Raw genomic sequence first — 69,907 nt, 5'->3', positions numbered from 1 at the left:
GAATATGTGGTACTCCCAGATTCCTCCTCACCAGGAGGTGAGGGGAAACTCATGAAAACACAATTCAGGGGGAATATGGAAGTATAACAGATGCATGTAGAATGTACCCACAATGCGGATACTTGGCCTAAATAGGCGTATCAGAGTTGGTATAGCCATAGCAATGGCAACATTCTCCCAAAATAACATAGTACCTTTGATAAGCAAAGTTGTTAGATTTTTGGTGTGGGAGTTTGCAGTGCTGGTGTGGCCATCCTGCTCGTTGCACTGTTTTGTGCTGTGTAGACATACTCACAGTTTCCCTGGCTTATGCAGAAAGAGCATAATTGTGCCCTGGCTAAAAGTCTCTGTGAAGAGACCTTGGACTGAACAATCAGCAGAGCTGAAAGTGAGTCACTGGTGAGTATGTTGTATTTAGAGCAGGGCTGGGATGTGTTTTCCCATCCCTTTCACTGGATTCTTTTTGTTCCACTTCAGAACTGACATATAGGGTATTTTCAAAACTATTTTTTGCAAAGAGAAGGGGAAGGCACTGTAAGCCAGAAACAAGTGGTTGGGGAGTAGACAGGGATATCTTCTTACTTTTTCTGTGGAAAATACTTGTATGGTAGGTGAAAAGAGGTGCAGATGATTAACGTGGTCAAAAGCCCTACAGAAAGGTCACTGTAGCACTGTGTAGCAAGCACATCCCTTCTTCTAACAAAGGCATGGGATTCTTACTTTCAGCTGAGGTGCTTTGAAGGAGTGGTTGTTCCGCAGATCCCTGCAGTGTTTTTTACACAAAAATAACTCCTGCCTATGCCTTTTCTCTTCTCTTAACTGCAGGTGGTGGAGGTGGCTGGAATGATAACACTTCCTTCCTGTGGTCAGGAAAATCCTTGCTGGAAGGTGCTACTGGAGGAAGATCCTGCCCCCAGGCCATGAAGAAGTGGGGGTGGGAGACAAGAGGGGGTTTCGGAGGGGGTGGAGGGGGGTGCTCCTCAGGTGGAGGAGGCGGAGGATATATAGGTAAAGTGGCTTCGTGTTCAAGGTGTCCCTTCCCCTCCTTTAGTGCTAATGATCAGCAAAACGCTGATAATTCTTCTGTAGCTAGCATATTTGACTGTTATGTACTAGTATGTCTGTGTGTTGCCTTTTTAGCACTAAATGAACGTATTGCATTTAGTCTTTGAGCAAACAACCAGATGTCAGCCCTTCAGCTGTAATCCTGGCTTTGCATTCTGCAAAATATGCCATCAAGATCCTGCTGTGATTCTTGAGCCTTCCATTTTGGGGTTATAGTGCTGAAGAAGGAGGAGCCACAGGCTCTGTGCTCCTGTTTGCCAGCACCTGTGTTTTGAGTACTTTGGTCCTGGAGAATGGCAGCCAGGCTTTATGCCAGGAGAAAGATGCAGCTTCTTCTACCCTGCCCTGCTGTGGGTGAGCCTTGGTCCTGCGCAGGTGGTTTCTGGGGGCAGAGGCTCAGGCTGCCAGCCAGGACCCCTCTTAATAACAATGGTGGTGTTGACTTCGGTCAACAAGGAGCTAATTTCATGTGCTCCAGGTCTCAGGACAGCTGTCAGATGGCATTATGTTGATTAGAACTGGTGTGGGCCAGATTCAAGATCTCTACTAACCCATAATCTCCTGGGCTACATAGTTTCTTCAACCATCTGCACTGTGGTGGACTTCTTAACCCCTGGTTCTCCACAGCTTAAATTAAGTCTATGATAGACCAGAAATCCTGAGAGGAAGTAATGAGTTTAAATGATGAAATGCATGTTTTGTACCAATGTTACTGTGTAATGCTTCTTTTTCCAACAGAATGCCTCACGTGACATAATTTTAATTTCACTGAAGATGGTTAAAGAGGAAAAGCCATTTTTGGGTGGGGTGGGGGAATCTTTGCATGCTTGTAGTACAAAATATATGGCCCATACTGTGCTTCTAATATATTCTATGTTTTGCCCATACTTTGCTCCTGATATGTTCTGTATGCCCAAGCACAAATGAGCAACTCCTAAATTCCCTCAGTCCCCACTCCTGGTGGACCACCCTGCTCTCAGGGTGCAAAGGAGAGGAAGGATGTCAGATTATTCATTCCCTCTGCTGACACTGTACATACCTTGTTCAGCAAGGGTACTGAACTTAGCCCTTGAGTACTGGTGTTTTCCAGTCTCTTAGCCACATTAATTTTAAGAAGGGCTTATATGTTTTCACAGCATCCAAATGGTTAAAGATTACATTTGTTCTTTAGGTGTGCCTTAGTTTGCAACAGTCTCCCTAAAACAGAGCTAAAAAATTGGTTGTCACAGGCTGCCGCAATGAAATTGAAGTTCTAGAGATGAAAGACCAGTGGTTCATGCCACAACTCACTAAGTGTTCCCTGTATGTTAAATACTTTGACTTATTCTCTTTTCTCATTTGGATGCCTCCCTAAATATACTGAAGTCATGCATGTCGCAATGCTTATCTGTATTTTAGTGCTAATGAGCTTCAGTCTGTTAAAGTAACTTCTGGTTTGACGTAGGTGGCAACGCTGCAGTGGACAATGACCCAGAGATGGATGGGGAGGATGGTGTGTCCTTTATTAATCCAATTGGTACTTTATACACTCCAGCGCTTAAAGGTATTCATGTTGGTCAGAAGTATTCTAGTGAGTTTCTTTCATGTTAAGAACAGTTTGCATCTGTAGGACACTTGGGTACAGTTTAGTGTCATCACGAACATGAGGAGGCAGAAGGACAGCATAACAAAGTCCTATGGAGAATAAACAGAAGTAGTAGGAAGAAAGCAGGTGGAGAGGACATCAAGGCTATTAGAAAACACTTCCTAACAATATAGTCTACCAGCCTATAGAATAATTTTGGCCAAAGAAAGTGGTAACAGAACCTCATAGTTCAGATAATTTAGGAAAGAAGCAGACAAAGTACCTGACTGTTCACTAACAAACATGTTCCTTAGAGCATCCTTCAGCAAAGTATCCAGGCTGGACCACAGAGTTTCTAGAGAAAACAGTGCAGTGCTGCCCAGCAGTGCATGGGAGTGATGAATACTGCCACTCCAGCCTGTGTTTGCCCAGAAGTTAATGTCTTGACTATGTCTGTGATGTGTTCAGAAATACAAAAATATCTGTTTGCTCAAGAAAAATATTTCCTTTAGAACAGCCAAAAGTATTTTCAAATACAGATGGACTCTGGCCTGATAGATTCAGCCAGAAAGTTTTGAAAACATTGCAGTGTTTGATCTCAGAGGGAGTAAAGGCCAGGAAGGAGAAGGGTGAGCCTCACGGACTGCTGAAAGGGCAGGTTTCCCTTAGGCTTGGCAGCAGTTTCCTTGCTAACCTGGTAGGACTACCTGCTGAAAGAGAGCCAGTGCACCTCAACTGCACTGGGGCTGATTTAACTGGATGTTATTTTTTACATGAGAAAAGGACAGGAGCTGTGGAAGGTGAGGAGAAACCAGTTTCTTAAATGGGGTCCAGCCTGCCACATCTGGCAATCGTGACCACCATGTCCTCTGTTTCTGTCAGTGCCCAAGGGAGCGATATGAATGATCTTTACAGTAATTAACTCAGCTTCTTTCATCCACTCCCTAGTGACAGAGGGGCACGGAGAGGTGGATATTAGGCTGCATCTTAACTGCAGTCACTGTGAGATGGACGAGTGCCGTGTTGATCTTGAGACTCAAAAAGTCATTTGCTTTTGTGAGCCAGGCACAGAGTTGGCTGAGGATGGTGTGTCTTGCATAGGTAAGTAGATGTATGGGGTAGGTTGGTAGCGTGTGAATCAGAAAATGCATGGTAAAAATCTGTAGTTTGGACTATAAGACATCCTGAAAGTGTTATCTGGTCTTTTTCTCAAAACTGGCTTCTGTTGAATGTTACCGTCTTTCCTGAAGGTATATGTATGCTACAGAGTTATTTTGCTAGGATATAGACACATCGGTGCTGAGGCACTGGTCTGCTTTACAGTATATGTTTGGCATACTGGGCAGCACTAAGGAGAGTCAAATTTTGCATCTGGTTGCACTGATGCTCACATTCTGCTCTGAAATCACAAAAGTTTGCTCACTGAAGGAATTTTCCAGCTAAACTTAACTTCCAGGTCCGTCCTCTTAAGAACCAAAAAAATGTGCAAGGTGAAGGAGAATATAATTCCTGCGGATTTGGACATATAAGAGTCATGTGCAGAATCTAATAAGAAATTCTGTGTGAGGGATCTCTGAGGAAAACTAAGGACAGTGCCTGTACTTGCTTTACTTGAAAATCCAAGTGCTCAGAGCTACATTACTAGGTTTCCTTCATATTCTTGCCCAGCAATTAGAGCAAGTGACTCCAGGGTTTCAGGATCCTGCTCTCAGCTTTGTTACTGGCATGGGAAAATTATTCTGTATTTCTACCATTCCCATCTGTAAAATGGGTAAAAAACATGATCATTTTGCCAGGGTGAAGTAAACCTTGATAGATGGTCCCAAGTGAGGATGCAGCTTGAATGCCTTGTGGTCGCAAGTGAGGATGCAGCTATGGAGTACTTTGTGCTACGCTTACTTTTATCAGGTTTTTCTGCCTGGATTAGATGCATTTAGGAGATGATATTATTGCAGTCCTCCTTCCGCTTTTGCTGTGATTTGGCATTGATAGCAGCACTTTAACCCTGGCAATGTAATGATCTTTCCACCTCCCCAACCTCCTGCCCCTGGTTTTTATAGTCTTGTTTTCATACCCAGGGAGTGCACATGTTAGTTCATTGATAGCAAACCATCTGTTTTAGTGGCTTGATATTAATTGAGGAAAATGAAACAATGAGGTATTAGAGGTCATAGATCCTGAGAACTGATCATGCAAAGAGGTTGCTCCTACACTATATGAGCAGCAGATGAGTAAATGGAAGGTAGAGCAGAAAAATATGTCTGCAAAACAGTGGATACTGGAAGATCATATAAACATGTAATTCCTTCTTCTCCTGCCTCTGTTACAGCTGAGCCAGTGGTTCATCTCCCCCTCTCCTTGGTCTTGTCTGTAGTGACTTCAGCATTGGTGGCTGCTTTAATTTTGGCTTTTTCAGGAATCATGATAGGTGAGTGTTTCTCTGCAAAATATATTTTCATATGAGGGCTGGATCTGAGCTGGGGATAATTGGGCCCTGGGAGGCAAAAGGATTCAGGCCTTTAGCTACTGCTGTATTTCATGACACCTTCCCACGCACGCGCCTTAACTTCAGATTTCAGTAGTTGTTTCTAACCACAATGACCGATTTGAGGAGGTTTCGGTTACCTACTGCATCTCAAAAGAGATGTTATTGCTTGTGTTGTAGTGTAAAGCTGCCAGAACACAGCTGCCACTGTTTTTGTGAGAGCTGTTAGTGCTTGATGCCTAAAAGCCACCTTCTTTATTTGTGTGTCTATATATAGGTTTAGCCTCTTAACGTATGACATTTAAGCTTGAAATTCTCACATAGATTGCCCTTTTACAAACTGCTGCTTAGTAGGATGTGGGCATTCTTGGTGTCTTTATTTGGAATTCTAAAAAGTATTTTTCACCCTTTCATTTTCTTATTTTAAACAACTGCTCACCTGCATTCGATTGCAAGCAGAATAGATTTGAATCAATGAAAAGCAGCCAGGGATTCAAACCACAGATCTGCCACCTTTCTTTGTCCACACTGTATGTAGTCTGGGGGAGGGATGTACCCAGAGCAGCAAACGGCAACTATTAAATTAGATTTGCGCAGCTGTTTCGGTTTTAAGAATTTCAGGAGTTATCAGTTGCACACACATGGTCCTACATGTATGATTGCTGGCCTAACAGTACCCCTTTAAAATTACTAATTACTTCTCAGAGAGTGGAAGAGTAATCCTCTTTCCATCCAACTAGCCTATCATTGGCATCTCAGGAAAGAGCAGCGGTTTAAAAACTCAAAGCAAAAGCAATGAGGAGGAAAATGGAGGACAGGAAGGGTTTGTGGACAGGTCATTACATCCGTCTGCCTTTGCCAGTGCATGTTTACCCCTTAAATTCTTCCCCTGAGCAACATCTGCTGGCGAAGATGTAATAGCTATTACTGTCACAGTCTTTGGGCTCAATCCAGCTCCCACAGAAATCAATACTAAGGGTAATAGTGATTTAACCTGCTCACGATTGGCATCTTGCTTTGAAAAAAATACTACGATGTCAATTACTATTTCAAGGAATATCCGCAGGATGTCTTCTTTCAAGGCGTGATTTCTAATGACGTTTCAGAAGTATCAGTGAAGTGATTCAAAGAATACAACGGTACCATAAACTGATTTCAAATTTAGTCAAATTAGAAACAGAGGAAGTTTTGCAAAATGAGCTAGTTTTATGTAGAGTGTGTTATTCTGAGGTAACAGTTTAGTCTATCCATTTTGAACAATATGATGCAATAATTAATTTCAGATTTTAGTCACTTCTACGTGATTTAGGAAAGTTGGTTATGCCTCGGCTCCCTCAAGTTTGGAACTGGACTCATACTTGGAAGATCCAGTTAAACTAAATAGAACAAAACAAAAACCTCGGAACTGTGAAATCAGAGATCTCTGCAAGTGAAATTCATTTTACTTCTTCCAAACAGCTCATGAGCAAGCCTGTTTCTTCGTAAGATGTGTAAATCAAAGGTTCCTGGATAACTTCAGATTCCATTTTCTATCTGTATTTATTTCATGTACAGAAATATGATGGTGTCACTCTCTGGTTTGATTCACTGAAATTTGGCAACACAGCAAATTCCAGTGAGACATGCTTCACAGCTGCTGGCTTGTTCCAAAGTCAATCCGTGTTTCTGGTTTACTGTGTTCTCCATATTTAGTATATCGTCGAAAGCACCAGGAGCTACAAGCCATGCAGATGGAGTTACAGAGTCCAGAATATAAGCTGAGCAAGCTGCGTACCTCTACTATCATGACAGACTACAATCCCAACTACTGCTTTGCAGGAAAGACCACATCCATTAGTGACCTCAAAGAGGTGCCTCGAAAAAACATCTCCCTCATCCGGTAAATTCATCTTTGACTTCCCCATGTTTCACACTATACACTCGCATATGCTGGCTCTCTTACGTGGATGTGAACTCATGTCTCCGTGTAGGCACATACAAATTCTCATGTACTTTTAGACTCATGCCCCTTTTCGTAAGAAAGATGTAAAGCTGCAGTAGCTAGGCTTGTGTGGAGGGGACTAGACTTTGGAAGACTCCTTGACCTTTTACACACGCCGTGTTAATCTTCTGGGATTATGAGAGGAACTGAAGAGTCATCGCCGGTAATTCAGAGACATCTTTTGCAGATTGTGCAATGAATGGCCCATTTCGAGCATTAACTGATGAAATTCTGGCAAGACTGAGGCTTGTAGGAGACTCTCTTAAAGTCTTTGATGGGATCTTTGGTAAAGACAGTGACATCCTTAAGTACAATAGCAGGAAAAGCAATGGGTTTGAGACTGCCAGACAGTATTAAAAAGACAGGAATATGAAGCCAGCAGGATAGTCGTGTCTAGATCAGAACTGCTGGAAAGTTCAAAATAGTTTCTTAAGAAAAATTCAAAAATTCAGAGTTCTTTTCCACCTTGCTCTACTGCAGGATACAGTGCATGCCACTTGTGAATGTGACATCACCCTGGTACCATGCAGTTTTACACAAAAAGCCAAGAAGTGGAATCAGGAGAGCTTGGAAGACTAGGGAGCTTATGGTGCTAAAAAAGATGATGCTTAGAGAAGTGTATGCCGTCTGCAATGTTTTGCTGCCTCTTATCTCATTCCCCCTTACCTGCATATCTTGCTGAACTGCATCTGGAAGTTTCCAGTGTACTCTGTGCTGCTGCTGCCTTCGTCACTTGGGCTCTGAAAGGATTTTTGAAGTGTGGCAAGTTGCAGAGAGCAGAGGATACAGCTAGGAATTGATAAGGGTGGGGAAGGTGGGCTTTTTGGGAGGAGGGTGAGTTATAAGCTGTAGAGATCTGTTTTATACCCTCAATTTGTAATAAGTTGGTCAGGCATAGCCAAGAATAGTGTCTCAAGCTGACACCTACAAAATATTATTAAAAGAAGTGGTTGAGTCACAGGAGACGCAAGTCCTCACTGTGGTTTCACTGCCTAGATTGGTCTTTATCCTGGCAAAACTACAGACAGAGCTTCTGCAACAACAAAGCAGATTGCCCTTAGCAGCACCTGTTTGAACTGACAGGAGGGCAACAGCCTATGCGAAAACAGTCCACTGATAGGCCAGAGAACAGAATCAGTGCAGCTGTCAGGTGAGACCTGGCTTTACCAGGAAAGTGCAAGTTATATAAGAGAGCCTTATTGAGGGCCTTTTACCCGGACCGAGATGCAGGAATGTTTCTTAGAGGCTCAGACTACTACTGCCCAATGTGCAACCCATGCAGGGTTAAGAGGGACTCAGGATCTGGGATGCAGCCTCATTCTCTGCCAGAGGTCACTATGTTTTTATGACATGCCACCTCTGTGGTGTAGCTGTTGTTGTACCAGTTGACTTAACGTTAAGCGAGAGAACACTGAATAGACAGGTACGCAAAATCTGTACCACAAGGACATAGGACAGGATCTGATGCTTGATTAATTCCTTTTTCTTTTTCTTGTACCTTTATTCAAAATAAAACTGTAAATTTCATGATACGATCCATACCAGAAGCAATTCTCAGCATGAATTCCTAGAGCCGAGTGCTTTACAAAGCACTATCATCACCATTTACTGGCTAAGGTGCTTACCCAGAATCACAGAATAAATCAGGAAAAGATACTTTGTTTAGAATTCAGGTCCTTTGAGAACAATTGTGCTTCCTTGTTTCTTGTTCAATGTTGTCTTTAATGGTGATGCATAAACATCATGGGAATTGTTAATGTGTTTAGGATGTGGAAACACCAAGACTTAAGACCTATCTTTATTGACCTGTTTTGGAGAACCCACCACTAGAGCACTGACACCAAAGCCATAAAAGAGTGCTATCCATTACATGCTGCAGTGCCAGCAGCTTCATTTCACTGGGGACTCTTTACTTTTGAGGATTGCTTTCCCTACCAATTAAATACATTGTTGGTCCAGAAAAGATCACACCAAGGTCTGGTCCCCTGCATAGTGTGAGGAGTGGTATTGTCAGTGTCAATATCCAGTTCTCCCTGTTTCACTGCCATGAAAATTGTGAGCCCATTCTGTGAGCTGTGACCACAGTATTATAATGTGTATTCTCTGTAGTAAAACCTTCTTGTCTTCTCTGGTCTGTCCAGGGGTTTGGGCCACGGAGCCTTTGGTGAGGTATATGAAGGTCAGGTGGCAGGGATCCCCAGCGACCCCACTCCCTTGCAGGTGGCTGTGAAAGTAAGTGACAGTGTATGAGTTATCATGATGGTTTCATGCACCTTTCACCCGAGAGTCCCAATGCATTATAAAAATGAAGATGAATTAAGCGTTACCATAGTACTGAAGGATGTGGCTAGAAAGGTTGCTGCTCTATTGCAACACTTCAATCCATCATAGTGATGATATGGCTTGTAGCATATGGGCTTGTGAGACTATTAATAGAGGTCTGTAAGTAGTAAATAGGCAAAGATTTCCCATACAGATGCAGCGACTGCAGGTACAAGAAGTAAACCCATCCTCTGTCCGTCCTCCATATGCTACACCTGGTGTTGTAACCTGTCCAAAGCCTTTGAGTCAGAGGCCAAAAGTCTTCACAGGGTCAAGAGCAGCTGGAACATACATCAAAGAGGTTGCAGGTAGGAGGTGGTTGTTTTTCTAGGGATCTCACCACTCTGTTACAGGATGGATATGCGTTGGATGTGAAGCTGAATCCTAAGAGACCCTGGTAGGTTTCTCCTGGCCTTCAGCAGCCTAGCTAGCTTGTTTTTCCCAGAGGTTACATAGCAGCACAGACCTACTGCTGGTTATAGTTCATAGTCTTGCTGGGAGGTAGCAGTATTGAACTGAGAGCTTAGGAACTGTGGTTCTCATTCCTTGTCCTCTGTACAGCGGAATGCCATATATTGAGCACTGTTCCTTCTGCACTCCAGGCTATTTCCTTTGCTAGGAGGAGGATGACAGTGGTGTTAATGGGCTGTGTGTTCTGATCTGTACCTTTCAACAGGCTTCACAGTCCAGTTTAGTAATGGTCTAGCTGTTACCTTAGAGTGAGGTTTCTTTTAGAGACACAAGGATTGCTGCAGATAATGTTGGTGCTTTTGATTGTGTTCTACAGCTGTAAGTTTAAATATATTCGCCTTGTCAACCTGTTCTTTCTTTTCCAGACGTTGCCAGAAGTGTGTTCGGAGCAAGATGAACTGGACTTCCTCATGGAAGCTCTCATTATTAGGTGTGTATGAATGAGATGAACAAGCACTTGTGTAGGCTTGCAAAGCCCAGAACTGTAAGGAAGAAAGGTGCTTTGAGAGATGGTGTCCATGCAACACATCTATACAGTAGTTTTAGTGCACAGCTGACAGTATTTTGTGAAGAGGATAGATTGATAATAGGATCCTTTGATTTCTATTAGAGATCAGAACATGAGGTAAAAAGAAACCTTCGGAGTTTTGGTTAGACTACTCAAAATTAACGCACGGCATTGACCTAATGCTGCTGTCCTGTTGCATCTCAGTGACGGAGTCCTAGAATCCACAGAAGTAGTTTCCTATCACATTGAGGTCTGGAGAAATAAGGAAATATTAGAGGCTAGATATTGAGGGGTATCCTCTGCATAAGCAGATCCATGTGTCAGTGTATTATGTGGAACAACTCTGCCCTGGCTCAGCTTCTGCCCCTTGGATAGTGAAATTAGGAGCAGACTCTTCTGTTATCAGACATTCTCTGCTTCCTGTGACCCCTAAGTCTTGCTGTAGCCCTGAAAGGATACAGAATGCAGGAGGTGGAAAAGCAGCCAAAAGCCACTCCTTCCCCACCTCTGTTTCTGCAGTAAGCAAAGTGCAGGAGTAGCGCTTTAGCTTTATCCATGAGACAAATGCCTTTGAGATTTGTTACTTATTCTGAGAAGAAAAAAGAACATTCCCCACAGCAAAACATTTTGATTCTTTTCTGTAATTGTGCTTTTTGGATCAAAGCTGCTCCATAATTGAGTCTCCCTGTCTCCACAGCAAGTTCAACCACCAGAATATTGTGCGCTGTATTGGGGTGAGCTTGCAGGCACTGCCCCGTTTCATCCTGCTAGAGCTCATGGCTGGAGGTGACCTGAAATCGTTCCTGAGAGAGACGCGGCCTAGACCGGTAAGAAAATAGAAAATTAAATTTTATTCAGTAAGCTGCTGCCACAAGGCAAATACATAACTATAAAAGAGCTGATCCATGCAGCTACTATTTCCCAGCATTTTAGAGGGTCAGAAAATTTCTGTTGCTAGAAGACCACTCTGGAGACAGGACACAGACATATAGGGAGCAATGCTGCTGGGTTATGCAGAGGTGCCTCATCCCTGGACTTTGCTAGATAGCATTGCAGATGCTATCTAACGAAAGAACAAAATCAAAATTAAAAAAAAAAAAAGAAGTTAAACTCTACTCTTACCTTCCTCGCACCAGCTGAGGGCAGGTTAGGGAGAAGCATTAAGCTAGTAATGATAAATCTGTTATTTAAACTTCTGATCAGGTGCATTTCTGTGGATATCTGTCAGTGCAATTTTGACATAGGCAAGGAGAGAAGCTGGCCTGGAGATGTTGGCTTAATAGCAGAGTTTTAAATATTTTCCCATGGAAATCGGCATCAACAGGAAATGACAGTCAGTTAGAAATGTGTCAGAAATAAACTACAACTTCTAGAGAGGAATCAGTACTTCAGAAGAATAAAGTTTGCTCTGACCCCCTGGATCAGAAAGGTTCCCAGATGATGTCGGAGTTTAGCACCAGGGCCCAGCTTCATACTTGGTCTCTACATTTCTTTGACACAGGGCAAAATACTGGATTTTATCAGTACAAGAGAGACACAAATTGGCTGTAACACATATAAATAAGATTCTTCCTCAAGGCATCTGGAAACAGATCAACTTTGTATTTTTTTCTTGCAGTCTGGTTTTCAGACATATAAAATGGTCTGTGTTGCCCAGGAGGACTGCAGTCTTGGAAAAATTGCAATAAAGTGGCTCCTGCCTGGATAAGAACACTGAACACCCAGGAAGTCAAGATTTTTGAAATCTGAGCAAGCAGTCTTTATAAACAGAGGATGGTTTTCTGTAGCACCTAGAGATGCTCTTGTCAGCTCATACAAATGGGCTGAACTTGGTGATAGGTGAATGGGGAAATTCATGTTTTGCAATGCAGGCTCCGCTCTCATCCGGTGCAGAGTAAAATGGCATGGGCCTGCTGAGTGCTCTGTTCAAAACTGCCAGGACAGGCTGTGCTAGATGTGTGAAGTGGCAGGTGAAATGGGATGGTGTAGGGCAAGGGCATCCATCAGTTTGCAATGGAAGCATCTTTTTGGCTTGTTAAATTAGAGAGAAGCCAGCTCAGTAATGATCAGGGTCTCGTGAGGAAGCACCAAGAACATTAGTCCTGAAGAGCAGGATTTTTTACCTACTCACAGTAAAATGAACCAGTTGCTTTTGTGGATGAAAAGCCCTTAATCTTTATAGGATGCAGTCATGGGAGCCTTCTGATCTGAGGGGTTTGTTTCTGTCTGCCCCCACCCCAGTCATGAGTTCTTCCTTGCATGCAAGGGCTTCCATTTCTGTTTGCGGTAGCTCTGTGCAACCCTTGTGAAACCTAATGTCAGAAGAGGTGGATGGTCTGCTCCAGGCACAGCACACATTACTTCCTTGTTATTTCTCTTTCTGCATTCACAGTGCGTCCTTCCTTTCCTCTTCTTCTGTTGTCTTTCCTGGCCTCTATGAGGTTATCTGAGACTGACCATTACTACTGCTACACACAGAGGCTGCTCCTAGCACCCTGAAGATCCTTCCCTGTTCCTGCATCTAACTTGCTCCCAGGACTGAAGCAGATCTGGAACTGATGCTGTTGTTTTCTGTTCTGTCCCATGCCTGTCACGCTTTGGGAAAGATGCAGTTCAAATGCAGATGGGCAGTTGTAAGCTGGAACTGATTCAGAAAAACAGTTTCCAGTCCCTTTTTAACAGTTGGGTGAATGTGGGCAGCCTGACTGTGTGCAGACGCAGATCCATACGTTTCTGGTCCACTGCTAACACCTTCCTTCTCCTTGCCTTGCCCCGCTTCTCCTACCATCCCATGTGCTGGATGCCTGGCAAGAATGACAGGGTAATTCATTGTCTGGCTGCCGGCGCAGCTTCTGAGGGGCTAATGGCACCTACGAGTGCTGAGAAACCAGCCTCTGGTGTACATGCTTGACTGCTGGCTCAGAAACTATGAGGCTAGGAGACTGACTTACTGATGAGAGATGAGATGTACATGGGGCGTTGTGCTCTGTGAAGTATGTGATCCAGCTGTGGAAGTGGATTTACCCTCTGCATATACTTCAGGTGTGACGGTCTCTGTACCTAAGGCCCATGGCTCAATACTGCTGGCTGTATCTTTGCATTGCTCTTAATGGACCTTGAGCTGCTGTGTTCCTCCTATCACTCATTCAAGGAAGACAGGCAGAAGGTAGGCATAGCAGACTGGACATCTAGCTTTCCAGGCCCATTAAAGGAAAGGAAAGACAAGGAACAATGCAGAGTAAACAGGCTTCTATGAGCTTTGCTTCCAACAGGAATTAATTGAACACACAAGACCTAGCTGACTGACTCAGTAAGAGAGGTACACTGCTTACTGTGCAGTAAGGACCGTATGAATTACTGTTGTCATTTCCCCTTGTTTTTTTCCAGTTTTGTGTTTTCCAGCTGATTTCCTTACTAGGAAAAGGTGTCTTACTAAAGACAAGGTGTCTTTCCTACCTACTTCTGCTTTCAGCCTGATGGCAGAAGAGAGAAGATATAAGTGTTCATTCTCTGCCTTTATCCCCCAGTTCTCTCCCCACTCCTCTGCCAGTAACTTCGAATTCATTTGCCAGTTTCAGTCAAATTTAATAGAGGTGTCAAAGGCATTAACACCTCCCAAGGCTCCAGGAAAGTACTACACTAGACTCACCACTCAGCACAAGAGTTGTCTTGTTTGGCTTAGAACCTGTGTGACTTGGAGCAAGGCACATGCAGCGTACTGCCGTGTGCTCAGCCACTGAAAAGCATGGAAGGGAGCAGAGGGAGGTGGTGGAGGAGAAGGTGAAGTGAGGGAAGGGGGAACTTAAGACATTGTAAGGGACACAAAGTGGGAAGCTAGAGCTACCACAGAAGGTATCAGGACATGGGATCCAACTTAATGGGAGATCAGGATACTGCCAGCACGGGTTATTGCACATTGTTCATCTGTGTTCTTCATGTAAATAATGAAAGCAATGTTCAGCCAACACGTAATGAATCTTCTGGACTCTACGCAAGAATGATCATATGTGTGAGCCAAATGGTCATCCAACATCACTGATACAATACAATATTACTTTTGTGGAATATTGTCAGTTTATGCCAGCCAGGTCTACTCCGTAAGCTTCAGATTCAAACCTCTCCGTGGGTCGAGGGTTTACAGCCCTGAAGGGTTTCTCTGTCCCATTACTAATAAAGTTTCACATCTATTACAGGATTACCCCTTCCCCCTCATCTGGAAAGAGACAGTCTGGTAGATTCCAAGGTGCCTGGAATCGGAGCCTTCACTCATTATGAGCATTGCAGAATTGTCCATTCTTGGAAGTTCAGTGCTGATCTTTCTCACACACAGCACAGCAGTCAAAGAACAGCTCGGGAAGATAAATCATGCATGGATAAATGATTCCCCTCCTTTGTGTTGTGCAGCCTGTTGCACAGAGCAGTGATTACACTGAACAATACAGAGAATTTCATTCACCTTTAGCAAGATTCAGCCTCATCTAGGGAGGTGTCACGGTAGCGCTTCCAGCATGCCCACTACTCTGAGCAGTGGTGCATTGCAGCTGGCATTGTCCATTCATCTGGGGAGCAAAAGCTGTAAAGTGAATCCTTTGGTGTCTCAAGGCTGCTCCCCTTGCAAAATGAATCCCAAACCTCCATTTTTCAAACAAATTACATGGCTAAATTGTCCTTGGCTGGGCAGTCACATCTGTTTTAGGACTGTATTTAGCCAAATAAAAGGTGGAAGGAATTCAACCAAGGAGGGTAAGGAAGGGAAAAAAAGGGAAAAAGAGAAAAAAGCTATGCTGTTCAAATCGGCTTGTGGCTTCAGTCTACTGACTGCCTTGCAGCACAGCTCAGGTCTGGAATCGATTGCACAGTAAAGAATTGGGCTTTTTACTTGGTTTTCACTTCAGGTTTCTGACCCTTGCTCAGAAGAGGAGGGAATGGGTAGATCAAGATATTAATTTCCCTTTGGTTATGCCCTGAAAGGGAGAAAGAAAGCATCTGTGTCCTTTCTTACTGTAGCCATCTCGTGTAGCTGGTGAGTCACTTTAACCCACAGAGGTAAAAAGATTATTCCCCCCTCCCCACAAAAGGCGGGGAGGGAAGAAAGGCTTTATGTTTTCAGGAAATTCTTACAAAAAGGTAAGTTTAGGGGGAAAGGCAGTCCGGTGTTTTGAAGAATCAGTTAAGTATATATATGCAATGAACTGTACTGTGTAAAGAACAAAATATAAGCAGGTAATACATAGTCACAAATGATTTTGTTTTATGGCACTGCACTGAAAAAAACAGGCTTTGTTTACACAGAGATGCAGCATTTTTCAGTTATTTCATTAGTCAAGTGTTGAGGCCAGGTTTTTCCTAATCTCTTCAGAAGACGCTAAGAATTTTTTAGGTTTTACCAGCCAATGCCCACTGTTTAACTACTGGCTGCTGCAGAGCCTGGACTTATTTCCAGTCCCAGTTAGCAGTGGCTTAGATCAGGTGGGATGGCCTGATCGCATCAGTCTGGAGATATGTTTCATCACAACAGATAGGCTTGCAGAGCCAGCAGTCCCTGTCACTGAAGAACCTGTGCTGGTCTGTGCATTGGTGGGAGGGACCCATGGGCAGGTGTGCCTTTTGGGCACTGGGCAGAATGGTAGGTGTCGTAAGAGAGAGCTAGAGGGTGGGGTAGGCTTGTTTGGTCAAGTAACTTAGGCCACAGATAAACACTTAGCTAGCAAATGGCTACTGTGGAATAAGCAGTCACTGCCACCCAGATGTTTGTCATCACCCTGCTGGCAACGACCTCCTCTTCCCCCACAGGGCTGGCCGCAGGGATCACTGATTCACACCTCAGGGCAGAAGCTGGTGGTTTGGCTTCAGAGGCCAGCAAACTCGAGCCAGTGCTAAGCCCGCCCTTTTCACTAAAGCATCTGGCTCCTGCTGGCAAGGGCCGTAGACTTCATCAGAAGTGCAGGAGCAAGGAGTTGGCAGCTTTAGTCTTCCATAGCCGTTGGCTTCACAAACCTGTGTCAGTGCTCTGAGGGGCAAGATAAAACCTACACAGATGTGGAGGAGGGAAAGAGCAAAAGTGACTCATGCCATTATACAAAATGTCATTTTTATTGTTCAAGGTGACTTTAGAAAGGAGTTGGCAGTAATACAAAGAAACTGAGCGAGGACCAGTTCAGGCTACAGATCTCAAAAATCAGGCTGAAAATTCAGAGGCGTCTCCCATGAGAACTGGCTGCCCGAGGCTTGGATGGGTGGACTCTTAAATGGGTTAAAAACTGGCTGGATGGCCGAGCCCAGAGAGTGGTGGTGAATGGGGCAAAGTCCAACTGGCGGCCGGTCACTAGTGGTGTTCCCCAGGGCTCAGTTCTGCGGCCAGTGCTGTTCAATATCTTTATAGATGATCTAGACGTAGGGATTGAGTGCACCCTCAGTAAATTTGCAGATGACACCAAGCTGGGTGGGAGTGTCGATCTGCTGGAGGGTAGGAAGGCCCTACAGAGGGATCTGGACAGGTTAGATAGATGGGCCGAGACCAACGGCATGAGGTTCAACAAGAACAAGTGCCAGGTCTTACACTTCAGCCACAACAACCCCATGCAGCTCTACAGGCTGGGGGAAGAGTGGTTAGAAAGCGGCCCGGCGGAAAGAGACCTGGGGGTGCTTGATTGACAGCTGGCTAAACATGAGCCAGCAGTGTGCCCAGGTGGCCAAGAAAGCCAATGGCATCCTGGCCTCTATTAGGAATAGAGTAGCCAGGCGGTCTAGGGAAGTGATCGTCCCTCTGTACTTGGCACTGGTGAGGCCGCACCTTGAGTACTGTGTTCAGTTCTGGGCCCCGCACTTCAAGAAAGATGTTGAGGTGTTGGAGCGAGTCCAGAGGAGGGCGACCAAGCTGGTGAAGGGTCTGGAGGGTCTGACCTATGAGGAACGGCTGAGGGAGCTGGGGTTGTTTAGCCTGGAGAAGAGGAAGCTCAGAGGTGACCTTATTGCAGTCTACAACTACCTGAAGGGAGGTTGTAGTGAAGTGGGAGTTGGCCTCTTCTCCCGGGCAGCTAGCGATAGGACAAGAGGACACAGCCTCAAGCTTCACCAGGGGAGGTTCAGGTTGGCCCTTAGGAAGAATTTCTTTTCAGAAAGGGTTATTAGACATTGCAATGGGCTGCCCAGGGAGGTGGTGGAGTCACCATCTCTGGATGTGTTTAAGAAAAGACTGGACATCGCACTTAGTGCCATTGTCTAGTCGACAGGGTGGTGTCAGGGCAATGGTTGGACTCGATGATCCCTGAGGTCTCTTCCAACCTGGTTGATTCTGTGATTCTGTGAAATCCTTACAGGGGCAACCCAATGGAGCTGGAAAGTCAGATCCAGCTGTTCTGATTCTGTCTCTGGGATTTGTATGACATAGTGCCTGCACATCCTTTGCATAGTTCATAGATATGAACTCTCTCTTGTGCATTTTTGCAATCCCTTTGTGTATTAACATCTGAGCTACGTCACTTGTTGGAGAATTCCCAGTGCTGTACCAGTGACAAATCATGTCATGTTCTTGCTTTTAACCCACGTTTGTCCCTTGTCTTTTGGTAGAATCAGCCCTCCTCCCTTTCCATGTTGGACTTGCTCCACGTGGCTCGTGACATTGCTTGTGGGTGTCAGTACCTGGAGGAAAACCACTTCATTCACAGGTAGGTGAATGCATCTCTGTCAGCATGGGCATGGCTTGCATACAGGACAGCACGGACTTGTAATGCCCTGCTTGGTATGTTTATGTCCTGCTGCTCTCTAGTGGCTGGATACCTTTAAACAAGATAGATAAAATCAGAATAATAGAAGCAATTAACAGAAAGGCTGCTATAAATCAGGTTGCAGAGGACTGTGGTTTTACCAAAGATCCGGAGCTCTGTCTCAGTGCCTGCACTTGTGCAGCCTGTTTGGCTACTTTGCAAATGGTAACACAGTCTTGTGACAGAAGTCTTCAAAGCTCTCCCCACCATAAATTTTGCTTAGTGCCTTTCTGCTCATTCTGGAACCCTTTTCTTCTCCCTCTTGAAGAATGGCTGTACAGAAGTGCAACACCTTATGACTATCATTACCTGATCCTGCAGAACAGGGTGTTTGGCAAGTGTCCAAAATTCTGCCTGTAGCATTGTGTAGAGATGAGTAGAGAGAGATTGTAGTTCACTCTTCTGAAAGAGTTACCCACAAGTTATGCCACTGTGTTATTCAGATCTCAAGGTTTACTTCAGACCAGCAGAGGTGAAGCTGGAGCTCTGCCTGCACACACAGATTCAGGCCCATACCTTCAGGTCAGAGCAACACCTGCACGTTGTTCTTCCTGTCTCTGACAATACGACACCCGTTTGACAATATTTGAACCAGCGTGGTATCACAGAATCACAGAATGTTAGGGATTGGAAGGGACCTCGAAAGATCATCTAGTCCAATCCCCCTGCCGGAGCAGGATTACCTAGACCATATCACACAGGAACGCATCCAGGCGGGTTTTGAATGTCTCCAGAGAAGAAGACTCCACAACCTCTCTGGGCAGCCTGTTCCAGTGTTCAGTTACCCTCACCGTAAAGAAGTTTTTCCTCATATTTATGCAGAACCTCCTGTGTTCCAGCTTGCACCCATTGCCCCTTGTCCTGTCAAGGGATGTCACTGAGTAGAGCCTGGCTCCATCCTCATGACACTTGCCCTTTACATATTTATAAACATTAATGAGGTCACCCCTCAGTCTCCTCTTCTCTAAGCTAAAGAGACCCAGCTCCCTCAGCCTCTCCTCATAAGGGAGATGTTCCACCCCCTTAATCATCTTCATGGCTCTGCGCTGGACTCTCTCTAGCAGTTCCCTGTCCTTCTTGAACTGAGGGGCCCAGAACTGGACACAATGCTCCAGATGCGGCCTCACCAGGGCAGAGTAGAGGGGGAGGAGAACCTCTCTTGACCTGCTAACCACACCCCTTCTAATACACCCCAGGATGCCATTGGCCTTCTTGGCCACAAGGGCACACTGCTGGCTCATGGTCATCCTGCTGTCCACTAGGACCCCCAGGTCCCTTTCCCCTACGCTGCTCTCCAACAGGTCTGCCCCCAACTTGTACTGGTACATGGGGTTGTTCTTGCCCAGATGCAGGACTCTACACTTGCCCTTGTTATATTTCATTAAGTTTCTCCCCACCCAACTCTCCAGCCTGTCTAGGTCCCTCTGAATGGCTGCACAGCCTTCTGGTGTGTCAGCCACTCCTCCCAGTTTTGTGTCATCAGCGAACTTGCTGACAGTGCACTCTATTCCCTCATCCAAGTCATTAATGAATATATTGAATAGAACTGGTCCCAGTACCGACCCTTGAGGGACTCCGCTAGACAGAGGCCTCCAACTAGACTCTGTCCCATTGACCACCACTCTCTGGCTTCTTTCCTTCAGCCAGTTCACAATCCACCTCACTACCCGATCATCCAGACCACACTTCCCCAGTTTAGCTGCGAGGATGCTGTGGGAGACCGTGTCAAACGCTTTACTGAAATCAAGATAGACCACATCCACAGCTTTACCATCGTCTATCCACTGGGTTATGTCCTCATAAAAGGCTATCAAGTTGGTTAAGCATGACTTCCCCTTGGTGAAGCCATGCTGAGTGCCCCTAATGATCCCCCTATCCTTGATGTGCCTAGAGACAGCACCAAGAACAAGTTGTTCCATTACCTTTCCGGGGATGGAGGTGAGGCTGACCGGTCTATAGTTACCCGGGTCCTCCTTCTTGCCCTTTTTGAAGACTGGAGTGACATTCGCTTTCCTCCAGTCCTCAGGCACCTCTCCCGTTGCCCACGACTTAGCAAAGATGATGGAGAGTGGCCTAGCAATGACTTCCGCCAGCTCCCTCAGCACCCGCGGATGCATCCCATCAGGGCCCATGGATTTATGGACGTCCAGGTTGCTTAATTGGTCCCTGACCCAGCCCTCATCAACCAAGACAGATTCCTCTTCTATCCTGACTTCTTCTGGGGCCTCAGGGGTCCAGGGCTCCTCAGGACAGCCTCCAGCAGTATAGACAGAGGCAAAGAAGGCATTCAGTAACTCCGCCTTCTTTTTATCCTCTGACTCCAGGGCCCCCACCTCATTCATCAGTGGGCCTACATTGCCTCTAGTGTTGGCTTTACCTGCAATGTATTTGAAGAAGCCCTTTCTGTTGTCCTTGACCTCTCTTGCAAGGTTTAATTCCAAGGAGGCCTTAGCTTTCCTAGTTGCCTCCCTACATCCTCTGACAACAGACTTATATTCCTCCCAAGTGGCCATCCCCTCCTTCCATGATCTGTACACCCTCTTCTTCCACTTGAGTTTGCCCAGCAGTTCCCTGTTTAACCATGCAGGTCTCCTGGTACCCTTCCTTGACTTCCTGCCTGCTGGGATGCTCTGATCTTGAGCTCGGAAGAAGCAGTCCTTGAATGCTAACCAACTATCTTGAGCCCCCTTACCTTCTAGTACCCTGTCCCATGGGATTTCCCCTAGCAATTGCTTGAAAAGGCCAAAGTTGGCCCTCCTGAAGTCCAGGGTTGTAATTCTGCTAGCTATTCTGTTCCTGCCACATGAGATCCTGAACTCCACCATCTCATGGTCACTACAACCAAGCCTGCCCTCAACCTTCACCGCTTCAACCAGACCCTCCTTGTTAGTGAGGATAAGATCCAGCAGCGCTCCTCTCCTAGTTGGCTCATCCACCATTCGCATCAGAAAGTTATCATCAGTGCACTGGAGGAACCTCCTGGACTGAGGATGGCTGGCTGAGTAGGCCTCCCAGCAAATATCAGGGTAGTTGAAATCCCCTATGACAACCAGACGCTGTAATTGCGAGACTGCTCTCAGCTGCCTGTAGAAGGCCTCATCACCCTCCTCATCCTGATCCGGTGGCCTGTAATAGACACCCACAACAGTATCACCCCTGCCAGCCTGCCCCTTAATTCGCACCCACAAACTCTCAACTTGCTCCTGATCCGCCTCTGGACAGAACTCAATACATTCTAGCTGCTCACTCACATAAAGAGCAACTCCACCACCTCTTCTTAGTGGCCTGTCTTTCCTGAACAGGACAGCCATCCATGACCACATTCCAGTCATGTGAGGTGTCCTACCAAGTCTCTGTAATTGTCACCAAGTCTCTGTAATTGTAATTGTGGTAGTAACAGGTCAGTGGATCATTCCTCAGACAGCTTGGTGTTGGGACTAGTACATTGCTGAAATCAGTCCCACTGCTTGAAACTCCTTAGAGACTTAAAAATAGCTCCTGGGGTGAAGGGAGGCTCACAGGAGGTCCGTCCCTTTCAGCTGGAAGATGTTATGTGAAGTTTAAAGAGGAAACGTTAAAAAGCAGAACTCCTGCTGCTGGGGTAGATTGGAATTTGGGGCATCATTAGTTACCCATAAACACTGACTCCTGGCTGTTGTGAACTCCCTGCAGCTCAGGAAAGTAGGTACTGTTCTTTGTTTTCTTTTTGGCTTGCAAAATTGTCGAATGATGAAGTGCTGCTTCTCTTTCTGTTGCTTTTCTTCCCTTTCCTTGTAGGGATATTGCTGCCAGGAACTGCCTCCTTACCTGTCGAGGGCCTGGGAGAGTGGCTAAAATTGGAGACTTTGGAATGGCCCGCGATATATACAGGTAGCAGAGCTAAGCCCAAGGTATCTGCAGGTGGAAGCTTGCTAAAATGAGGGAGGAGCAGTGTTTGCACAGGAGAGCAGGCTCATATGCTGCTCTGCATAACTGCAGCAAGGCGAGAGTGGAGAGATCCCACCCTGATGAATCCCAGCTAATGCTTTTTTGGTGTTTGCCTTCATCTGTAGTTTAACTGTGCTCTGGAGACTTTTCCCACTCCTCACAGCTTTCTTCCGGATAATGAAGTCTGATGGTCATGGAAGGCATTTTTCCTCCCTCTTGTACTCTGTCCTCAGTTTCTTGTCTTTACTTTCTCCACACTGAATGGCATTGATGTGCCCTTTTGTTTTGTGGTCTCAAATCATTCTGAGTTTAATCTCTCTCCTTCATACTACCCCTGCCCCTTTGGTTTGGTGTCATCAGTAAATCTCCTCAATTTACTGCAGATAAAGGAGGAAGGTGTGGAGGAAGGTCAGGAAAATGTAATCACCCGAACTGGAATTCATCCAGGACACAGGGTTAACTACTCTGCTCTTGCAAGAAGTGCCAGGAAATCTTTAATAACTACGAGCAGTCAGGGCTGCAGTTTGATATCTCATCTTCCAGATAGCACCTCCAGAGTAGAGTACCTTGTGTCCTGCTGTGCTGAGGAATTGATATGCCTCTGACTCGGAGGAAGGAATACCTTGTACTCAGTCACCTGCACTGTTTATTCCAGTGCCTTGCCTTCTTTTTTTCCTCCTTGGGGATTCTGCTGTGCAATTACTAAGCCAGTCCTGGCTCTGCTTAACTTGAGATCTGACAGTACCACATCACTCTGTGATACAAACAGAGTGCTACCTTCAAAAACCCAAGTGTATCAGAGCTGCTTTCCCCCGCCTTCCCCCCTTCACAAAGAGCCTCTACTCTGCCCCACTGTCAGATGGGACTCTGCTGGGACTAAGTAGCATCTGTCACACTCACACAAGCAGCAGAACCGACTGCTGAGATGAATGCTTTGGTGCTGAGTTTTCAAAGGTGCCTTTGAAGTTTGCACATGTTTCTGTGTACAGGAATATCCTTTGGAAGCTCTGGCTGTGTAGTTATGAACAGTGATACTGGCTTGCATGAGCAGCCTCCTGCAGCTGCCAGCACAGGATTTGGGGCTTGTAGGTTTTATTTTAAATGACGAAAACACTAAAGGACAGATGTACTGATGTACTTCCTGTCTCAGGAGCACTGGAGGTGGCTTTTGTTCTACTGCTTCTGCTTTAATGGCCAAGCATCCTCCTCATCAACCCCTGGTTCTCACTAAGGGTTTTGGATTCACTTGCAGTGCTTTAGATTGGGTACTTATGGGACAGGCTTTGTTTATTTTTGGTGAGGATGCTCCAGATGATCATGTGTGAGGTGGAGATCTTGCTGTGGCTGAAAAGTGCAGGGGGATGGCTCTGCCAGCAGCAGTTTACTGCGTGAGTAATTCACTAGGAGTATACACACAGATAAGGATAACTTGGGTTCACCAGATCAGGCCTAAAGCAAGGGAGATCAGAGCAGTCCTTCCACAGTCTGCTCATTTCCACTGGTTTTGTCAGAAGGAATAGGTCTCTTCAGCATTTTCCCTGCCATGCTGTTTTGCCTAAATTAGTCTCTCCTCTGGCTCATAATTTTAATATTTGTAATTACAAAAATCCCAAATTAATGTCATTTTCTGAATTCTTGGCTGATTCTTTGTTTTGTTTGTTCTTTGCAGAGCCAGCTACTATCGGAAGGGTGGGTGTGCAATGTTGCCTGTCAAATGGATGCCTCCTGAGGCTTTCATGGAAGGGATATTTACATCAAAAACAGACACATGGTGCGCTTCCTTTCCTTCTCTGTCCAGTCTGTCTGCCTGTGTTGTAAACCCGTTTGTAAAGTGAATATTTTGTAAAAAACACGTGTTCCTGTTCATTTCTCCTTTACTAAAAAGACAAGCGGGGTCTTTCAGAGACAGTAATCTTGGAGAAGACAAGGGAACAGAAAGATCAGACCTGTGCAAAGGCGGGTGCTGCTGGGGAGGTGAGCAGGCAGGGAAGGGAGGTTGAGGCAGATGCAGGTGCTGCTTTGCTGCAGGGAGGAAAGCTTTAGTTCCACATGGAGGAAAGCAGTGTGTGAGGCTGCAGGCAGGATCTGTCCGGCCAGTGAGGTAGAAGGACATAATCTATTGTGACTTTCATCTTTCTCCTGGCCTGCAGCAGCACTGTAAGCTCTTGAGTTGCCGGTGGCCAGAGGAGGGGGAGGGAAACTGGGTGAGCAGGAGGCAAGAGCTCGGGATGTGTGTGGAAGGGAAGGGGCTGGTGCTCAGGACACAGCTCCTGAGCAAGCCCCAGCAGAGGGGTGTAGGCACGCTCTCATATAGCTGAGCTGCTGCCTGTCTCAGCACCAAGTGCAAGAGCTTCCCATTGCTGCACATAGCTCTTTGCAATTTTAATCAGCCATTGTCCCCAGGGCTTTGCAGGCCACACCACACAGGCCCAGGACTGTGACATTAGCTGGGGAATGTTTTTATTGTACTCTGAGCTACAGGTGAGGGCTGTGGGGCTCAGATCATCAGTGGAGATTCACTGGCATGTTATTTCATGCAGGGTAGTTTAATCAAGAGGAAAAGTTTGTCATAACTGATCAGGCCACTGCTCCACCCAGTCCTGTCTCCAGCAGTGGTCTCAGAAAAGCATAGCCTGACGTTCACATTTTTTACATCTAGTTGAACAGTGCTGAGTACAAGGGCAAAGGAACCAGAATTACCTACCTACTTCACTCACTTAACAGTCAACTATTAGCATTCATTAAATGATTGAAAGTCCACAGTTACAGCTGTGCAGCTTATTTATGTCTGAATCCTGCAGCAGTGATTACCACAAGCTGCCTGAGCACAGACCACAAAGAGCAGTGTTGATAGTACTGCATCTAAAGGCATTGCCCCTCGGTGGTGGTCATTCCCATATCCTTCACTTTGTTTTCCTTCTCTTCTGTATTCAGGTCCTTTGGCGTATTGCTGTGGGAGATATTCTCTTTGGGATACATGCCCTACCCTAGCAAAAGTAACCAGGAGGTTCTGGAGTTTGTAACCAATGGAGGAAGGATGGATCCACCTAAAAACTGCCCTGGCCCTGTGTATGAGATTTTAACTTTGATATATTCATACAAATAAGTTTCTGTTTTGAATGCTGTTCTCTAGTCAGAAGTTAATCACTTCTAAGATTGATCTTATCTTGGCTGATCTACCTTATTGAATTTAAGTGCCAGTGACTTCTCTACTAGTTAATTTTTCTGTGTGCTTTGGAGAATTCAGGGCCCCTTTGAGAAGTATTGGCCACTGCTTGTTCAAAGATGGTGCAATATTTCTGTGTCTTAGGTTAGCCATGAAACTGCAAGTACATAAGGTTCTTCACAGGTAGGGAAGACAGGGCTAGATTATCTGTAGCCCTGCCTACCTCTAGTGAATTGCCCAGGGATTTCAGGTGGGTGGGTTATTTCTCTGATGTGCTGTGGATTTCACCCCACAGGTGGCCAGGTGGCCACATTTCTGTGGTTATCAGTACCTCAGTTGTCTGACTCCGGGGAAGGCAGAGCACTCTTATGTGTTAAAGTCAGAGTGGTCATGTGTGCTCCTGGTTTCTAGGCTGCAGCAACTAGCTGTTATGTACCAAACAGTATCTGCCGTATATGAGCATCTCCCGTTCTGCTCTTTCAGTTACCGCATTATGACCCAGTGTTGGCAGCACCAGCCTGAAGACCGGCCAAATTTTGCCATAATCCTGGAGAGGATTGAGTATTGCACTCAGGTATCAGTGTTCATTTGTCTCGAATGAGAGGGGTGAAGAGGGTTCCTGTTGAGGAGCAGTTTAGGTGAACCAGAACATGAGATGAGGAGGCAGTGCTACATTACTGCAGTCAGCAGGCCAGGGAGACTGGTGTCAGCCTGGGACCAGTGGCTGGGATATTTACCCCATCAGGTGGTTGATCCTTCCTGTCTTTCACTGCCAAAAGGCAGAAGCTTACACAGCTTTACAGATGAGTAGCAGACCTGCAGCTTTGCTTCTGCTTCTAATGGCACAGATTCTAACAAGCAGAAGAGCTAAGACAGGCCAGCAACCCTACGCACTTCACGTGCTTCATGTCAGCCACTCCGTCCCAGTGTTTAAGACATGGTCAGCACTGAGCAGAAATGGTGCTGGCACAGAGGACCTTTTCCAGGTGGCTTCTGCAGCTGCAGGCACTTTTCTGAATCTGGCTGTGTTGGAGTAGGCAGGTGGAGACAGCCATGCCAAAGGAGTGAGGATTCTAAGGCTAAGCAGTGGAGGAAGCACGTGGCTGGGTTTCCAGGCTGAAATCTGATTGATTTATTATTTTTTACCACCATTTTTAGCTTATGATGAGTGGAATAGTTTGGAAAATGTTTTACTGCCTGCATCAGTGCAAGCTTCTTGTATGGCCTCACACGGTTATTTGCCTCATTCAGTTTGCTTTCCCTCGCTGTTTGGGAGGCTTGGTCTGTTTTTCATGTGTGTTTGGATCCTGGGATTGGGAGCCATTTTTTTCTGCTGTCTATAGCTTGCCATGGCATCTAGCAATAATTAAAGGTTGCCCAGATCACCACATTTTCTCTCAGTTTAGTTTTCAAAACTGTTTAAATAGCTCAGGACCGCAGTCCCTATGGATTCAGGCTTCAAGGGGTCTGCCAGTATTGCCTTTTCTCTGCGTTCCCATTCCTCCCTTTTGTTGTGTGGAAGCAATACTTTCAAGGCTGAAACTTTCTCAATATTATCTGAGAATGTTATGAACTTCGAGATGATACAGATTCCAAAACAACATTCCCACAGGAAATTTGGCTGGACATAAAAAATGTTTTTCATTGTTTTTGTGCTGTCTGCTATTCTGTTGTGAGTTTTAGGGTTGCTTTTTTTTTAAAGAGTTCAATTTTAAGGGTATCACATTGCATCTCATGGCTAACTGCATTTTGTCAGCATCCTCTACGCATGGAATGTGGGCTCTGGGTAGTGGGAACGATACTCTGTGATCATAGCGTGACAGCTGTCAGATGTGTCGGGTTTTTAATCAAGTCCAAGTATGCAAGATGGTAGCAAACTTTGAGAAATTCTCATTGTTCTCTCCGGCAGGATCCAGATGTCATCAACACTGCTTTGCCAGTAGAATACGGCCCATCAGCTGAGGAGGAGGAGAAGGTAGCGATGCGCCCCGACGATCCAGAAGGAATTCCTCCTCTCTTGGTCTCCACGCGCCAAGACAAAAAGGATGACAAGCAAACTCTGCCATCTCCACCACCCCTGCCGTCAGCCATCACTGCTGGAAAACCTCTAGGGAAAGTGGGAGCCTTGGAACCGCCAGTCCCGGGGAAGGTGCAGTCAGCCTCAGCGGGGGGACATATCAACATGGCCTATGCCCAGTCCAATCCCCCTTCTGAGCTGCATAAAAGCCGGGGCTCCAGAAACAAGCCCACCAACCTCTGGAATCCAACCTACGGTTCCTGGTTTGCAGAGAAGCAGACCAGCAAAAACAGTTCTCTGCTGGAGAAGGAGGTGCCTGAGAGGGAGAATTTGGGACAGGAAGGAAACTGTACTGTGGGGCCCAACATTGTGACTGGCAGGCTGCCAGGCTCCTCCCTGCTATTAGAGCCATCTTCCCTAACAGCAAGTGTTAAAGAAGTGCCTCTCTTTAGGCTCCGCCACTTCCCTTGTGGGAATGTCAACTATGGATACCAACAGCAGGGCTTACCCTTGGAAGCCTCCACGCCACCTTGTGCTAGCAGTTATGAGGACCCCGTCCTTAGAAACAAGAACCACATAACCCAGCAGGGCCCATGAGAGCCCTCTACCCTCTTGACTTTTCCCCCTGTGGCCCCTGAGCCTTGAAGAGATGTCCTGTTACCCAGTACACCACAAGCAAGGGATCTGACAGAATTACCTTCCATTTTGTGCCAACTTGCTCCAAAAGTGCCACCCTCGAAGCTGTAATTTCAACTAACCCAAAAGGCTTCAAATCACCGGAGTCCCAATACAGTAAAAGAAACAAGGGGGAGGGAGGATACAGGAAACAGATGTTAACTGCAAGGCCCAGCTGCTGTTGCATCAACTCATACGCATGGTTGTTGTCATGGCCTTCCTGTGAGCTTTTCTCAGTTGTGCGTTCTCTGCTTAAGTGTAAAGTCACGGCTCACTGCCTTGAGTGTTTCATGTCTGGGGTTTTCCGTGCCAAACTTGTGGTTGCTGTGGAACACCTGGAGATCTCCTGCAGCTGGAAGAGGTTGTAGTGAGTGTGGGGAGAACATCCTTTATCCAACCGAAAAAGGATACAGCAGCCTTGAATGGTGATGTGATGGCACATTCCCAAGTCTGTGTTCCTGCTACAGTCCAGTCTTCGGAAGTGCTTGAATGCACAGTGGTTATGGGGGTGTTGGCAGGGCACTAGAAAGACACTGGTCATAGTGCAGCACTTGAAATAGAGAGGAGAGGAAGCACAGAGGATGGGTGTAGATGCTATGAGGCATTCTGCATTGGGGGGGTAGGCGGTGTTTGGCTAGGGTTTTTGTTTTCTTTTCTTTTTCCTGTGATTAAGCACTAAAACCGAGTAAGGCCCTTTAAAATTCTTTCTGGCCTACAAAAGTAGGAATGTCGTTCATCAGGAACTTGTGCGTGTCAAGTGGAACCAAAGTGAAGTTTTAAAGGACCATGGTCATGAGAGAAACTGTCACCATGCCCTGAAAATGGACAGCCACCTGCATGCCTCAGAGGTTTACAATAGCCCTTGGCATACCCCGTACAAACAAGAACATAAAGGCAGAAGACTACATCGTGCTACAATCCGGATGCCACATACTGTCTGTATTTGAACGGTTTAGAGTCCTTGTTCCTTTAACAAAATATGTGTATGATAGTGGTTTAAAGACAAACACTGCATTGACTCATTTTGTACACCTTGTGCATGAAAAATATTCCAGTTAAGTGTATTGTCAAAACATAGATGTAGGAAATAATTCATGTGTAAAGATGTGCATTAGTAACTTCAACTTAGGGTTGCAAGGAGCTGTTTTAGCATGAACGCTATCCAAAAAAAGGGGTGCCTATTTCCATAGAAATGGGTGTACTGGAGCATCAGCAAAGGAATGTGAAGGTGTTCTTCAGTCCAAGACTCTTCGTTTCAGTGAAGTGACTCTGAATCTGGCCCTGGATCCAAACATTGAGGTAAGCTTCCTGTCTTCGTAAGGGAACAAACCAGAATCCGCATTTGCATACTCCTAACCTTTGAGATAACACAGACTGAAATCAGAGGGCTTGGTTTAGGCCAGCACCCTTGTAAAAAAACGTAAGAGGGGGGAGGTAGTGTGCTCTCCTGACCTGCCTTTCCGACACTTACGATGTACAGAACTGAAAACCTTTTTCAGACAAATGACAAAATTGTGTGTGGTGGTTGGTTAACGGGGCTGTGCTCTCGTGTTGGGAAGCTTGAGTCAGCAGCTTCTCCGAATTTCATGTTTGTTTGCTAGTGATCCATCGCATCGCTGGTGCGTGGGCTTGGTGGGGATAATGAGGGTTACACTGCGGGTGTTCTCCTGCTGCACACAAGCTGCTTTAGCTTGAATTAAGAGAATATTTGTGATCTGAGGTGGTTAGGCTCACAGCTCGTCATGAAATAGTCATGAGGGAGGGATTCTGTCTAGCTTAGGACTGTGTTAGCATCTCACTGGTCTGTCTCCCTCTAGCTCAGTAAACTCAATGAGGGTAGTTTTCTAGACTCTCAGGAAAGCTGATTAATTCAGGAGGTGTAAGCACTGTCGGAACAATTTCTTACACTAGTATATTATTCACATATAATAGCAATTTTCATTTCAGTATTCCAGCTTTCACATTTTCAAAAGAGCTGAAGCTTCTCATTGTTTTCTTTAGCTCTTCTTTGCATAAGAGTTTTTGCTGCCCTGCCTCTTACGCGTTACTGGGGTCAGAATCTGACCCGTATACTGATGAGCGTTCTTAAAGAACACACAAGAACAAAAAAGTTGCAAAGTTAGTGATCTTTGACTAGCTGAAATTATTAATTCTTGCATCTGGGGCAGCAGCTCTGATGCTGCACAAATGCAGATAAACTGTCGGGTTATGATGTTAAAAGTAGCATTTCTAAAGAAGCTTTAAAAGCACAAGCAGCAAGAGATAATTAGAAGTTTGTGGGAGTGAAGGGGGGGAGGCAGGCTCTCCCGAGCCGTGGTGATGGTGCGATTACTGCTCTGCAGCTTGTGCCGTGCAGTTATTTTAGCATAGAAGTTCAACTGAAATACTTTTACAGAGGCAGGTGTAAACAATGAAGGAGCTAAACACGTTACTGCTTCTTACCTGTGGAATACGTGAGGAGGTAATTCTGGTCAAGAGAAATGGTGAATTACTACTGAAGTTCTCCACTCTGCTGGGTATGGCGCATTGAGATAAATACTGTTCAGCACTAGCAGTTGGTTTTAAGTAAGCTTCCTTCCAGTGTCTCCAGTGTAAAATGCTTTGTTGTGGGGGTTTTGTGGGGTTTTTTTTTTGTTTGTTTGGGGGTTTTCTTCTGTTGGTTGGTTTTCTGTTTTTTTTTTTTTAAATCCCCCCTCTTAACTCTTGGAATTCAGAGGAATTCAGAAATCTAGCTTAGGCTTATTTTTAATGTAAAAAATATAACATCTCTGAGGTCTTTCACAGCAAGCATTTCGTTTGGTACCCCTGTGTGCTGTCCAAGCACAGTATCCCAGGTTGCAAAAATTGTTTTGTAAATATTGATGCTAATCAAACCTGGCCACTCAGAAAAAAGGCTTGAAGCATTTGCCTGTCCTCTTTCTTAGAAAACAAATAATACCATCAATGACAAATGATTTTCATGAATTTTAATTGCCTGGACCAAAGGCTGCTCTGCTGCTTGCATGCAGGCTGCATCAAAGACAGTTTCCTGGTCATTCTGTGATTGCATTGCTTAACTTTAAGCACCTGCCTTGTTGCCAAAGCATAACCAGGATTTCAGTGACAATGCAAGATTTTATCTGTATCACTAGGATGACATGAAGAAAGCTTTCCTTAACGATAACGGTTTCCTCTGTCTCTAAAGTCACCACTCACACCCTGGCACTATCAGTTACTGCACCATCTCAAATTGGCTGAAGGGCTGACAGAAACGATGTAACGTCTGACCAGTACGCATGTGAGAGCTGCAGTTTGCTGTGCAGGTTTGCCCTGGGTTGACAAATTACTAGCAGCAGTTTGTGCGGTGAGGTAGGAAAGCAGCTCGTGAAGGGTTTTCCAAGGAACAGTCCAAGCAGGGCCAAGGGAGACAACAGAAACTCAGCTTTGTGTGCTGGGGTAACGCCAACAGACTGCAGTTTAGAGGTTATAGACTGTGTGTGTGTGTGTGTGTGTGTGCGCAATGAGCTGAGTTAATTCACTCAATGCAGTGGCTTAAATTCTGTATGAGAAGGTACTTGATTGATAGAATTTATTTTAGCATGTCTCTTACAATATCTGGAAGTGTTCATATGTCTGTATTCCAATTTCTACCAGTTTCATTCTGCACATTTCCTATAGTTGTACACCATTAGCAAGAGCATTTTGTCCAGTCATGAACTAGGAATTTTTAATTTCTGTGTTTAGAAAGATGCACCTGTTCAGTTCTCAGAGCTGCAGTGAACAGAAGGGGCTTAAGTCACCATGAGCTCACCAGACTAAAGCACCCTGGCATGTGTAAATCCCAAATTCCCTTCTTAAACCCCTCCACGCTAGGCTTACAGTGTCGTAGGAGAAAAAAAATTCAAGTTATTTTAACCCTCTTACCCATTTTTGTCTATGACTTATTTTTCTAAAATATAATATATTGAGACAATGTAAATATTTTTAAGGATTTTGATTTTAAGACTGTTAATCTTTTCCATTGGCAATATTTACATTCTGGTCTTATGTGTCTTCCTCACTTGACAGTGGAAAAGCGGGAAGCAGCATGATCTACAGGATGTAAAGCACGACTGGGAAAATCCTGTGCTACCACTCTTGTACTCTGAAAACAGCTTATTTCCAAGTGGATGTTACCTGTTTCCTATAGATCTTAGGTAGGTTCCTGATTCTACAAGCTGCTGAAGGTAAACTAGGTTGGGCTGCCTGTTTATCTACCTTTCCAGTTGTCCTTTCATCTTCCTTTTCGCTACTGAACCTTGTTTCTCCATCATGTGCCTGGAAATGAAGCGAGGCAAGAAGTTTGGGTGGTTCTGCTTCCTCGAGGAGCAGTGGTGGGAGAGGGGCTTTGCTGTAGCGAGGGAAGGAGGTACGGGTACCACAGGCTGAAAGCACGAGGGCTGCATTAATTTGGCTGAGTCAGCCTCTCACAGCGGTGTAGTATCACAGGTCCACTGGCTTCCCTCCCCATGTGTTCACACAAGGACGCGGGCTCAGCGTGAGAGCAGCTGCAGCACTGCTGGGCGCAGTCGTTTATACACTGCATGATGTAAGAGGTCTGAAATAGGCTCTGAAGGATTTAACTTTGCATGTCTGCTCCTGTTACTGAGCCTCTCTTCTGGGTGACAAGAACCTTGACATAGGAATAGCATGAAACAGCCTTTCACAGCAGCAAAGACATCACCCTTCGTCTGTCCCAAAGTTAAACCCATCACAGGAAAATGTCTGAATTGTCTGCATCTGGCTTCTTTTAGAAACAAGCTTCATTATAGGAGTGTCTGTCCCCTGTACAGCAGTTTATGCAACATTGTTTATAAAGGAAGGGCCTGTGCACTTCAGGGATACTATGAAGAAAAATACTAATATATGGTCATTGAGTATTTTGTATTGAATAGTGTATTTGTATTGTAAACAAGTGTAGTGAACCACAAGGCATGAAGACAAATAAACTGACTGTAGCTGGCTTTCTCTGTGTTGGGCTGTGTCATGATTGGATCAACATCAGAGGGAGGCCTCTCGACATCGGTTTTTGCTTGGTAAAGTTAGAGAAGTATTAAGGTACACCAACATGTAAAGGAGCAGGCATGGTGTTAAACTGAGACACCTTTCTGGCTAGCAGCAGTGTGTTTAAGACTTTTTGCATTGCAAATGTCATACCTTGAGTTTCTTACAGAGAAAGATGCCATTCCTTCTATTACAAACCACCAAGGCTGGCTTTTACGTACAGGAAACTGGCCAGTATCAAAAGAGAACAAACTACACAGTTGAAGAGAGCATTTGGGTGTTTTCATTCCTAAATGTTTAGATCCTAAGACAGCATTTTTCTTTTAAATCTGGACATGGACTTTGAGTAGGTCTAATTATAACCTGTACTTTAATACAGTGGAGTGCCAGCATTGAGTCCTGTGACAAACATAGGAAGAAGTAGCTCCTGCCCTGAATTGCTCACTTTTTCCCCCTCCCCCTACCACTCCCATGCCATAGGTAGCTGCTTTCTCAAGAAATGGTCCTTGAAATTAGGACTGACTTATCTATAAACCTTCTCTCTTTCACTTGCTTATCCACATGCTCATTCTACTGCAGGACAGTGCTGTGGTTTAGTTAACAAGACTTTTTTCTGAGCAGGTATCTGGCAGGTGCCTCTCCTCTCCCTCTATTTCCCCCCAACACTTAACTGAAACTGTGCTCTTCTAGGAGTAAAGCTAGTCACTGGACAGCCACCCACGTACTGGTTTGGATCTGGCGATCTTTGCTCTAACTTCCATTTTTTCCAGAGTTGTCTGTTGTGCAGTGAGGTAGGAAAAAGGATGCAGGTGGGTACTCTGTTATGTGGCTTTCATGGACAGGGTTTCAGTTTCCACCTGGTGTTTGACAAGGCTTCTGCAAAATCTGAACTCTGTAAAAGCCATGACATAAATGCTGGACTTGCCACCTACGCAACACTCCCAGTTAACAGAGCTAACTTGTCAGAGAAACTACGTTCTGTTTTGCAAACCTGCAGTATCAGTTTTGGATCCTTGTGCCTCACATCTTGCTGGATAGCAACACTTGAAAAGCACAGGCTCCCTGCCCAGGAAACCATTACTGTCAACATGTGCAAAAAATCACTGAATCCAACTAGACTGAACTCACTAGAAATTAATTCCCCATCCTGGGACACCTCAAGAAAGTTTTTCTCCTCCTTTCACACCTGTGACCTCTCCTTTGCAGCCAGTGTCCAACAAAGATTGAAATATTTCATTGATGAGAGCACTGAAGAAGTACATTTTCTGAAACTGGACCCCAGAGACATGCTGTGGAACAAGGACAAGCCTCAAAGTCCACACAGAATTGCTGAGGACCATCTGTTTATTTATTTATAAAACAGATCATATTTTATTTATATGGTTTATAGGGATCATTTGTCTTTTTTCTAACCAGTCTGGGGCTGTGATCATACAGACCTCAGCACAGCACCTAATTTCAAACTTCACTGCCAGTTCTTTTCAGAATTTGTTTTACGACATGAAGTGACCTCCTGCAAGATTTGGAGAAAAGGATTATGGCAACTTACCTTGGATTTAGGGAAGCACAAATCCCTTCACATCACCAACTTGAAGACAGCCATCAGTAATCCCTTCTGGAATGGAGGGACTGATCTATTTCTGTTTCAGGCCACATAAATTTACAGTGCTTCTTACTTCCTCACAGAAGGGTCTCAGTGCTACCAAAACAGCTCCATACTGATAACAGTCCTGACTTGCTCCTCTGACCTACAGTGCTCTAGCTGATTATTGCCAGAGCTTTCAGGAGAAGCGTGCAGCTCGCTGCAGCTAAAATTGAAGGGAAACCTGATCTCCTTCTATGACCAAGTGACCCGCTTAGTAGATGAGGGCAGGGCTGTGGATGTAGTCTATCTAGGCTTCAGTAAGGCATTCGACACTGTCTCCCACAGCATCCTCCTAGACAAACTGGCTGCCCAGGGCTTGGATGGGTGGACTCTTCGATGGGTTAAAAACTGGCTGGATGGCCGAGCCCAGAGAGTGGTGGTGAATGGGGCAAAGTCCAACTGGCGGCCGGTCACTAGCAGTGTTCCCCAGGGCTCAGTTCTGGCGCCGGTGCTGTTCAATATCTTTACAGATGATCTAGACGTAGGGATTGAGTGCACCCTCAGCAAATTTGCAGATGACACCAAGCTGGGTGGGAGTGTCAATCTGCTGGAGGGTAGGAAGGCCCTACAGAGGGATTTGGACAGGTTAGATAGATGGGCCGAGACCAACGGCATGAGGTTCAACAAGAACAAGTGCCGGGTCTTACACTTCGGCCACAACAACCCCATGCAGCGCTACAGGCTGGGGGAAGAGCGGTTAGAAAGCAGCCCAGCAGAAAAGAGACCTGGGGGTGCTGATCGACAGCTGGCTAAACATGAGCCAGCAGTGTGCCCAGGTGGCCAAGAAGGCCAATGGCATCCTGGCCTCTATTAGGAATAGTGTAGCCAGCCGGTCTAGGGAAGTGATCGTCCCTCTGTACTCGGCACTGGTGAGGCCGCACCTTGAGTACTGTGTTCAGTTCTGGGCCCCGCACTTCAAGAAAGATGTTGAGGTGTTGGAGCGAGTCCAGAGGAGGGCGACCAAGCTGGTGAAGGGTCTGGAGGGTCTGTCCTACGAGGAATGGCTGAGGGAGCTGGGGCTGTTTAGCCTGGAGAAGAGGAGGCTCAGAGGTGACCTTATTGCAGTCTACAACTAACTGAAGGGAGGTTGTAGTGGAGTGGGAGTCGGCCTCTTCTCCCAGGCAACTAGCGATAGGACAAGAGGGCACAGCCTCAAGCTTCGCCAGGGGAGGTTGAGGGTGGCCCTTAGGAAGAATTTCTTTTCAGAAAGGGTCATTAGACATTGCAATGGGCTGCCCAGGGAGGTGGTGGAGTCACCATCTCTGGATGTGACTTTAAGAAAGACTGGACATGGCACTTTTAGTGCCATGGTCGAGTTGACATGGTGGTGTCAGGGCAATGGTTGGACTCGATGATCCCAGAGGTCTCTTCCAACCTCATTGATTCTGTGATTCTGTGAAAGCACACTACACCAATGCTCAGATAATATCTGTGTCCTCTTCTCTACCCATCAGACAGGATTCCATGAAGTCCTGCAGTCTTTGCTAGCCCAGGCCACTGAGACCCCGCTTCCAGCTGAACTGGGTGTAGCTACAGAGCTGTGGAAGGTGCAGCCTGACACCCTTGGAGAAAGAAAATGTTACCAGTGAATCAGAAAACTATTCCCCTCTATTCCTTCATCTGTGCAAGATATGCCACACAGAAATGGTGTAGCTATAACAAACTGCCTGAGCTTGCTGCCTTTCCCACACACTATTTCCCCTAGATACCTCCTGAAGAACTCCAGCTGCCCGTCACATAAAGCAGTTACAGCCATTCCATCTTGTCAGGCAGGGAAAAACAGCATTTCTGATAATGAGTGTTTCATCACAGAACCTAAACAACTGCTCACCCAGGAGCACCAGTCTGGGACAAACCAGTGAAATGTGCTGTACAGACACTTTGTTTGACAGCTGGTAGTTCTGTACTGAATAGCTAGAAGGGCTAAAAACTTCTGGTTTATACACTACAGTTACTGTTCTGTGCTGTATCTTGTTTGCCCAATTTGTATACAAGAACAAAAGAGAGAGGATGTACATTCTGTAACGACCTAATAATGAAAACTTTTTGCCATACTATTCACCAGGGTTTCGTTTTACTAATACCAGCAAGAAACAGATATTGGACAAAGTAAAGTTCAGTACATCACTGAGTATCTGCATCTTCAAATATAAGCATTATTTTTTTTTACATTCAAAATTTACAGCTTTTATATTCAATTAAAAATTCCCATAAGTTAGACTACAATATGAATTATTTTAAATACAGCTCTGGAAAAATAGCTACAGCAATATCTAAAAGAAGGTAACAGCAGCAGAATTCTGTCTAAAAATAGGATATTATGGTGTAATTTAAAGTGTCACTTCTTCAAGTAGGTAAGAGCAAGCAGATCATTTAAGAATAAAATGACTCTTCTGGAACACAAAACCATCCTGGTAAGATAAATGTTTACATATGCTGAGCAATTAAAATACATTATATGTTTAAAACATGGACAAAGTATTAGCTGTTTTAAAAGACTGATACACAAGTAATGTCATATCAAGGTGTGTTACAATGCTGAACCTAAAACTGTCCTTAATTTATCATAAGACTCTTACAAGAAATTTATACTGGAAACTGTTCCGAAGAAAACAAAAAGAAACGTATCACAAATGAACCAAATAATGTTGACAGCTTGCTTGAAAACCCTGTGTATAGTCCATACCACTGGCAGGAATTACCATGCTGTATTTATACAGACTGAATATTTATGATGAGGCTATTATGTGTAGTTCCACTCTGGGTTTGTTTGCACTTAAAACCTGTGATACTCATAGCCTGCAGCACACCAAACAAAGTAAGTCTTCAAAAATGAGGGAAAGCTCTCCAGAAGAGTGCAAAGTGCATTATTGTAGAGTGCTGCTTATACGTAGCTCTTTCTACAAATGCATACAACAAGAAGTGCTTTTTACTCTACAGACTGACGTGCAGCATATTTGTGCCTTTTAAAGGCTTTTTATTTAATTGCTGCTGCTCACTAGGATAGCCGCAAATACTTATATTTATCAGCCCTTTTGCGTTCTGAGGAGACAACAGGAGAGGGAAAAGAAGAGGAGGGAGCTGAATGATCAAATGTAAAAATACCTCACAACTGCTTGAAAAAGGGGTCTCTTTTTTTTTTTTCTTTCTTATTGCTAGCAGCTGGTATTGGACTTGACAAAGTGTGTGGTAACCAGACTGATGTCACTCATTAACCACCTCCTCCGTCAAAAGCACACAACGCACAAAGCATTATCAGTTCATTGCTACGTGGAAGAAAATCGTTTAAATACTGCATGAATCACAAAGCAACTTTATAGAAGGTTGGAGATACTTGCATCCTCCAACTGAAACATTATTCAAATAATACAGCATCTCACACCCAAGATGCTTCTGCAATAACCTGCCTAGGCAAGGGCCGTTTCACCAAGAGAAACAGGACAGTGCTTTCGCTTCTTAATGCGACTGAACTTTTTTTATCTATATATTTTTTTTAACATATATATATATTAAAATATATATTATGTACACACACACATACATATATACTTATATATATGTAAAATGCAAATGCAGATTTAATAATTTAAAAATAAGTTTGCATTCTAGATGGGGTCTTTTGTGCTTTAAATACTTATTTCCGATTGTACGAGCACATTTTGGCTCAGCAAATATCATCTACAAGTTTCGCCCCGTTAATCCCACGATAGGTTACTCTGCTAGGTCGAACTAAGACCCCGTGGTTCAGCTTGCAGGTGAAATAGCGCTTTTCCCCCACAGAGCCATCATTCTTCCCCTTGGCACTTCTGAGTTCGAGTCCGAGCCATATCCCCAGTGCAAAGTCTGTAGGACCAATGTACCTGATTGTCCCCATTTCATTGGAACTGGTGAGAAGAACCTGAGAGCCTTCATGCAGCTTCACTGGTCCCTCAGTGCTAGCTGTAGTGGTATTACTCCAGCTGCGCCGTAACACAGAGCTCTTGGATCTAGTTAGGAAAAAAAAAAGGAAAAAAAAAAAGTCTTGTTCGTACAAAATACCCAGGGCAAATGTGTAATTCAGTGAAGTGCTTGGGAAAAAACCTCAACTCCCTTTAAAAAAAAAAAATGGTTTTTATCTCATGTCACTAAACTAAGCAGCACAAAGCATTTTATTTGGGACTTGAAAGAGTTTAGCCAAAACAACTTTTAACATGCAAGGGTCAGTCAGGATCACCAGGACAAAGTGAAGTCCTTTACCAAGACCTGCTGAACTTCACCCAGCTGTGTGAAAATACAAGAATTTGGAGAAAACACAGTGATGAATGATTGGAAAGCAATTTTAATGCCAACCTGAATCCAAGGACTGTACTCCTGGATACCCACGTAAAAATAGTCTACTACTGTTCCATTTTGGAAGAAAAAAAAAAGGAACACGTAAAGGTCTAGCTATTATACATGCATAAAGACTTTCTTTTGAGCAAGAAACACTAAAGCTAACAGCCAGCCCACCCAAACATTTTAAACTCAAGACACTCACCTAACAAAGGAGTTTCTTCTGTTTATCTCCTTTTGTGAAGATGCAGAAGTGGTGCTTAGACTGCGTCTAAAACCTAAGTGGAAAGGCTAATAAGCTGGGTGGGACTTCTTAAAAAAAAAAAAAACAAAACCCACTCACACCTTTATGAACTCATAGTCTTTGTGTTTTCTTTTATACTCCTTCCACTGCATTTGCTACACATTCTCCCCTCCAATTTAGAAATTAAGTGATGAAACTTCTCATGAGAGTAAGTGTCCATAACTTGTTCACATTTTTCAGAGAGGACAGAAATGAAATTAAGCAAACCAAACAAGGGTAATTTGAAGCAGCCTTTTCACAAAAAACTTAGCTAAGGAAAAAGAAAAATAACTACCTCAGGTATCTCACAGAAGTTTTAGTAATTTCACATGGGCCCCTCCCTACACCAATCCCTTCATCAATGTCAATTTAGATTAAGAAGCAGGTTCAATTTATGGTTAACTCTGACCAGAACACGATACAGTAATAAGTGTCAACCACCTTAACTCTGACTTAAGTATTTCTGCCAGTATAGGGTTAATAACATCATACTCCACAGTTCCTGCTGCAGGCTACATTTTTAGGAAGGGAGCAGCGAGACTATTGGCTGCCATTTTGGTTCCTTGAAAATCTGTTGTGCTCTCGGAGACGTGGGCTTTGTGCAACAGGTTCTGGTTGTAGAATGGCAGCCTGTGCTAGACTACCTAAGCCAAATCACCATGTCTTATGCTCCTACCTGGAAAAGCATGATTTATTTTACTCGATGAAGTCTCTGTGAGAGAATCCAGAGAACCTGTTAGCCTGAAAAGCAAATAACACAATGAAGAAGTCATTTCAACTCAACTCTGAACAAACCTACTACTGAAGTCCTTCTTGTCAAATGTTGATTAAGTTCTGATTCTTTCCCTTCTCCATCCACCCCACAAGAGAGACAAACATTTCAGCTGTAATCAGGCTGGTATGTAAGAGGTGCCTGGAGCAAACTAGTTACTTGCCTTTTACTCAGCAAGAAAGCATGTATAATTTTCAGGCAAGTTCTTTAACAGTTTGGCTGAGCTAGGATATTCAGGGAAACAAAAGCAAGAACACATCTGGCAGAGTAACTAGAAACAAACACAGGAGGAAAGAGCACAGTATTCCTCATATGTTCTTCCTGAAATCTAATGAAAAGACTACAAACAAATGATGGATGCTTTGGTTCCTTTGTGCAGTTAGCTGGAATAGTATTTCCAGTTATGTATATCCAAGAGCAACTTCCTTTTACAACCAAATTTAGCTCAGCGCATCAGGATTGGGTCATGAAAGCAAGGTTTAATGAACAAAAACTGTATCAGAAATGAAAGCCCTGGAATGAAAATACTTGAAGTGGCTGCAAGAGAACTGGGGAGCTGCATTTCCAATTTACACTCTGCTTTCAAAAAGCAGATCTAAAACCCACCAGGTTTTTAATGGAGGTTATAAACTTCCATTAGCTGAAGAAAACATTTATTTCTTCCACATCTGCTGCAAAACTTTGTTTCCCACTGGAAATGTATTAAGAAAGCGTTTCGCAACACAAACATTACAACAGCTTCAGTGCTTACCTCTGTACACGAGATGGGGGTGCAAATATACCGTATCTGGGAAGACAACTGAAGTACTGCACGCCTCCCACGGACCCATCATTCTTCCCATGAGGCTTGTCCAATTCAATTCCACACCAGAATCCTACATTTTAAACCAGTAAAATCATGGTATTTTGAACAAAACACCACAGGCTTTTCTGCATCTAGACAGTTGGTACAGTTGGCATTCACCCACCTCAAGGAAAACAGTTTCTAGTTAGAAACTGTCGAGATAGTTATTTTATAATATATATATTTATTGTTATTATCTATGTAACTATGAAAAAATGTATATCATAATAAATCTAAAGAGAATTATCTCAGCATTTTTATATGCTTTCAATAAAACTATTGAGATTTTACTATAGAAAAGGTAAAACCCTTGAGATATATATACTACAGCCAAACAGAATGTTACTGAATAGAGCAGTGGAGGTTCGTGTTTCTTTAGTCCTCTGACCACGTGGTTTATGCCTCATCTGAGATCATCAACAGAAACATTAAAGTTTTGATATTAATTCATTCCTTCTCTCCATCTAGCAAGTTATAATTAATACAAAGTGCGAGGCTCATTGTATGATATTGAGAGAAGGGTGTAAGAATCAGAACTGGCCAGCAATTCGTCTCGTACAGAACACTGAATAGGCAATCAAGATGTTAATAAGCTTGATCATTCATAACCTGTGATAAATGTGAGCTAATTATGTAAAGGTGCTAAATTTCATACTCCACTAGCAGTCCTTATGCTATCCATCCCCAAAAGATTCAAAGTTTAATTCAAGTCGCTTGGTACTAAGGCACTGGATAAAATGGTAATTCTAATTATCAGCTCCAGAAATGCAGGAATGACAGCTTATGAATTAGAAGGACTCAGTACGTCAGAAGATCCCCCTTCTTGTTTTTAGAATTAAATAAAGATCTGAATTGCAGCAAAAGAAATAAAGTTTCGGTAACTTCCAGAGCTTTGATACATATTAAAACTGAAATACTTAAAAATGCATCTGTTACATTTTCTATAAATTACTGGTTTTGCAAATGGTGAAGATCTGTGATCTTTCCACCCTCACTTCTTACAATACCATGTTTTCCTCCAAAAAATTTTGTTCCCTAACTTGGGGGGGGGGAGAGGGAGAAGACTTACACTATTGAACAGCTTCCTGATTTTACACTTGTTATAGTATATTTGGAAAACCAGTCCCTTTTCTCATTGTTTACTGTGTAAGCAACATGACGGTAAGAGTGATTGCATGAAAGTGTAGGATCAGTTAATTGCAATATCCTAAGCAAGGACTGCCCACAATGACACTGAGGAAAGGGGCGAGAATGAAAAAAGAACGTAGCTTGTACCACAATGTCCCATTCTGTCACTTTTTTTTTTTTAACTACTGATGCCACCAAGTGTCAAGACAGAGTATTGCTGCTTATGTATCAATCAAATAGACCTCATTTAAACTAGGTACATACACCAATACTTACCACCTGTTTTTGCCTTATTCTTACAATAAGAACATTATAGATACGGACATAAAGAACATAGAATTTGGTACAAAGAATGAGTATTCAGAAATTAGTTTCCAGAATTTAGAGCAACTCGCTTCTGTTTGAAAACATCTGGCTTCACTGCAATGGGCTTTTTAGCAAGGGGAAGGGAGGAAGGAGCTGAAAGGGAGAAGGATGAGAAAATGCTGGAAGAGTTTGGGGCTTTTTGAGATGCTTCTAACTTTTCATCTGTCCTGTGACCTAAAGGTTCGTTAGCTAAGATTTAAATGGTCACAATTACCCTCCTAAACATGCCAAGAAGATAAGAATGAGACAGGTACGTGACATGGTAAGAGTACTGTGTCAAAAAAGGTTTACTAGAAGAAGTAAGGAGTAAAGGCATGTGATCTCAATCAACTATATACTGCTTTGGAGACTGAACTGAGGATTTTCAGAAAGCTTTGTAACAATACCTACAATTTCAACATCAAAATATTTCTCCTAATTAAGCCGTGTCAAAGGACAAGTAAACGTCACATTTTAAACCATTATTTCTTCCCAGTAGTTGCATTAAAGTAAAAAATATTCAAGGAAACATAGGGGAGAGAAAGAACTTTGTAACAAACCAGTAAATTTAGCTATATTTTTGGAGGGAGTGAGGAAAAAGATGTGAGTTCTCTTAATGTTCAGGTGCTCACATGTAAGCTATTCCATATTGAGTCTACAACATACACGAAGAGTATTGCAAATACCTGGTGCAAATTTTGTCATCCCGCAAAATCTAACAGTGCCTGTTCTCTGTCCTACCACCAGGACTCTGTCTCCAACCTGAATTTCTCCTTCTTCAAAAGGATTTTTCCTTGTAGCCGGAGAAGAACTATACAACCCTGTTCAACAGAAGAACAAGAGCTGAAATTAGTGACATTATATCTTTAGAATTTAAGAAAGTCTTAAATAGTGAGCCAACTGATTGGTAACTAGAGTATCTGTCTTTAACACAGAGTACTTTTAGCACATGGCAACACAATGCAGATTTTGCTTAGACAAAGAATTGCTTTGCTTCAGCATGAAAATGGTCAACTACAACTTTTCTCTGCAGTTGAAAGGTACAGTGACCAACTACAAGAACAGTTTTCCTCTTGAAGATGTTCTAAACAAACTTTATAAAAGCACAAGTAGTTCTATGTAAGCATTCAGTACAGCAGTATACTTCCACCTGTGAAAGCACACCTTAATAAAACAGGCCATACCAGCACTAATTTTAGACGAGGCAGAAGACGCTCTGGTCACTGCCTTTTTATTGCTGCTAGTCAAGTTCCGTTTCTTGCAGTAATTCTGTTTGCCTTCCAAGGAGGTAGTAGAAGAGGAAGAGCTGCTGTACACAGGCAGACCTAAAAGACATACATCGAAATAGTCCTTCAGAGATCATATCCAGAAAAGGACAGACTAAGCAGAAGTGAAAGCTTCTGTAAGAAGTTAGTTACCTATTCTCCACAGTGGGCAGAATACAAAGAAAAGAATCAAAATTAGATGTTGTTAAGCAGCATTTACACAAACACCTGTCAGGAATGACATAGGTGCATCTGACCCTGCCTTGGGAAAAAGGTGATAGTTTAGTGCTGGAAGAGGTCTCCAAAGGCCCCTTCTTTGTTACTCTATGAAAGTTTTTTTTAAACAGTCCCAAGCATATTTATTAAAATATGGAAGCCTGAGTAATAAGAGATTATACCACCACCCTTTCAGCATCCAGCCCATTAAAGTTTTGATGAGAAGTGGAAGGAAGGTGGTATTATGCGAGTGAATTATTGTCTGGATTAAAGCCTACTATATTCCATTACATACTGTATTAATATTAAAATCTGTACTATAAAATAAGAATGGGAAATAAATCACTTTTATCTCCATTTGCAAACCCTGATGTCTAAACTGTCCAAGAAGATTTACATTCAGCTTTCCTCCTTCCTTTTCAAGGCTCTCCTCAGTTCTCCCCTCTCCTACCACCTTCTACCCAAAATAAGGCAGGGTACAGCAAGACATGCCTATGCCTCAGTTTCTCAATGTGAAAAACTAATACAATATTGCTTATCAAACTTTCCAGAGTTCTGAGAGGCTTAATTCTCATTAGTTTTCACAAAGTGCCTCGATATCAACACAGGGTTAGTGTGTTCAATATAATTTAATCCTCCAATTTGGCAAAACAGTGAAGAACTGCAAAAAGGCAAATGCAGTGGGTCAAGGCAAAAGCTTCGGTGTCTGGGGACAGAAATCTAAAGACTCCGAGATAGTAGCTGCAGCTATGCTACAACGAAGAAAATGCAAACTACTAAATAAGTGGTGACTAAACAAGCAAAATTCAACTCCAAGTCCAGGGTATAAATATATACGTGCACTTGTGAACACGTACTACAAGTTCATATTTAGAAGTCAGTCCAGCAATGGATTCACTGGAGGTCAGACCACCTAGCACTGTTACATGAATGCAACAAAAACTGCTGATGCAGCAATGCAGAAACTAAAAGAAACTAAACCAGTCATTAAATGCTGCGTTTTTGTGGGAAATCATGAGGCGGGAGAAGGGCGGGCAGAAGGGACTTCATCAGGTCCTATAGTCCATTCCTCTTCCATCATCAGGCACAACAACTGTTTGTTAGATTGCTCCCGCCAGGTGTTTGACCTGTTCTTAAAAACCTCCCATCAGGGAGATCTCGGGACTTCCTCAGCAATATATTTCATCACATAATTATCTGTACTGTTACAGGGTTTTCCCCTATAATATAAAACCTAAATTACCACAGTTTTAGTTCAACACTTCTTACTCTCGTTACACATGCACAATGGGTTATACTGTTCTTTGTATTTGAAAGCTTCCTGTTTTATCCCTTTAATCTTCTGTCTTTTTAATCACACAATCACAAATTCCATCGGTCTTTTCTGCTCAGTCATGTTTTATACCTCCAGTTATTGTAGTGTCTCCTCTGAATTCTCTCCAGTTGATTCACATCTTTTTTGAAATGCAGTGTCTAAAACTAGATGCAGTGTTACAGCTGAGGCCGTACCTGTGCCAAGCGAAGCATCCAGGTCACTTTGTGTATCTGACATTCCTTTGTATACATTCCAGTATATTTCCCCCATAGATGACTCCCGTTTATATTGTAATACTCAATATCCCCGTGTCCTTTCCTACAAAACTATTACCAGGCATGTCATTCCCAGGGTGCACTCATACAGTTGACTGTTTCAGCCTTGGTACATAACTTTGTCGTTGTCCTTACTCTTTTGCACCTTTTTCCTCCCAAGCTCTTTTTTCCAATTAGTCAAGAGGGTTTTTCGGGGGGGGATTGGGGGTTTTTTAATATTAAGCCAGTCAGCTATCTGCCAGGCATCATTTGCATATTTCATGAACAGACTCTCTATCCCTAGTGTCAAAAAAAAAAAAAAAAGGAGTAAAAAAAAAAAAACCTAATTACCAGACTCAGCACAAACTCCAGGAAAACCCCAAGCTGAAATAGCCTTCCTGTTTGACAAAGAACCACTGACAGCTACTTGGATGTTGGATTTTCCTAGAGGTTCTGCACCTGCCTTATGGCAGTATCATCTAAACCACTAGATCCCAAAATGAGGCTTCACTCCACATCACTTACAGCCTGCAAAGCCTTTGGAGTCCCATTAATTGTGGATATCATATTGTATCCAAACTGAGACACTGTACTGCCAATTAATTTCACTGTGTGACTGGAATCTGAAGAACAAGCCATTAAGTGCCCTCCATGAACAAAACATTGGAAACCTCCATCCACCAAGTTTTTTAGCTCAACCTTGAAAAAGTATCATATAGGACAGTGCTTAAATACCTTACACTAGTCTCTTCCCTATGTGTCTTCCTCACAACTGTTTGCTGACAGAGGATATAAAAAGATGGGTTTTTTTCAAAAAGAGTACATTCAAAGTCACACTTCAAATTATTTCATAGAAATACTGCTTTTACCAACACTTGTAGTATGATTTTATAGACAAAACCTCAAAGGAGACACAATTTTTACAGCTTGTTAAAGACATCCCTGAAAGTGAGGTCCCTTGATGTTTAAAGTTCAGCACACAAAATACTGATGCAGTAGAAGTCACTATCCAATTCCAAAACTAGATAATTGCAGAGAATGATTCATATGTAAAAGGAAGTTTTTTCAAAAGCTAGAGTTACGTTTTTCATGTTTGAAGTTTGTTATTATGAGCCTTCCCTCATACAATGCCAAGACTGTTAAGTGCTGTTAGATGATGATGCTTTATTTACAAGCTCAAACATACAGATACAGGAGAGAATAAAAATTCCAACAGAATATATGCACAGTTCTCCTTCAAAATCTAAGCAGTAACAATACAGGGCAGAAGGTCTCCCTCAGAAACCTAAGAAGGTAATTCTGCAGATCCCCTGTAAGATCATTTACTAAGAGACAGCTTCCAGCTTTAAGGGCTTGTCTATATTCTTGTCCATGTATTTGGATAGAAGCTGTTACCAAACCAACAGAGAATGTTAGCCAAACAACCACACAAATTACTCCTAGTAAACTAAATGTGTACAGCCTGCTTGGGACCTGAATACAGACAGGCAAAGCAACCTCTTTTTGGGGGGGTTGTAGATACAGGACTTTTACAGATGTAAGGCAGTAATAATACTTCCTCTGCCCTACCCCAAATTTTTCTCAAGATGTTAAAAAATAAAAAAAAATTAGTTACCGTCTTTTGCAAGTACAGTTTTTCCCCTGTTAGCAGCCATAAAGTTGGTTTCAGCAGCACTGTCCTTTTTTGCCATATTTAGGCCTATAAAAAGAATATACACCATTAAATATTTACATTCTAACAATGAACAATAATTTTACAGGAAAGTCACGTACAAAAACAACTCGACGGATTTGCAGATTAGTGGATGCATGGATAAAACAGATAAAACAGTGCAGTTCCTGACTCTTGATAAATGGGTGAAACAAGACTGCAGAATTGTTTTGATGAATAAGCCATATTAAACTCCTTAACACATTAAACCAGTCCAAACTATCTTGCCAAACAATACACAAATTGTCTGCAAAATATTAATATTTACATTGAAGAAGTTTTACTTAAATCTTTCAAACATTTACATCTATTACATACACAACATTCACTGTTCTAGTATTTAAGGTATACTATTCACTAGTATTAATTTCACAATTTCTGCATTAAAGATTATATACAAAAGTTTTGAGAGAGATTTGAAACCAAATCGTCATTCAGTCTACAAATAATGAAGTATGCCAATATGATTTTCAAGAGCCTAACCCTTAGAGCAGCAATGTTGTGATATGCGATGAACTAGTATTGCCACAGAAGTTACAATCTGTGAACAGTTATTTTGCATTTCTGACAGTTTCCTACCTGTCACGGTTAACTCAATGAAGAACAAGCTTACCTATGATTTATCCCCTCCCTGACATGAAAGAAAAATTACATCTTTTTTATTTAACTACACGTCTCAGCTTAATTCAGCAACAGGGACTGAACTAATGTGCAGATGTACTATATTTTCCAAAATTTTATGGTTTAGCCATTGAGGCATCAGATCAAAAAAGTATTGTGATTGATAACACAGTTCTCAATTTGATTGCAGTAATCCTTTTTCTAAAAACTTGAAAAAGACCTATTATCATCAATCTGATGGATTATTCAAATCCCGTAGAAACAAATCAAGTTCAAAAATCTCTGTACAGTATTATATTTTCCTTCGCAGCTTATAACCATATCTACAAAAAGCATATTAATTTTTCTCAGATCATTACAAACCAGTGTATTGCAGGAATGAAGTTTAAAGGAAGGAACTGTAATCTGGTGATACACGTAAACACTGCAAAACAAAGTTCTGCCTCTGCAGCTTTATCCTCCCACTGCAGCCAGTGAGTCAGCCACGCACATTAACTCTAATGGACCTTTCAACGCAAACGGCAGCTTCCAGATTACTGTTAGTGGGTGTAAGCTCTGCCGGGCAGGTGACGCATAACTCAGTCTGATTTTTACCTAAAGCAAGTACTGAATGTTTAAAATATACAAAGATACAAATGCACCTTTATGACAAAAAAGGTGGTTTATGACTAAACTATCTGGAACACACCGGCTGTGACAAAGGAAACGGTCCTTTCCGTTATAGTTTAATGAGTTACAAACCGTTCACAACAAACTGAATCAAACATGGACAAATACTCTACACAAAAAGTCAGCTTAGATCTGCTCCTGAGCAATACTCCTCACAAAACGATTATTCTGAGAAGCTTTTTATGCAGGATGTCTATTTATAAATAGCTTAGATCTTGTGCTAATTGTAAATACACATAATTAGGGCTTACTTCCCCCTCAATCTATGCAGAGAAGAGTTACATAAATCATCCAAAATGCTGCCAAAATGCATCTCCTCTACCAGCCTGGCACGTTGTTTCTATACCCTGCGTTATCACTGGTAAAGAGTGGAGTGTTTTAGGGTGCTTGAGTAAATCTGATGAGAATGTATGTATATCTTCCATCCCTTAAGCTGTGCTGTCTTACTATGAGTTTCCTAAACAGGGTTCAAAAGGCAAAAGAAACGTTAATGTAATATATTTAATGACATTATTATGCAGCCAGCCAGACAGGGGGCCACATTATGCATGGTGGGCACGGTACACAGGAGGGAAGTGTCTGTACTCCAAACACCTTGGAACCTAAATAGACAGAAAAGATGCATCATTCTTACTTCACAAGGAGGGAACTTACACAGAAGGATTAAGTAAATTGAATAAATTACTAAAAGACTAAGCCAGAGCCAGGCACTGAGCCTGTAACTCTGACCAGTAGACTGAGGCCATATTACAAGGATATCCTTTCTCTTCTAATTTGCCTCTGGTTTTACTCAGATAATTTAATGAGCAGATAAAACACAATCAGTTAAATAGTTCTTTGATCATTTTGCCAGAAAATAAATTAAATTTCTTCAATTTCTGTACATAAAGGTATATATAGATTAATTTCTAGATTTTCACTGATTTCAGTGAGATGTTTCAAGTTACCCAGGAAGATCTAAGTAAATGAAATCACGTTAAGTTTAGACATTTAACTGATATCACAGCCAACCAGAAATTACTTTAAAGGCTTGAGAATAAATGCTGTAGTGAACTTTTTTTTTTTAATAGAGTATATGAAGACCTCTGTTAGTACATCAGGTCACTATAATCACTAAACAAGTACACACAATGTCCTTCCAGTACTAGATTAAGGGCTACTGAATTTCTAATAATGAGAACGGGTAGTTAATAAATACCACCTTCTCATCCCAAGTGATGAACTAATTCCAAACAAGTATTTTAATACCAAGATTTACATGACTGGTGCTAACTCTTGAAGATTAGTATCTCAATCCTGTCTCAACATACAAGAAAATACTCACCAGAATTCACTTTGGACGTTATGTGCGTCACATCTATTTTCTTGGATTTGACCAAAGGTGATGACCGCGTGGAAGAACTTCGTACAGAGCTTTTTTTGTGATCAGAAGCCTTGCTTATTTTAGAAAGAGGTGCAAAGATACCTGGAGAGAAAATTGTATGTATGTGCCAAAAAAGAACCAGGAGTAACATTAATGCAACAAAACTTTCTGGCTACTGTCTCTTAAATCAATTAATTTAGGGTTTTTTTCAGCCCCAATCATGGCTCACTATGCTGTCAAAGCACTTATAGGGTAGGAAGGATTAGCTCAAATGAACAGTGAAACCAAAAGGCTTATCAAGCAACTTGAACAGAGGAATTCAGGAATTCAGTAAAAATATCCATTAGAATCTTTGTCCTAATGGTAACATTCAGTCTCCACTGTTACAAAATGCAAGACTTTGTGTATCATCACGACTATCTATGAAATATCAATTAAAATACCTCAAGCTGGAAGTTAGAAAACAACTACAGAAGTGTTCTTTTAAAAAGGAAGGCAAAGCAGGTAAGGAAACAGGGCCATTATTGTTGCAACACGAACAAATAGCTTCAGTAATATAGATGGAAAATCAGGAAAGATTATTATCTCACAGTTTCAAAGAAATAACCAGAAATTTTGACCAGTTGGTTGTTTCAGTGGTTTTGCAAATAGTTGCGGCCAAAACACTAGGAGCATTTAAAAGAATCAATAAAACAAACAAAGCACTAAAAAGAAAAGCAACTGAATTTTTTATCTGTTTTTATTCTCCCAAAAGGTTCATATCTTCTGACACTTTTTTTTAAAACCCAAGTTTTAAAAAAAAAGAAAGAAAAAAATAAAGGTTATACCGCGTTTTGGTGCACACTTGAAGTACTGGACTTTTCCAACACTTCCATTGTTCTTTCCTTCTGGTTCATCCAGCTCTATGCCAGCCCACTGGCCACTGGCAAATTCCGTTGTGCCACAAAATCTTAATGTACCAACCTAAAGCAAAAAGCATCGACACAGAATGGCTTTGTTAAACAAGTATTTTTTACAAGAACATAGTATAGATTAGGAAGGAGGCAGCAAGTCATCTCCAAGCCTTTGGTCAGAACAGAGAAACACAAACGTAATAATCTCCCTTGATTATTGACATTGCTATCTTTCAATGCCAGCCAATGCATTTTCCTAAATGAATTAGTCTTTCTGCGATACCTTTGTGTTAAACAAAAGCAGTGGTTACTGACAGATCTCATAAGAGACAAGAATTAGACAGTAAGCACCACTGTACAATCCAGCTCCAAGTCAGCAAGGTACAGGAGCATATGCCTAACAAGAAGTTTTACTTTCAGTGTCTTCCACACCAATAGTTCCAGAATCACGGCTAGATATCTTGCTGAATTGGAGATTCCATGGAAATACTAGATAAAAAAAAAAAATCTATAAATAGATCTGTGTGTGTATATATATTTATACATATATTACAAAGGTTAAAGGGTAAACTTCAGAGCATAGTTAATTTTTTCTTTGGAAAAAATTTGTAAGTTTTATTCCCTCCTTATGATTAAACAAAATTTAAAAAGCCAGTAAATGTTATAGCTTTTTTTGCTGTTTCAATATATACTATGTAGACTCTGAACAGATAAGTATATCAAGAACATCCAGACAGACCAGTCTCCACAAATACACATTATAAGCTCACACACTTCAACCACACGAGGGAGGAATAACTAACACCGATGCATTTAACACTGATTTAAATTCATTTTTATATTTGATTTTTAAATTAGTTTTAGTAAGAAAAAACTTTGATCTTTCAGTTGCTCAGTTTCCATTATCCCATGTGACCATAATACTATTAGTTCATTTTTTACTATGACTTCACTGTCTAATCCAGCCCTCAGAGAGTAAACAGACAGAAACCATTTTTTTTCTTTACTATAAAACCTTCCAGCTACTCTTTCTTAATGTTCTGTAAAGAAATAAACGTGACCCAGAGCCTATTCTTCTTTTACTCTGAAGATCTCCTTTAAACTTGATTGTTATAGGCAGGTACATGACACTAACCTAGACCCAGACTTTTTAGCTACCAACCCAGAGATCAAATTCAGCCGGAGGAAGCTTGGCCAAGCAGCTGAACAGATTCCTCCAGGCACCAGCCAAAGGGCACTGACCAAGCAGAGGGAAGGGACCAGCATCTTTGACTGGAGGTGGAGATGGCAAAACTGAGGCTCCAATTTTTCACCAGCCCTAGGACTTCAGCAAGCAAGGAGCAGAGGACCTCACACACGTGAGAAACACAGCAGGAACAGGAGAGAAGTTTTCTTCCAGCTACTGGTTTCCCTGCACTCACATTTCATTGAGTGTCCATTCAGATAACATCTAATCTAGCAGAGCATGAGCTGGTGAAGCTGGAGGACCCCAAATCACATACACATAAACACCTGCTTACACAGCTTTCTACCCTGTAAGACAACTAGAATGACAGGTGCAGTAGGAATCAAGAGAGGAATCCATTTTCCCTCTGGCATCTACCGTACTTGGCTTTTAAGCTTCATTAAAGCTGACAGGAGAGTAGAGAAGCAGGAAAGAGAACAGGAATCCATAAACATTGCTCATAAAAATGCTGCTGTTCCAGTGTCCTCATCCCAGCTTCCATATTCCGGCAATGAGAACCGATCCAAGAGGAGGTTAAGAATTGGGCACCATTCATCAGCCTGTTCTCACTTCTGCTCCAGCCTGCACACATTTATGAATACCAAGGGAGAAGGGACGACAGGGCTGAGATCAACTTCTCCATTCAGACAAATGGAGAAAGTGAGTGGGAAACCATGTGGGAGTAATGCAGAACAGCTCCTCACACACAAGGAAAGGAAGGGAGGAAAGCAGACATGGAAAAGGAAGACCAAAAAGCACTATTACATTCCTCCTTCCCACTTGCTGTATGACAGCTTTGGCTCCCTTAAAAAAAACTAGCTGGAAAGCCCTGCTGGTCTTTGGGAGCAGAAAAACAGCTTCCAAGAACTTCTTAAAACATACTGTAGTAGCATACTCAATTAAAAAAAAGAAAAGTAACCAAACCCAGGAAGCTTTGTCTGTACACGGTAAGCACATTACAGTATAAACAGTTCCATGGGCCTTACTTGGAGGATAGATACACAAGAGGGCTGCTTTCTTCCCTTTCCTGCTATAAAGCCTCCATTAACTTGCAGTTACATGCTCGCTTTCGCTGTGCAATGGCTTTCCATAAAAGAAACTTCCATGAACTTCTTACTGCCTTTAAACAATAAGCGGCTTCCTGTACGTACTTCAGCTAAAACGCCTTCTGCATAGCTAGTGACTCCTTCACTTTTCCTGACCCAATTTCAAGAATACACCAAATGAAAATACAGAATGGAAGCTGCTTTGCACTCTCGGCGGAGTCCACTTGAGTTCACTTCACAATTATTCAGTTGTGATAATTACAAATCTGAAGTTATACTATAAAAATTATTAAAGGGAAAGCAACTCAAACATAAAATTTTGCTCACAAATGCCTTCAATATTTACCAGAAAAATATCTGAAATCTTTAAAAGAGTTCTAGCACTCTTAAATCATTTCAGAGCCCTTGCTATCAGAGCAAATAAAAAGTATGAATACTAACTGCAATGTCAATGTTACATTTTTCAAATACATTTTTTAAACTGTGTCTAGCAAGGTAGCTTCTTAAAAACCATTCAGGTTTTAGCTGGACCAGTACTGGCTACATTCTTATACTTACACAGAACCATGTAACATTGGCACAGCACTGCTTCAAAGATTTTAGCTGCATTGCACCACTGAAACCAGGCTACTATAGGCTAAGCAGAATTAAAGTTTTCTTCTACCGCCTTCTGGAAACTATCAGGGGTAATTCACGAATGCATACTCATAACTGAAAGCTGGGCAACTCACAAAGTAATCTGTAAATTTTACCATCATTTTAATGTGACACCAAAAATGTTAATAAAAGCTGAGCTATGCTGATGTACTATAGGAGACTTAAAAAATTGTTTACAGTTACAAAATGCAGACTGTGCCTGTCTAAACAGCTTTTCATAGCAGTGACTTTCTTCAACACATAACTGTTCAGCTTATTACTTTCTGTAACTGGATCGTTACTGCCATCCAGAGTCCATACCTTCCAGAAAGTGTTTTAGACCCTCAAATTTGAGCTATGTCTCCAAACAGGTAAATAAATCAACTGTCCAGAAATTATGAGGGCAGTAGCAGGTTGCTCATCATACCTTCTGTCCTGCAATAACAACACGATCTCCCAGTTTCAGGCCAAGCGATAAAAGCATGGCCTTGCCTGTGACATGATCATAGTTTGGAATCATGGCTTTCGAGATGTCACATGAGAGAGGCACTGCATCCAGCAATATCTGCTTGATTTCTTTTGCACTGGCCGCTGCATCGGCCATTTCCAGTGGCATATCTACTGGATCAGGAACCACATCTGCCGGAGTCTGCCCTTTGTCGTTCTGTAGAAACATAGGATAGCACAGGATTTAATGTCGTGACAAGACAAACCTGATCAGGCAAAACCATGGCAGTTTATGAAGTTTTTAATCTTCTTCATTAGATATTTTTCCTAGAATATAAACAACTATAAAAACATCCACATTTTCAAATAAGGGTACCAAAACATCCTTAGATATATAAACTAGCATTTACAGGGTCTTATTTTCAAAAGTGCTAAGTTACCAATATTTTTAATTTTAAGAACACTATTAGTACTTGGAACACATGAAAAAACACACCTGTATATATCTGTGTACCTGAACACAGATTAGGAAAGTAAGCAGTAATTCTGGTCTGTAATGCCAATACTAAAGCTAACACCTCCCAAAGAATTTAACTTTACCCAGTGTATAGTTTACTCCCTGGTGAGGCTTATTCCAAATGTAAGATAGGATTTAATTAATATACGTTGTATGTATAGAATACATGAAGTTGATGTCTCACATAAATACCTGAATAAATCTGTTTAGTTGATTTTTAGATACAGACTATACCATAAGAGATGAACTAAGGACAGAGTCCCTTCCAAACACTCCCCATTCCCAGCAAGCAGTGACTGTGATTCCCCGTATGGCCCACATGACACTCGCCCTAGACCAGAGTTGTTGGAATACCAGCTCACCTGGAGTTAAGGTTAACTCCAGGTCAGTTGGCCAGACAGCAAGGACACTGTTGGGCTGTCAGGCTGTTACAATGGCAAGTTCCACCTAGGCTGTCTTCAGCAAAGGCGTTAGTATGGATCTTTGTCTATCTGCCAATTTTCACAAAGTTTGGGGAAACATAATTATCTCAGTCATCCAAATTTGTCTCAGCTGAGCCCCTGGGCTCAGAAATTACCAGAAGCTCAAAGAGGGAACGATGCAGAGCAAGACTGTGTTTGCTTTGCTTCCTTAAAACACAGACTAAAAGCTCAACCTTCCCTGAGCCCCCTATAAATCTCCCTATCTCAGCCCTAGAAAACTATAATCCTTACTCATCATTTACACTCTGCTGTCCTCATATAAGCAAACTCTACACACTGTCTCTGGTCAGAACTTTATTGCTGGATTGAAGAATCTACCTACCATTCCTGAAAAATCTACAGTCATTCTGTAAGTAAAAAGTCAGCCCCATTCAAGTCCCTGTACCTTAAGAACAGGATATAGCTGGGTTAAAGTTGGGCAGGGAGTTTGTTTTGAGCTTTTAGTCATCACATTAGCGATTGTTTCAGTCACATCAGTTCTGAAATTCAGCCCACCAGGTGCCCTGCAAATCTTTGTGTCAACACAAGGTTGGGGGCAGAGCAGAGGCAAGAAGGCAGGAGAGGGCACAGTGGCACAGGATTGCTTTTCTCAAGGGCAGAGCCACCTTTTGCCAGCTCAGAATGCTTGTGCAACTGCAAAGCAATATTCCCTGTGACAACACTCTTACACATACAGCTGCTATAGAATTTGCAACATGTATGTGCACACTAAATAATGAGATAAAGAAGAAAAACAGTGTTTTTAACGAGATCTGGATTGAATATCATGAAGAACTGTATGAACAGAAGATTTCACACCAGCAGCGATACATCAAATAATGACTTTTAAGTACCCTTAAAACAAGTATAATTTCTCATTAAAAAAAAACAAACCTGAATTTGGAAATGGAGAACTGAGATACTGCCTATGCGAAAAAAAAAAACCCACAAAAAAACTCAAACAAAAAACAATCAAACACAAAAAAAAAATACAAAAACCCACAAAAACCAATCAAAACCCAAGATTTGTGCCTAGACAACTATAGTATCACTTTACACAATAACTCAGGCCTATTATTTGGTTAGTAAGCAGAGCAGTTAATGTTTCATTATCAGTTACTTATGCTATTTCTGACAAGATCCACCACTGCCATGACAACTGTTGCAAGACACAAAGGAGCATTAACAAATGAAAGTTCAAGCAACAAACAGAACATCCCAAAAGCTATTTGGACTTATGAACTAGACTGTGACACAAAACACAAACTTCAACACACAAGTATGACATAGCATACAAAATCATCCACTACAAGTTATAAACAATTTTTCTGAGGCAGTATCACTCCATGTAACACATTTTTAGCTAACCAAAATCCTCAGCAGACTGCTCAATTTTTCCAGGTACTTTTTTCACCTTTTGGTGAATCTACAACCTAACTCCTTACCCTAAAGGCAGGATTTGCTCCATGTTCCAGTAAACACTTGACAGCTCCTGTACATAGGTTAAATGCAGCAATATGCAACGCTGTTCCAAAATCAAAATCACTACAGGTGGCATCCACATCTGCAATTAAACATCACATGTGAGGCATGTAAGTCTGTTACGTGAACATTTCACCCTACAGATTCCTTGAGAGGACATTATTTTTTACAGTTTATGTTAACATTGATACAGAGACACCATTATTTATGTACTAAATGTGTATGAGAAATAATTCTACATAGAATATCAACCTTATCTGCATCTGTTTATTCATACCATGAACTAATCTGGAAGATGAGCATTTACTTTCATTCATTTTATAATACTGATGACTTAACTGCAAAATTGTTGCTATTCAGGATGCCCAATCTACTGTGCTAAGATTAACAAGTTAGTAACTTTAGGTTTGCATGTAAATTAATGTTTCAGTAATATTTATATTTTATTGCTTATAGGTGTCAAATGTTAAAATAAAATGCATCTTCAACCAGTTGTTTTCCTTTGTGAGCAGGTAGCGGAGCAAGGGAAAACTGATTATACCTCTGCTTTACACGGATTTAATTACTAATGGCCAAGAACGAAGTAAGAGCTAGTGATTTTTGTAATTTCTTTGTTTTCAAAGAATTGCACTCTGAAGTGTCTTGCACTGATGGTTTGGAAAATGGAGCACTGCATTTGACTAGAATGGATTTAGCATAATATATATTTCCTTCAATTGTTCCTGATATAACTTTCAATCTGCTGTGAAGTTATTACAGTTATAGAAGATTGGAGTTTTAATGTCTATTTAATCTTTGGCTCCTCTCCTAAACTATACAAGAGACATGTCAGTTTGAGTCAATTATGTATATAACTGTTAATTAAAAATGCCAGCTGATTTAATACGCAAACCAAAAGCCAACAAGTTTACAGGCTGCCCAGAGAGGTTGTGGAGTCTCCTTCTCTGGAGACATTCAAAACCCGCCTGGACGCGTTCCTGTGTGATATGGTCTAGGCAATCCTGCCCCGGCAGGGGGATTGGACTAGATGATCTTTCGAGGTCCCTTCCAATCCCTAACATTCTGTGATTCTGTGATTCTGTGAAGTATTAGCGATAATGTCCCAATTTGAAATACTGGTGAGGAACATAAAACTTTCCACCTCAGGGCTGTACAGTATTTTCCAGTATCAGCCTCTGTCCCAAAAACCACTAGCCCTTCTCACAATGTGATAAACAAAGTATATCCCAACTGTATCAACATCCTTATGTAATTATACTAAATTAATATTTTGGAGGCAAATAAAACATCAACATATATAGAAGAAATATAAGTATATATGTCTGTATAGATATGTCAACTTTATACATACTAATAAAGATTGATTCTGAATTTTATAAAGATCAAAGATAACAAATTTGGGATCAAAATTTGACAGTTTTACAATTGCACTAATACGAATACAAACTTAGCTATTTTAGATTTAAGGGGCACATGCATGGCAAAAGACTGCATTCACATGACACAATCATAACGACAGCTACGTACGCAGATGTACCTTTCATACATCAAATGTCAAAAGACCATTACCAGTTTAAAACTGAGTGGAAGCTGTGTAGTTGTATACAACCATTGAAACGTCCACGTTTAATAAGGCTATCAAGTAAGTATTTTCTGCACACACAGGAACTCATTTGCAGAAACACTGATCAGTACATCAGCTACTAAGTCAGCAACAGTTGCATGCACTCCTATTTTTAAAAGTACCTGACGTGTAGTTTTGGTTTCTTTCTTTTTAATTAGACTAGTGTGACTTCCTCAGACTTGCAAGCTTCGTGCTTGGAGTTTTTAAACACTGTTTTCTTACAGCTCTGTTCTAGGTGTAAGTTGGCATAGTACAGGTGACAAAAAGAAACACATATATATCAAATGTTACCCAGTAACTACTCCCAAACCATCTAGGGGCAATTAATACGCAGCAATGGTCTGTCATTAGCAACCTATGCAGGTCACAGTCATTGTCTAATGACACAACACAACATTTCTAATTCTTAAGCCTTTAACAATTTTTATATTTAAAACCTCTAAAAATCTAAGATCAAACTAGCTCTCTGTTCTAACAATTGAGGAGTAAATCTATATAAAGAATTTAACTGCAGAGCATCATAAAGGAAATAATAGTTTAGCAGTAAATTAAAAGGAAACATCGTGGTACTGGCTGTTTCACAATGGGTGTCTCAGAGTCAGTATACCACTGTCTTGAAAAATTATTCATACATTAGCAACCATTTTTTTCTCCAGTTCAGCATGGATCCATCCAAGGCATATTTGCCTTCTATGTACGTCCTCCCTTCTCTGCAAGGGAGAGACGTATGTCTACGTATGTCCTCCCTTCTCCCATCATACTGATGAAGTATGGAGCTAAGATTACTCTATTAATTCAGACCATCCATTGTTTTCATGTCACAGGGCAAATAATTTTATACATTTTCTGAGATTAAAAAAAAAAAAAAAATCATCTGCTCATCCAAGAGTTGCCAACTGCCAAGGCATTTCACCAGAGTGGTTTCCTTGGAAATCTGAGCAAATTCCCACCCCTTCTGTAGGCACTGCACAGGAGGAGATGAGAATACCAAATGCACATGAGGTTTGAAAGAAGACCTAATCTGCTGATGCAAATTATGGAGAGTGGACTATTGAAATGTGATGTGGACTTAACTACTGCGCAGCCTTATTTTGTTTTTTTGTTACCAACCTACACCTGTTACCTCTTAAGCGTTCATACCAATAACAGCGCTGTTCAACAATAACCTCCATGATGATTCAAGACGTGGTAAGCAAGCCTCGTGTACTCCAAAAACTTATCAGCTTTTCAGAATTTTGAGACAGTCTTTAGCTACAACTAGCTAAAAAAGGGCATTAATCATTTTGCAAAATGGCACAATCAGAAGGATATTCAGTAGAACAAATTAACACTTGTACAATTTTAGTATTAAAATTGCTTACTGTTTTTGATATCCTGACCAAATTAGGAACAAATGGTTCTGGTTCAGAACCATTTCTGTATTTCCATTTGCATTAGTATAAATAGGGCTCCAATTACCAATCCTTCATATTATCATTTCAAAAGGTATTATCTATTTATGCCAAACACTAAAGTCAAGCTGTTCCTTACACATGACCTTCTAGATAGCCGAGAAGTGGGAAAAATTAGCACGTCAAAGATGCTTCAGTTGCTAGTTTGCCATATGCCATTGCCAAATCCCCCACTTCTTCTCCCAGCATTTCAAACATACTTCTCAATGTTTAAGGAACTGTAAAAAAACTAAGAACTTAGCAGAATAGTTACATCTTTGGTTTTCTGCATACACTCTCTTAGTCTTCAACAACTTAGAATTAACCTCTTTGCTTTCCATTATATTATATACTCCTCTACCATCTTGTACAAAGCTCAAGTTTAAAAATCAGCAATGGAATCAGTGCATGAAGCCACAAAAAAATAGGTTAGCAGAAAAATGAACCAATAAGGCTGACTAGAAGAATAAGAAATTAGAAATTATTTATGTATAACGGATAAACAAACCCCACACTTAAAGACCACTACACATCAGCTTAGGGTCAACAGAGGAACAAAATACAGACAACGACATGAAACAAAAGTAACAATGCCTACCTTTTGGCTTTGCATTTTTCAAAATAACACTAATAAGTTCTGGAACATCAAAGTAGGCAGCATAATGCAAGGCATTCATATTTGTCCAGCGGCTGCGTAAACTGCTATCAGCACCCAAATCAATAAGCTGCGTCGCAAATTTTACAGCAGTTTCAACATCACCTGCAACATAAATTTTGTAAAATATGCATTACAGATTTATTTCACCTCAAAAAACATGCAGATGCTTATGTGTAACACATAATGTATGTTGAAGCCTTAAAGCTCACAGCAGAACAATTACTATGCCTTTCTTTTTAGGATCAGGATGCAGAAATCTTTGCCATTTATCATAAAGAGCTGAAATCTCTACTATAGTATACAATAACACTACCTGTTTATCTCTAATGTAAATAATGTGTCACCCATCAAAACCAAGGATTGTTTTAATAATATCAGATTTTAGTATCTGATTGATAGAAGAAAAATAATTACATGCCACAATGCTGAAGTTTATGTTAAAAGATCTGCCAACACCAGAAAAGATAACCTATGCCAGACCTCACTCAAACGTAGCTCAAACTCAGAGGAGAACCGGGTTTGGTTCAACAAAAAAAGTAGCACAACACAGAAAAGCTAGTAGGGGTGTCCAAACAGAGTTAAATATGCTCTTATTTCCAGTACTTATGATCATAATAATGCAAACAAAGATTATTGTTTTCTTCTGACATGATCAGGGTGAAGGAACAAAAAAGAACAGCCAGTCATTTAAATGTTCTAGTTTCACTGATGTAAGAAAACTGTCAATAGCTTAGGTTGCAGCTTGTACCTCAGTCTGAAACAGCCTTTGCTATATTAAATATGTTTAAGCTGGTACTATTGTTTGCAACACCTTTATCACTAACTCAACTTACTGCCAACTGCTACAGCCATAACTGCGCTACAGTTCTGTATCTTCCTTTTTCATGGCCACTACATGAGCCAAAACCAAGCACTAGAAAAAAAAAAATCTACTGCAAAGAAAAATTCAGTAACAGTCAGTGAGATTAGCCTTTGCGAATTAATTAGGTTTTTACATCTATAATGATGTTTCTTTACTCACCAATACCATGAGCCCCTGATTTGCAAGTATAATGCAAGAGAGTCATATCAGTCAGCCCATCTCTGTCATTCACATTGCAACCCCTTTTAATGATCTGAGAGACAAGTGGAAAACAGGCACATTTTAGCTCTGGCATATCTCTGACATCAGTATTATTAAGGAAGTTAAATCCAGAAGTCAATATCTGAAGTATTTCAATGACTAATAACAAAAAAACCTGCCAGAATAGACTGTGACTGCAGAACCGAGCAACATGTACAAATGTAATACATAGTATTATATGAATATCATTAACCTTCATTGCTTACAGATTTTAAAGCTTCTTTATATTATTACTTCTAACATACATTTCACATGCTGAAAAGTTCACAGCTTAACTGAATAGGAAAATGACATCATTTAGGAAGTCTCTCCCCTTGTTCTTTGATCTCTCAACAATCCCTCTCCCCCCAAAAAAAAGCCCCTAGTTACACTACAGTAGGAAGAATCTTTACTGTACTCCCCCACCTGTCTAGAAAAGCCTGTAATCCAGAAGAAGAAAAAATAAGAAAGTAGGATGGAATTACTAGGAGGAAGGTGTCTTCTGAAAGCAGCCTATTACAGGCTGCAAAGAGATTTCAGTTCCTAATGCATTTGTGCCTTGGAAACATTGCCCTTAAGGTCAGGCTTCACTGTAACTTCATATATTGCAGTTTATGATTACTACTAAGTAGGAAACTGAAACACCAAGGTGAAGGGTCTCTAAACAACTGCTTTGAGAAATAAAATTGCTTCTACCATCTATCCAAATGTACTGGATTTTTATCCATCATCTTTCTCTTTCCAAATGAAAGCTGACAAAACGTGGGATACAAGGCACTGATCAGTAACTACTTGTTAAAAGGCAGAAACTGTATCTGTGTTTATGATTAGTTCTGCTTCTGAACCAACTGTTCTTCTTCATTGTCAACATAGTATTTCTTTAACACTGAAAGCATTCAAGGATCTTCATTTGGACCTCACCTCATTCCCAATAATGTCAATATTCTGCTGGACCTGTGGAACCCACTGCCTTAAGATAGCAAACAATTCAGAAACTGATGTTTTGGGGTTGAAAAGTATTTCTTGGCATGCTGCATCGTTGGGATCGAAGAAGGAAAACTCTGTTAAAAAAAAGGAATCATTAGGCACAATTGGAAGTTTTAGCATGCATCCAGTTTTTCCAGCTCAGAGGCAAAGAAGAGCAGTGAGAGTCACTTCACTACTAATCACACTGGAAAATCAGAATGTTGAATTAATTTAGAAAAAATTCTTTGACATCTGGTCTATTTTTCCTTTAATATACTTGCTTATACTTCTGAAAAAGCTTTGAATCAGCAATCAATACAATGGTACTGCAAGACTGCTTTTAAGTTTAGGCAAGGACTAACAGGGATGTGCAGTGATTATGCTAATAAGGGTTTACTCTTGCTTCAAGCTAGCCAAAGACTCCTGATTCTAAGCTGTTACCAAGCACAGACAAGCCGCTTGATCTCCCAGTGATTAAATGCCTACGTGATTTCTCCATATGCTACAAAACATGTCTTTTCCTTCTTCCGTCACAATTTACATAAACCATACCAAAACACAAACACATGCACAATCAGGAAGGCATTCTATGGTCTCCATTATTTTCAGGTAATTCATGAATGTATCAATCCCAGCTGGTGGCAGCTGCAGGTAACAAACATCTTTAAAAATTAAGCCACCAAACCAAGATCAGAAAAAAATATATATTTTTACTATTTTATACCTCATGTTGCTTCAGGCAACCGAAAGTACAGGTGTAAAAACCACCTGATTATTAAAGTATGATATTTCATGTTACTCACAGGTCTAAGTGTGTGCATGTATAGACACATACTGTATTTTAAATTTGTGGAATTTATTTCTACCAACTCTGAAAAATTATGTCAAAGAATCTGGATAGCAATGGCTATTAGCAGATGGAATGGAAGCAGAAACTACTGTCATCAGCAAATGACTGAATCATGGAAAATGCTGAACTTTTACCCCCGCTGCAGCTATCAGGGAGTTGCCTTTTAAAAAGGTTTCAAATAAATGTACAATGTCAGCTTGCATCAACTGCAGATAGAAGGCTCTCAGAATGGATGTACAGGTTAAGTAAAATACAGCATCAGCCATCTGGGTGTATGACATGGTATAAACTACCTCTGCATGAATCATCATAACCTTTCCTCAAAAAGAACATACCACAATTCTAGAGTGGATTGACAGATAAAAGAACATATGGAGCTCGCTTCCTGGCTATCTAGAGTTCCTCTAACTGCCGTGCCTTGATTTAACAAGAATGAAAAAGGAGGACAACTTCACTGATATTTAGCATGAATTTTTATTTGCACCTAGCACATAAAAAAAAGCAAACCCCTTATCTCCCAGCACTACACAAAGTGTGCTTCTCACCTAGGTCCCATGCGTTGACACAGATCTACTGATTTATCTACTAATATTTAAATTCTGCATAAACCACAGCTGATCTGTTGCTGAAAGCTATGAAGTGAACAGACAACTAGCCAAGAAGATTAATGATCTTACACAAAATGCATGATTCTTACTCTATCAGGAAGATTTCTAGCTATGAACCTGAACCAAATTATATATCAGAAATTAACTCTAATAGGCTGTTACAATCAGCATGCTAGGGTAAAAACCTGAGAATATATTAAGTATTAACAACAACCATCATAAGTGCTTAACAGGTCATCAGCTGTAGTGTTTGCAAAGCAAAGAAATGTTACAGAAAACCTATTAGAACAAAAAGTTCCATGAAAGGATGACAATGGCACCTAGATACTTTAAAACATTACTTTCTCCACCTCTGTCTTTCCCATGCATTGATTACAGTGCTCAACTGTATTAAGGAAAAATACATGCACTTAATGTAATGACTAAGAATCTTTGTCTGTTGTGGTTTAACCTTCTTTACCCAGATTCAGTAATGTTACTGTTACACAGGTGACAGCGACCTCCTATAAAAGGAATTTTTTTTATTCAATGAGTAGGCATAGACTGAGTAGGACAGATAGTAGTGATGCTGTAGTGTTATTAAAAGATATCACAACACAACAATGTTTAAAGAAGGACGAACAGAAAATTTTTCTAAGGGATAAGAAAGCAGAATGGAATAAATCATGGCAGTACTTAGAGTAGAATAGGATGGACAAGTTATGAGAACAGGGCTAAATCATGTAAAGACACATGTTCATGTACCAAAATATATCATATGGAACTGTTAAATTTCCAGCCTGTGCTAACTCATCAAATGGGTCTCAAGAATGCTGAGTCTGTCAAAGACAGAACATTACATGTATTTATTTTTCCTGAATCCGGTTTGTTGCTGTAATCAAAGCATGGGAAAAACAGAGGTGGAGGCAGTAATTTTTAAGGTATATAGATGCTATTAACATCTTCTGCAAGATTCAAAGGCATTATAATTGTAGCTATCTATCTACGAAGATCCTTACCTACATTGATATTTTAATATATTATATATCCTGTTTAAAATATTATAATTTATACCTGTGAAGACAATTCACCATTATTTTGAAAGCTGATCACCAATACTTGCTATAATTTTCTAACACTCATTTCACAGTGCTTACCACCACAAACATCTACACTTCCAACAGAAATATCCCCCTATAGTCTATTGTTTACATACTGAAAGCACAAGAAAAAGCGTAACTCTAGAGGTTTTAAATGTGATGTAGATGCTTAACTACATTTAATTACATTGAGATGTAAAAAGCCTACAAACATCTGACCACACACACACAGAAGAAACAGTAAGAAGGAAAAGATGTTATAATTTAAAATGTATGCAATAATAGAAAAAGCATGGGTCTTCATCTTTCATTTCCTTTAAAGAATAATAGAGAATTCATTTAACAATCAGTAAACTTTTTCTGAAAAGCAGGAATAAATTAAAGAGTTGATAGCTTTTCTTAAAATTTATTATTCAAATCTATTCTCTGCTGATCACAAATTAATTTTCTGTTAGAAGTACATACCGCAGTCCGAAGGCATTGGTGCTGCAGCCACAGAAAAAGTAACAGATGTTTCGGAGCTTGGGAATAAGAACCGTTCTCTTTCAATGAGGGAATCTCCTTCTAAGGAAGGTTCTGGGAGATCCTCTATGGTCATCTTCTAGAAAACCACTTTAGGAGGAAAAAAATTGATTAAACTCATTAGAAATACTTTGGATTAGTTCTATCGTAGTAAGATATAATGTGCAATGAGACTAAAATCTTTCCTTTTTGCAAACATAAACTATCACTACCATTACATTCTTACAAACTAATGCAGTTAATTAGTAAAAGCCAGTAGAGTATGGTGTCAAAGACAGCCAACTTCTAGTTCTGACTTCATTGCTAAACTTGCAGTTATTAATGGAAAACATGATATTTCCCCCCAGTTTCCCACTTGAGCAGTAATGAAAATAATAATGCTATAATTAGCAACCACACAGTGATGACGAGTGGATTACTGTGTTTTACAGCTTTACGAAAATGCACAGAATCAAGTACCTGTCCTCATACTCTGCATGCATATTGCTTTCCTTCTCTGTGAGAAAGAACGTGCTACCAGCTACCACTTTCTCCTTTTTCAAAATTCTCATCACTTTAATCTTCCCACACAAAGCTGCAGACAATTCAGCACTGAGTGATTCACTCCTGGACTCCTGATTCCATATCAGCTCCTTTCCCAGCTTCTCCCCTCTACGTTTTAAAATAGCATACTTACCACAGTGTTGTAACCTCCACCCTGGTGTTGTTTCCAGTCAACTTTTCAGGCCTTAGAGCAACCTAGGAGAGAGAAGAAAGATTAAATAGCCACATAGAGTTATAGTGACATTTTCTAACAACCAGGCCAAGTTACATTCTAGTTACAGTTCACAGGCTAAGATCAGAGGAGAGCTGGCTACCACTTGTAAGACATCTACTCAGGCAAATTCAGTAACAAATAATGAATAACATTATTCTTAATAGAAACAGGCACTATGGCACTATTGGAGACTACATCTCACAGCTGAAAAACTGAAATTCTGCATCTTGAATTTTCATGATTAAATACTCAGGGTAAAAGTAGCACTTCTACTAAACAACCTCAATTTTTATTCTTGAGATTGCTATACAGTGCTCTTTACTCAGGAATTTCTTTAGCCAGTTTCCTTGACAGAAAGAATTCGTGGAGCTTCAAGGCATGTTTGTTTTTGTTACATTTAATCTATATACATGAGTAAACAGGAAAAATAAAAAATTAGTCTGTTTTTGAGACTTATTTTTGGTTTTGTATATTACACTCAACAAGCAATGTGAATAGATTTATTCTAATATTTACCCAAATAAATTTGTCACACTCTTTGGGAACCTCACATAATCTACTTTCTAATATAAAAGGCATTTTAGCAGTGGATTACAGATGCTAATCTTGAAGTAAATGAATGAAAACCTCCTCTTCTTGCACCCTATTCTCCACTTGGAAGAGAGGTCCACATGAAAAATGCTCATTTTTCTCCAACTAGTTTATTTCCTCAGTCACATACAGCTGTACAAATGCATGTGCTAACACATGGGGAAGATCAAGAAAGAGGCCACTGGGAAGGACTATTTCTTCCCACGGCATTATCAAATTGCACAGACTTAAGCATTCTTAGATTCAATAAGGCCAAAAGTATCACTAATTATTTCAATCATTATTTTCATCCAGTAAGGAAAAGTTAGTTTACATTTTGAATGGCTTTATAGTCATCACAAACATGACAGCAACGGCTTTCTTGCATGAGGGAAGAGAAAGCCTCTTAATCTGCAAGTCACTGATTAAATCTCTTTTGTAGGGCAACAGTGAAATAAATTTGCTACCATCTGATATTTGTTCAAAGGCTACGGCAAAACAAAACAAAACAAAGCTTTGTAACACACATGAATCCACAACAGTTCTTCACAGGCAGTACATCAGACACTCTCATGAAATGCACAAAGGAACAAGTAACATGGATGAGTATAGAAGAGATGCTAGCTGAACCTGTTAAGTTAGAAAAAGACAGGAAAGGAATTCTAACCTTTTTGAACAGCGCTGCCAGCACAACATCGAGGAAACAAAAGAAACACAATGAAAAGGAGCCAGACCTGATTGAGCAGATGGTAACAGGAAGAGGTGAGATTTGTAAAGTACAATGACAAAAGTTGCTGGAACTAGAAATCAACAGAGACATTTGAAAATTAATACAAAAAAGACTGTTTATTGCACACAGAAAAGCAGACCGAACAGAACAGAATCTGTGTGTTTGCAAGTATCCAGGGCATCTTTTACTCTGAGGGGCCAGAGGAAAGAATACAATCTGTCACGCCAGTGAAAAGAATCCAGCACACAACTACCAAAGCAAAGCAGGCAGGGAAACAACCCATGCAGTTGGGTAGGTGACATGAAGACCCAAGTGCTACAATGCACACACCGACCCAACTACATAAAGAATGGCTTCGCATGTTTATGCTAGTGCCAACACCCCCGACCTAAGTGTGCATCCCATCCTTACACCATGGGATTTTAATTTGGATCTAGAAATATATTACCGTGTCATGACACAGTACTGAACCATGCAATGTCAAGGTAACAACATGTTCTGCACCCATGACTACCTCCAGAGACTGCTAGCTCAGGTGTAAGAACATTACAACCAGTTAATGTCACACACACATACCTGGACAGGCAAAAGGAAAGCAAAAGGTTGAAAACTATTTCAAAGAAAGGGAAAAGACAAACAGACGTTGTCCTTGTAATGACTTCTGTTCTGAGCAAAAACACAACTGCCTGAGGTATTAATAATATCCAAGATGTACAAACTGAGGTAGGCAGTCCTGGTGAAATGGAACAGAAGGTCTTCCAGAAGAGGAATGATTTCCCTATCTTAGTAAGATGAGTTTAGACAGACAGAAAGAAACAGGTAGAGAACTTCAAGAAAGAAAGGACGGAATTTTCCTGTTCACAGCATTGCCAAACTACCACTAAGAGTAGTTTAGCACAACAGAGAGTATCATACTTACTGTTTGCCAGCCATACGTTCTCCTAACTGAATTAAATCTGAAAATGAAAAATAGAAATATCATTGAAAAAAAAAATTTTAAGGAGTCATCAGATGCACACGCACTTATGTTGACAAGATTGAAGAGCAACTACAGGTTTCCTGATATCCATACGTTACAGAGAAGTGCCTGGTACCGATGCATATTTAAGAAAAAGTTGTATAACACAGGATCCAACTTTTTCACGTACTCCAGATTTTGTAATTTGCAACTTGTGTTAAAGCACAAATACAAGGTTTTCCTGCAAGTGCTATAAAAAACTTGCAAATGCTAAAGCACTTCAAGTGATGAAACACAACCATGCTAGGGCTTTGACAGCAGAGCTTGCCACAAACGCGACACTGCTTTTGACAATAACCACGTATAATGGACTAGTTACCGCATACTTATATGTGCTCAAGAAGAAAAATTAAGTTCGGAGAACAAGACTCTTGCACATACACTATGTGTTTGCTCCATAAAATTCACAGCGCGGGTGGCCGACACGTCAGGTGTATATCGGCACATTCCAGACCGGTTTTTCAACCGGTGTGTGGGGCCTCTTGCAACACGGCCCCTCGTTCTGGCAGGCTGGAAGCTCAGGAGAGTTCAAGCCTCAGAGCCGCCCAGGGTGGCTCTGCTCGCCCAGAGCTTCCCGCGTTACCCCCCGCCCCCCCAGCACAGTCTGGCGGGTACCAGACCCGACCACGGGGCGGGTACCAGAGTGAACCCCCCGAGAGCCGGGCGGGGAATCCCAGCCGCGGCAGCCGCCGCCTCAGCGGGCTGGGGCACGGTGCCGCGGCCCCCCATCCCCCGCCGCGTTCCCCACGAGGTGCTCCCGCCTCGCCGCCCTGCCCCACGCAAACCCGTGGGGAGGACCCACGGCCCCGTGAGGGTGCCCGCAGCTGGAGGGGCGGGATCGCTGCGCCCTGCGGCGGGGGCCGGGCCCTGCCGCGACCCGGCCGCTGCGGCGGCCCCCGCGCCACCACCCCGCCCCCGCCCCGCGCGGAGGCAGGGAGAGAGAGAGAGCCCCGGGAGGCCGCCGGTCCCCATCCCGCTGCCCTGCGGGAGGTGCGGGGCCGCGGCTACCCCTCCCCCGCCAAGCCCTACCTGCTCTCCGCGGGAAGGGGCGCGGCCAGGGCCTTCCGCGCCCGCCCGGAGCGGAGGGAGCCGAGCAAGGCCCCGGCCCGCGCCCGCCCCGGCGCGGCCATCGCCCCGCCCTCTCCCACCCACCTGCCTATCGGCGGCCAGCACCGCCCTCCTCGCCCCGCCCCACTCCGCCGCCGGGCCCTGGCGGGCTGGGGCGTGTCCCCGTCCTGTCAGCGAGCAGTGCGGCGGGGCTGAGGCAGGGCCTTTGCCCGTCCCCGTCCCGTCAGCGGGCAGCGTGGCGGGGCTGGGGCAGGGCCTGGCGGCCCCGCCGCCCGAGACGTAGGGCCGGGTAGTTCAGGTAAAATTCCGGAGCAGTTACAAAATAGGCAGCGCTGAGGTAAAAGGAGGTGCGAGGCAGGCGTTGCTGCTGGGGGCGCAGCCTCCGGGTGCTGCCGGTCACACCTAAAAGAAAAACCACAGTCAGCCCTGTGTGATCGCAGGAGGCATTTCTAAGCATACCCCTCCCTCCCCCCGCCTTACAAACAGGCCGGAGATGCTGTTTCGCCC

The 69,907-nt window shown here is 42.2% G+C and overlaps 2 protein-coding genes across 4 annotated transcripts; one reads left to right on the top strand and one right to left on the bottom strand.

Annotated features, from left to right (window-relative positions):
• The first annotated feature begins 850 nt into the window (after positions 1 to 850).
• On the top strand, positions 851 to 32,921 carry LOC137662349 (ALK tyrosine kinase receptor-like). Its single transcript, XM_068398693.1, has 15 exons — positions 851 to 934; positions 2,510 to 2,608; positions 3,578 to 3,730; positions 4,959 to 5,057; positions 6,807 to 6,993; positions 9,237 to 9,327; positions 10,254 to 10,318; positions 11,094 to 11,223; positions 17,966 to 18,063; positions 21,940 to 22,032; positions 23,759 to 23,860; positions 25,024 to 25,158; positions 25,739 to 25,829; positions 27,165 to 29,246; positions 31,995 to 32,921. The coding sequence occupies exons 2-14, from the start codon at positions 2,542 to 2,544 to the stop codon at positions 27,867 to 27,869; spliced, it is 2,016 nt and encodes a 671-aa protein (XP_068254794.1). The 5' UTR covers positions 851 to 934; positions 2,510 to 2,541; the 3' UTR covers positions 27,870 to 29,246; positions 31,995 to 32,921.
• A 3,736-nt stretch (positions 32,922 to 36,657) lies between these two features.
• CLIP4 (CAP-Gly domain containing linker protein family member 4) lies at positions 36,658 to 69,461 on the bottom strand. 3 transcript variants are annotated; one of them, XM_068410236.1, is made up of 18 exons: positions 69,362 to 69,461; positions 68,234 to 68,270; positions 65,934 to 65,995; positions 65,201 to 65,347; positions 62,154 to 62,293; positions 61,152 to 61,245; positions 60,071 to 60,232; positions 56,382 to 56,500; positions 53,939 to 54,175; positions 50,539 to 50,674; positions 49,673 to 49,813; positions 46,963 to 47,046; positions 43,482 to 43,622; positions 42,984 to 43,118; positions 40,732 to 40,855; positions 39,885 to 39,949; positions 39,131 to 39,203; positions 36,658 to 38,600 (listed from the first exon to the last, which is right to left on the bottom strand). In XM_068410236.1, the coding sequence occupies exons 4-18, from the start codon at positions 65,331 to 65,333 to the stop codon at positions 38,279 to 38,281; spliced, it is 2,106 nt and encodes a 701-aa protein (XP_068266337.1). In that variant the 5' UTR covers positions 65,334 to 65,347; positions 65,934 to 65,995; positions 68,234 to 68,270; positions 69,362 to 69,461; the 3' UTR covers positions 36,658 to 38,278. The 3 variants fall into 3 exon arrangements, with proteins under 3 accessions (XP_068266337.1, XP_068266345.1, XP_068266354.1); XM_068410244.1 differs by lacking the exon at positions 69,362 to 69,461 and adding an exon at positions 68,714 to 68,779; XM_068410253.1 differs by lacking the exons at positions 68,234 to 68,270; positions 69,362 to 69,461 and adding an exon at positions 67,252 to 67,270.
• Between the last annotated feature and the right edge of the window lie 446 nt (positions 69,462 to 69,907).

This window comes from Nyctibius grandis, chromosome 1 (genome assembly GCF_013368605.1).
Source record: "Nyctibius grandis isolate bNycGra1 chromosome 1, bNycGra1.pri, whole genome shotgun sequence".
NCBI lineage: Eukaryota > Metazoa > Chordata > Aves > Nyctibiiformes > Nyctibiidae > Nyctibius > Nyctibius grandis.
The sequence above is the reverse complement of the archived record's forward strand: the minus strand, read 5'-3'. Positions and strand labels throughout refer to the sequence as shown.

Excerpts from the sequence above, each read along its gene's own strand:
- LOC137662349 (XM_068398693.1), top strand. The coding sequence starts at position 2,542 with ATGGATGGGGAGGATGGTGTGTCCTTTATTAATCCAATTGGTACTTTA. Across the intron at positions 5,058-6,806 it reads TTTTTCAGGAATCATGATAG|TATATCGTCGAAAGCACCAG; the intron begins GTGAGTGTTTCT and ends CTCCATATTTAG. Across the intron at positions 11,224-17,965 it reads GAGAGACGCGGCCTAGACCG|AATCAGCCCTCCTCCCTTTC; the intron begins GTAAGAAAATAG and ends GTCTTTTGGTAG.
- CLIP4 (XM_068410236.1), bottom strand. The coding sequence starts at position 65,333 with ATGACCATAGAGGATCTCCCAGAACCTTCCTTAGAAGGAGATTCCCTC. Across the intron at positions 39,950-40,731 it reads CCCCCATCTCGTGTACAGAG|GCTAACAGGTTCTCTGGATT; the intron begins GTAAGCACTGAA and ends TTTGCTTTTCAG. Across the intron at positions 39,204-39,884 it reads AATAAATCATGCTTTTCCAG|GTTTTAGACGCAGTCTAAGC; the intron begins GTAGGAGCATAA and ends CTTTCCACTTAG.